Source organism: Pinus tabuliformis, chromosome 6 (genome assembly GCF_031772625.1).
Source record: "Pinus tabuliformis cultivar Carrire ecotype Pingquan chromosome 6, CPIR1, whole genome shotgun sequence".
NCBI lineage: Eukaryota > Viridiplantae > Streptophyta > Pinopsida > Pinales > Pinaceae > Pinus > Pinus tabuliformis.
The window spans coordinates 411526803-411598891 of NC_142292.1; the positions used below are offsets into that span (position 1 = coordinate 411526803).

The 72089-nt window shown below is 38.3% G+C and overlaps 1 pseudogene; it reads right to left on the minus strand.

Annotated features, from left to right (window-relative positions):
- Positions 1 to 31247: 31247 nt before the first annotated feature.
- On the minus strand, positions 31248 to 32070 carry LOC149259047 (coatomer subunit zeta-2 pseudogene; annotated as a pseudogene).
- Positions 32071 to 72089: the final 40019 nt, after the last annotated feature.

The window sequence follows — 72089 nt, forward strand, 5'->3', positions numbered from 1 at the left end:
AGAGAACTTCTCAAAGCTCACAGATTTTTTCAATGCATCTGTAGTATTCTTCAAAGTATCCACCTTTACCAGCAACACCTTTTGTCCTCTATCATATCCCTCACAAAGTGATACTGAACATCAATGTGATTTGTCTTTGAATGATATGCAGGGTTCTTTTCCAAGAAACTTGCACTTTGGCTGTCACAGTCTATCCTTATAGATTCCTGTACTAACCCCATGCTTGAACACAATCTCTACAATCAAACTACTTCCTTGCTTGCATGAGTGGCTGCCATGTATTCTGCCTCTGAAGTTGATAGTGCCACTACAGATTGTTTCTTACTCATCCAACTTATTGTACCTCCAAATAGGTTAAACACATACCACTTGTAGATCTTCTCTGATCCAGATCTCCAGCCCAGTCTGCATCAACAAAGCCATGAATATCCAACACTCTGTCCAATCCTGGTCTTCCTTGGTAGCATAAACCATAATCACTAGTGCCACGCAAATACCTGAAAACCTGCTTCACTGTTGTCCAATGCTTCTTCCCTGGTTTTGACATAAACCTGCTCAATAATCCCACTGCATGTGCAATTTCTGGTCTAGTACAGACCATTGCATACATCAAGCTACCATATTCACTTGCATATGGAACACGGGACATGTCCTCTTCCTCTTCTTGTGTCTTGGGACACTGTTCAGCAGATAACCTCACACCTACAGGAATAGTAACCTTCACCAGTTTACTATCTTGCATATTAAACCTCTGCAGTATTGTCTCGACATACTTCCTCTGGTTTAACCAGAGCTTCCTCTTTGTATGATCTCTTTTAATTTCCATGCCCAAAATATAGTTTGCAGCACCAAGATCTTTCATGTCGAATTTGGAGGACAATTGGGTCTTCAAATCCTGGATAATTTCTTTGTCATTTCCAACCAACAACTAATTTCTTTGTCATTTCCAACCAACAACATATCATCCACATACAAGACCAGATAAATAACATGGTCACCAATTAATTTAAAATACACACAGTGATCTGCTTTGCTTCTGGTGAAGCCAAGTCCCCATATAAATGCCTCAAATTTCTGATACCACATCCTTGGTGATTGTTTTAACCCATACAGAGACTTCTTTAACTTGCATACCAGTTCTTTCTTACCCTTCACCGCAAAGCCTTCAGGTTGCTTCATGTATATTTCCTCTTACAGATCCCCATGAAGAAATGATGTCTTCACATCCATCTGTTCTACCTCAAAATCAAAAGCAGCCGCAACAGATAAAAGTAATCTAATAGAAGTTACCTTGGCAATAGGAGAAAAAATATCACCAAAATCAATTCCCAATACCTAGGAATAACCTTTTGCTACGAACCAAACTTTGTATTTCTCCACCTTTCCTTCTGCATTTGTCTTCTTCTTGAACACCCATTTGCTGCCAATGGGTTTCCTTCCAATCGGCAACTCCACTAGATCCCAAGCTTCATTTTTGTGCAAAGATGCCATTTCATCAACCATGGCCTCTTTCTAGAGTTTTCCATCCTCTGAATCCATTGCTTCCTTCACAGTTCTGGGATCATCATCAGTAACAGACAAAGCAAAATTTGAATAGAAAGTAGATGGACTATATCTTTTTGGCTGTCTTCTTTCTCGAACTGATCTTCTCACAACCGGAGTTTATGGCTCTTCATCTTCTGATTCCTCCTCTACTGTAGAGTCTGATTCTTCCTCCTTTAGATCAAACTCTATCTTCTCAGGTTCCTTTCGTTGGACTTCATGTTTAATAACATCTTTCACCTCTCTGAAAACCACATCTCGGCTATACATAACCTTCCTTGTTACTGGGTTCCAAATCTTATAACCCTTTAAACCATCCTTATACCCAATAAAGATGCACTTTTCAGATCTACTATCCAACTTTGTTCTTTTCTCCTTTGGAACATGTACATATGCATCACATCCAAATACCCTCAAATGCTAAAGAGAGGGTTTCTTACCAATCCATACCTCTAGTGGAGTCTTATCCTCCAATGCTGATGAAGGTGACTTGTTGACGAGGTAACATGCAGTATCCACTGCCTCTGCCCAGAATTCCTGTCCTAACCCGGCACCACTAAGCATGCTTCCTGGTCTTTCCATCAATGTCTTGTTCATTCTTTCTGCAACTCCATTTTGCTGAGGTGTATATGGAGTAGTCTTCTACCGTGCTATACCACACTTCTTGCAGAATTCTTCAAATTCCTTACTGCAAAATTCTCCACCATTATCTGTCCTCAGCACCTTTATCTTCTTCTCTATCTGGTTTTCCACCAGAGCCTTAAACTCTTTAAACCTGTCAAAGACTTCAGATTTCTTCTTAAGGAAATATATCCATGTATTCCTTGAGAAGTCATCGATAAATGATACATAGTACACAGACTTACCTAGTTATGGAACCTTCACAGGTCCAAACACATCACTGTGCACAAGCTCTAATATCTGTTTCGCCCTCTTACCACTAGAGGGGAAACTCGCCCGATTCTGCTTCCTGTATACACAATTTTCACAGAAATCAAAATCCATAGAGCTATTACTCATACCTTCTACCATACCTTTACCATGAAGTATTCGAAGGCCCTTCTCTCCAATATGTCCAAGCCTTTGATTCCACAGCATGGTCTTCTCCCCAGAGACCACTAGATTTTTTGCTCCACTTTCAGGAACCATAGAACTATTGCACCCATCAATAACAGTGCTACCTTGCAACTTGTATAGAGTTCCAATCCGAACTCCCCGCATCAATACCAGTGCTCCCCGAACCATTTTTTATGTATCCTTCTCGAACACTGTTTTTACACCTACATCATCCAGCTTGCTTATAGAAATCAGATTTCTGGCTAATGCAGGAATATGTAGAACACCTGGAAGTGTTCTAACCCTTCCACCTTGCAACTTCAACTTTACTTTTCTGCAACCAATGATTCTAGCCTTCCTATCATCCCCCAAGAAGACATCACCACCATCATATTTCTCATACTCGCAGAACCACTCTCTATGGGGAGTGAAGTGAAAGGATGCACTTGAGTCAATCAACCATGCCTCATGATCTACATGTGTACTTGAAGAAGCCAAGTACACATCACCACCTTCATCTGAGGTGGTTTTCGCCTCTGCAGAAGGAGCCTCATCAGATCCCTTTCCTTTGTCAGGAGCTTTAGATTTACAATCCCTTTTAAAGTGGCCTTCCTTTCCGCATTTCCAGCACACCACCTTTACAGGTTTTCCTGGAGATTTAGATCTCCCACTCGATGACTTATTTTTGTTTCTATTCTGGGACCGTCCTCATACAGACAAGGCATCACCATTCTAGCTCTCCATATTTTTCCGTCTCATCTCCTCCGTTAGCAAGTCTAAGACTATTTCATCAAACTGCAATGCAGTTACATTGCTACCTATTGCAATAACCAGACTATCCCACGAATCTGGTAGAGAACACAACAAACTGATGCACTTATCTTCATATGAAATTTTAATATCAACATATGCTAACTGACTTACCACAGTATTAAATGCGTTCAGATGCTCTGTCACCGAGTCTCCATCTTTCATCCTCAGGTTATATAGCTTTTTCCACAGGAACAGTTTATTCACCAGAGACTTAGATTGGTACAAAGTCCCTAACTTGTCCCACAAAGCCTTCGCCGTAGCTTCCCCTGATACATTTAGCAATACTGAATCTGAGACACACAATCGTATTGTGCTCTTTGCCTTCCAATCCAACTTCTTCCATTCTTCATCGGACACTCCTGTTGGTTTAGTACCCAGATCTACCACGATCCACTGATCTTTATCCACCAACAGATCCTCCATCTTGAGTTTCCACAACTCAAAACTCTAACCATTAAATTTATCGATCTCTATCTTTCCACTGCTCGCCATCTTATTTCACCACTAGAATCGATCTCGCAGATCTCCCACTGAACAGGGTCTACCACAAGCCCGAGCGAAACCCCTCAGCAATAAAGGCGTCCCCTTGAAGCCAAATCTGCTCTGATACCAAATGTAGGTTTTAATCTCGTACAGAAATTACCTGCATCTAAATTCTAAAACAAAGAAAATAAACAATGCGAGAGCATAACACATAAAACACATATACACAGAGATTTTCCCCTAGATCCCAAAACAGGACTACCAACTTGATTTTTCATTATGTTCCTTTCAATGTTACAATACATATTTATATATGTTGAAGCATCCAATACCATGGACCAAAAACCATCATGTCCAATACCATGGACCAAAAACCATCGCGTCCAATACCATGGACCAAAAACCATCGCGTCCAAAAAACATGTGCGAAAATCATGCACAAAACCATAGGTGGGTCCGCCCAACCTAACATAGGGTCCAAAACCAAAATTTTCCGGAGTGTTGCACCGGACCCCATAAAGTGGGGTTACAGGTGCCCTTCAAACCCCCTATTAACTACGTGGAAAGAATATAACACAACCCAACATCCTTTAGACTTGGGTAAACATGTGATAAAATCCATTGATACCTCCTCCCAACGCTGACTTGGAATGGTTGTAACAAACTCGGGGTCTTAATCGTCTCAACATTATTTTGTTGGAAATACAAACATTCTACCACAAACTTTTGAATATCAGATTTAAGGCCATCCAAAAAAATTCCTTCTTGACCATATGGTAAGTTTTTAAAAATCGTAAGTGCCCTCCTAAGGGAGAGGTGTGCAATTCCAAAAGAATTTTTTGTTTGAGTTGGGAAATCTTACAAAGATATAAGCAATCTTTGTACCATAACGAATCATTTTTCCAGCTAAATGTATCAGATGTACTGGGATCTTGCTACAACTTTTGAATGAGTGACCACACCTCTTCATCATTCTTCCATTCATCCTTTACTTCGATTATCCACTCAGGTTGGATAATAGAAATGGAATAAAGCAATGCTTCCACATCCTCATCCTTTCTTGAGAGTGCATCTGCAACAACATTTTGCTTCCCTTTTTTGTATAAGATTTCAAAGTCATAACCAAACATCTTTGTCACCCATTTTTTCTTCTCTTCTAAAGATAATATTTATTCCAAAAATTACTTAAGATATCATGATATGTTTTTACCTTGAAGTGTCTTCCCATTAGGTAAGGTTTCCATTGATTTAGTTCATGTAGTATTGCCAACATTTCCTTCTCATAAATAGGTTTGTGTAAATACTTTCCTTTAATTCGATGACTTTCAAAAGCAACAGGTCTTCCTTCTTGCATTAAAACAACACCAATTCCATTTCCAGAAGCATCACATTCTACAATAAATGTTTTTGTGAAGTCTGGCATAGATAAGATCGATGCTTGACACATTACCTCTTTGAGATGTTCAAAGGCATTTGTTGCTTCTGGAATCCAAGGAAATGCATATTTCTTCAGTAATGATATTAGAGGTTCTGCTATTCTCCCATAACTATTAACAAACTTGCGATAATACCCTGTCAACCCGAGAAATCCTCGAAGATGCTTTATGGTTGTGGGGATTTTCCATTCTTTAATTGCTTTAATTTTTTTAGGGTCTAACTTAACACCCTCATGAGATACAATATGACCCAAATATTCCACCTCATGTACTCCAAAGAAACATTTTTAGTTTTTTGCACATAATTGTTTCTCCTCCAATAGTTTGAGCACCCTGTCAACATGTTGAACATGATCCTTCCAATACTTGTTGTAGATTAGCATATCATTAAAGAATACTAACAAAATTTTTCTAAGGGTTTGAAAATAATTCATCAAACCTTGAAATATGGAAGGTGCATTAGTAAGGCAAAAATGCATGACCCACAATTGATAATGACCCCCTTGAGTTCTAAATGTTATTTTTGGAATGTCTTCATTCTTCATTCTAATTTGATGATATCCTAAATGAAGATCCAACTTGGTGAAGTAAATTTCTCCATGTAATTCATCCAAGAATTCATCAATGACAAGAATTGAAAATTTATCTTTAATAGTGAGCTTGTTGAGCACCCTATAATATGGACACATATGTCATGGTCCATCCTTCTTGTGCACCAATACCACTGAAGAAAAGAAATAACTTTGACTAGGTTGAATTATACCAACCTCTAACATTTCTGCAACCATACGTTCAATTTCACTCTTTTGGGCATAATGATATTTGTAAGGCATAATGTTTGGAGGAACACTTCCTGGAATCAAGTGAATCACATGATCATAATAGCAAATAGGTGGGAGGTCTTTGGGAGTCTCAAACACCTTCAAATGATTATCTAATAATTTTTGGAGATTTGGAGAAATAGATGATTTCGATGTTTGAACCCCTAGTGAGCATAATTGTGAAATTATGCCCCATTGTTATTTCTTCATAACCTTTTTCATGCCATTAGAGTTGATTATCTTTCCTGGTTTCCCTAAGATACCCCTTAATTCAACTTCCTTTCCTTCCCAATTTTCTTTAAGAAAAGTTCTTGAAAATTGAAAGTTATCATCCATAAAGATTGTAACCATTAGACTCCCAGTACAACATCAGCACCACCCATTGGAATGGAAAGAATTGGACTATTCAATACATATTCCCCCATGGTTAGCTTGATATTATGGCACTTTCCAGAGAAATTTATATCTCCTCCATTTGCAACCATCACTTGACACTCTAGTGCTAGATATAAGAAGCAATTCAGTTCCTTGTCTATCTTACAATGAATAAAATTATGGGTACTACCTTAATCAATCAACATTATTACCTTTTTCTTCTTGATATATCCTTCTATTTTGAGAGTTTGATGAGTGTTAATTCTTGCCAATGCATTACAAGATATGGTCTGATTCATTTATTATTTCTCTGAGGTTGGTTCCTAGTGTATATCCTCCTCTCTTGATGTTTCTTATTCCTTTTCTTCCTCCTCTTCACAATCTATGTAGAATAATTTCTTCTCAGCACACTTATGACCTTTAGTGTATTTGCTATCACAACTGTAACAAAGCCATTTTGTTATTTTTTCCTCCAATTGTTGTGGTGTCAACCTTGTAGGTTATGAATCAGGTTCCCAAAGGCAAACCTCATGTTGTATTTTATCTTTTTAAGTCCCTATGAAGACATCAATCCTATTCTCCTCTATAATTTCGGTTACCCTAATATTCAATTTTTGGAAGTCTTCAATGTGCTCCACCATTGAACCCTTTTGTTTGATATTTATGAATTGGCTAAAGAAGGTGTTGCTCTTTGTATCTTCATAATGTGCTATCATTTCCTCTGCAAAATTGACCAGGTGACAAGTGGCTTACAATAAAAAAATCCATCTATACCATATAAATTGATTGCGTTCTACATATAAAGATGCAATACATACCTTTTGTGAGGATTGCACATCCTGTAGACCAAAATATTGATCCATATGTAGTATCCATGTTACCGGATCCTTTCCATCAAACTTTCTTATATCTATATTTGGAATTTAGTGGTTCTTAAAACCCACATTGGAGTCTCTAAAATCGTAAATCATATTCCTTTTGTACTCGTCATGATTTTCATGGATTACCTTGTCACCACGTGGAAGCCTTTCTTGCAACAACTTTGTCAGACCTTCCTTCAAACCTTCCATGTCTGCTTTCAAACCATCCACATTAGCTTCCATTTCATCCTTGAAACCTTCCATGTATGCTTTTAAACCATACATGTCATCTTTGGTTTCTCTTTGTGAAAGTGAAATTTTTTACACTTGGTCCCGTAATTTTGATATATCATGTTGCAATTCTTCCTCTTCATGCGTCATAGTATAGATTGATGGGGGCTTAATGGGTGTAGAATTCTTTTGTTTTAGAGAAATTTTATAACCAAATACTGATATATATGCTTCAATATTCCCTTGCAATCACTTCAATTGATTTTTCAAACTAACATTATGCAATTTAAGAAAAATTATGCACCTTTTCCTTTCTTTTAGGAGCTCAATCTTGAAATGATTATAACTCTGTACTTTCGGATATCCAAGTTCTGAAACTTATTCCTATGGTAGATATGTATGTCCTCTTTCAAATCCCACAAGTCTGATCGATATTGGATTCTTCAAGAATGATTTATTCCAAATCTCCCACAATGACCTAATTATGGAACAGTTCCGTAGAGCGAATTTGTATGGGATTCCATGTGTCATTGTTTCAACCTTCGGCCCTAAAATTTCCACACAAAAAACTACATTCTATGCACTATCAGCCAGCTTTTACAAAATTCAAATTTGATGCTTGAAACGAAATTTATGACTCTTTTCCCTAGGTCACTTGTTTGTGATAGAATTATGGACCCTGCAAAAACCCTAACTTCCTCATAACATATCTCTGAAAATATATCGAACCAAGATCTTAAATTTTTACACGAAGTTCTATGAGATTTTAGCTCCACGTGTGAAAACTTTTAGCTTCTATAGCATGACAGGAAAAAATAAAAATAAAAATAAATAAATAATAATAATAATAATAAATAAATAAATAATATAAATAAATAAAAATAAAAATAAATAATAAATAATAATAATAATAAATAATAATAAAAATAAATAAATAATCATAGTGAAAATTCCAAGATGACCTGTTTGAAGAAGCAAAACCTTAGAATGCAAAGCTCTTAAACCAAATGTCATGCAACCAGCTCACAAATAGATAGATCAATGACTTAAAAATTACCCTCTTCAAGAGGGAAACCTCCTTTACATTACATAAATGAACAATTCTTAGATGATACAAATGGAAATACCTCCTTTGTATATATAGGATTCTAAGGGGTCACAATATAATCAAAGCCTACATAACAATAATAATGTAAGAGCACAACAATAACAATAGTGGTCTTCTATGGGACACAACAATAACAATATGGGGGCTACATGGGAACAAAAATAAAAATAAGGGGAATACACTAGTATTATAGGAACCTAACAGTTGTGGTATCTATTTGACCAACTAAATCTGAATGGAAGGTAGGCTCAGTAGTTGGCCACGATCAATGAGTTTGATTTTGAGACAAGGTATATCAAGGGTAAAGAGAACCGGGTGGCAGATGCTCTTAGCAAGCAAATACAGATAAATCACATAGAAGCTATGAGCTCCTATGGGACAGATTCATAAGATAGGATCTTGCAGGCAGGTCAACAAGATGTCAGGTATATGGAGATTGTGCATAGGTTGCAGCAGAGTTCAGGTAGTGGTATAGGTACAAGTGGTGGTATAGGTACAGGAATAGGTAGTGGTACATGTATAGGTACAGATGAAAGTGCATAGGATGTGGGATATCATCTCAGGGTAGATGGATTCATTAGATTTAGAGACATGATATATGTGCTAGCAGTGAGCTCAAGAAGGTGATCTTGAGGGAGTTTCATGCGAAACCATATTTAGGTCACCCAAGTTATCAGAAGACATTGATAACAATGAATAAATTCTATTATTGGTTGAATTTGAAGAGAGACACGCAAGGAAAATTTTAAGGATGGAAAATTTTCTTGAAGTTTAAAAACATTGGCGAATCTCACTAATCCCTAATATGCAAACTATAAAATTTGTATTCATATATTTGTAAAATTATTCAAAACTATAATGATTTTATATATAGTCTCTATATAATGTTGGCGATTTTTGAGGTAAAATAATTTTATATTCTAAAATTTGGGCGAATCATCTTTTATAAAAATTGGTAATTGGCGAATCTTTTTTTGGAAAAATCAAGGAAAATTAGCCCACTGGGCGAACATTAGCCCCTAAAATTTTCCATGGAGACATGGTAGAGTTTGTGGCTATGTTCTTAGATTTTCAGCAGGTGAAGGTAAAGTGTAAGCATCTAGGTGGACTGCTACAACTGATTACAATTCCAGAGGGGAAATGGGAGGTCATTTCCATGGACTTTATAACAGGTTTTCCAAAGTCAGTAAAACAACATGATTCCATCATGATAGTGGTGGACAGGTTGAAAAAGGTAGTGCACTTCATTCAAGTGAAGTCTACATTTTCAATGAGTGATGTGGCACAGGTAATCATCAGTAATGTGGTTAGATTGCATGGAGTTCTGAAGAAGATTGTGTCCGACAAAGATGTGAAGTTCACTTCCAAGTATTGGAAGGAGTTATTTGCCAGTTTGGGCACATGTTTGTACTTCAGTAAAACTTATCATTTAAAGACAGATGGGCAGACAAAGAGGGTCAACGGGATATTGGAGTACATGTTGAGGATGTATGTGATGCATCAACAATAAAAATTGGAAGAGTACCTTCCACTGGTATAGTTTGCTTATAACAATGGGTTTCAGGAATTCTTGAGGATGAGTCTGTTTGAGGCATTGTATGGGTAGAGTTGTAATACTCAAATAAGTTGGAACGGGAAATGTAGGTAATCAAGAAGAAATTGAACCAACACAAGATAGGTAGAAGAGCTATGCAGATCAGGATAAGTTGTTGAAGGAGTTCCAAGATGGGGAACAGGTGTACATGCACATCAAACCGAAGAAGAGCTCCTTACATATTGGATCATGTGCCAAGCTAGCACCCTGGTTTTGCAGACCTTTCAGGATTATTGAGAGGATTGGACCAGTGTCATATCGACTTGCACTGCCTTCGAGAGTGAAATTCCATGATGTTTTCCATGTGTCATTACTTAAGAAGTATGTTAAATATGATGATCATATGATTGACTAGTCTATGTTCCAGGTGGATCCAGAAGGAGAATTCCATTCGGAATCGCGGTGCATTTTGCAGAGAAATATGCTCATGCTCCATAACCATGCAAATGAGCAAGTTAAAGTGCAATGGAAGCACTTTGGGCCCCATGAAACTACATGGGAGATGGTGGATCAGATGTGGTATATATACCCTTCCTTATTCATTGGTTGAGTGGAAGTTTTGGTATGTGTGTTTGGTATATGTTTTCGTACATGTTTTTTTGATGTTTGGTATATGTACATATGTATATGGATGTAAATACTGCCATGAGCTATGTTATAAAGCTCCAATAAGAGGTATGGATGTCATGTCAGTATGATGTTATACGCGTTATGTTTTCATGTTGGTTTGCTTCTCAAGAGGTTTATCATTGTAAATATTGCATCAAGCTAAGTTATAAAGATCCATGGGCAGTATGTTTTGCTTACAATGACCTTGTTGGTTGTAGGTGTTGTTGAACACTGAGCACAGTGTTCCCCCAAGAGGGAGGGTTCTATAACAGCTCTAGTGAAAATTCCATGTAATAAAAGTTAATAAAGGAAAAATAATAACCATGGTTGCTGGGACACTTATTCCAAGATGAATGTTGGGCAAAAGCATAGTGATAGGCATCACTAATGATTAATTAATGGCTACGGAAATTGGTAAAGGCAATGGAAAAGGCTTTGGAAAGGCAAAGTGGAATTTTGGCACATTAATTTATGGAAATAATGGAAATTGGGAGAAAGGGGAGGTGAAAGGTCACAAGTTGCATGTGAGGATGAAAATGAAGGAAAATAATGGAAAATGAAGAAAATAGAGGCCTCATTAATAAAAAGGTTTCTAAGGATCAGTACACAGACTTTTTTTAGTTTAGTTTTGGAGCTCTCTCTCTATTCTCTCTCTCTCATACTCTTGGACACTTAGAGTTTTCTTGGAGAACTCTTGGAGGAGTGTGGCATACTTGGAGTTTTGGAGCAAGAAGGAAAAGGAAGAGTAGGAAAGCGCAAGAGGACATCAGGATCAGCAACTACAGTGGGTTTTTCTTGCAGGTACCGAGTTGCATGTATGTTTTCCTCACTAGTTTTGGCATGCATGGCACATGCATGTGTTTTATTGGTCATGATCTATCATTGGCATGGAGGATTTCCTGGATTGACAGTGGATTTTCCTAGCCTTTCCATTTCCTGGATAGCCATGGCGTTGTGGGTTCATTTCTTTGTTTTTCTGATTGGTTCTCATGTTTCCTTTAGCTTGGGTTGAGTTACTAGTTCCTGGAGCCTTGGTTGGATAAACGCTCTAGAGCCCTCTAACATGTTGGGTTGAGTTACTAGTCATGGAGCCTTGGTTGGACAAACGCTCTAGAGCCTTGTATAAGATATGGGTTGAGTTACTAGTCCTAGAAGCCTTTGTTGGAACAAACGATATGGAACCCTAGAAGGCTTGGGTAGAGACAAAGCTGATGATGGTTTTGTGATGTTCGACCATGAGGTGGACTCATTGTTTGATGGGTTGAGGTGGCTTGGCCTATAGAAGCCTTGGATGGTTTTGATTGATGTGTTTTATGAGATCCCACATTCCTGCTTGGAATATGGCACAGGGGTGACTAGTTGAAGAGAGATTTGGCTCAACCATGTCTATGGCCGGGTGGTTCGTGGAAGTCCCAAAACTGGTTGGCCTTTGCATCATTAATATGAGGTTATTTCTCCTTGTTATTTCGCGAGTACTTTATTGGTTTATATGTGGATTATATGGTTATTGTTTCCTTGGTATTTCTATTGTTATTATGCTGGTCATGAACATGTATTATGACAGTAGCTATGTATGGCTCTCATCATGTTTTAACTTGTAAATGAATGGATAATGTACCTATGGCCTAATAGATGAAACTGCAACTAATATGTTGAGGCATTAGTGCTTCTTAGTGATTCTCAGATGAGTATGAGACCCCTATGCTCAGATCTATTTTTTAAACCTATAGATTACATATTTGTGACATGTTTGACGAAATTCATGTCATAGCTAGTAGGGGTCCACTCAAGCCCTTGTTCAATTGATTGGTTTTGTATCATTATTCCATTGTTATCTTTCTATTCTGAAGTTTTCATTAAGTTCTAGGAAATGATTTAGGCTCGGGGCCTGAAAAGGTGGCTCAAATCCCAGGGACACAGGTACAACACTAGGCATAAAAGTCCCTTGATGCATACATGCCCATGTTGTGGGAGTGTCTAGAGCATCCTGGATGCATGCATGCCCATATCAAGGCAGCGTTTGGGGAAACAGTCTAAAACTCAGTGGGACCCAAGGGCTAGTTACCTGAGTGGTTGGGATGGTTCTTGGGAGTCATGTTGCTGAGGTGGAAGGTCTGTATGGTGTGTTTCCGTCAGTTCCACTTCCTTAAGGTGACTTAGGTGGTTGAATCATATCATAGTAACTTCTCATCACATGTTTACCCCGGTTGATCGGTTACATGGGTAGATGTGGGATGAGGGTGTTACAAATAGTGTCTTTGTTCCTAGAATTAGAAACGTGGTAGCAAATGCATTAGAAAATGCGGCTACTAGGATGTCATCATTGAAAATGGATTTTTTATTGAAATTGTATATAAACCATTTGTGCTAGACAATGTTACTAATTTACGCATTTTCAATGATGGCCAACAAATACTACACTTTATGGCTAATGCTGATATATTAAAAGGCATTGCCATAGAGGAGGATGAGCACGATTGAGCTCTGCAGGAAGCATCCAATGCAATGAAAGGAAAAATTATGCCAAAAGGTGTGGTGTCCCTAGAAAAACTATATGATCTACAGAACTGCTGTAGAGGGCCAACCAACATGAAGACTCAAGTTTCAAACCTAGCATCTAAATAATACAATCTGGAAACCCCATAAGATCCAAAGTATGTGAAATTCGGTACCTATTGTTCTCCATAGGAACGTTAAGCATTTATCTTCTTATTCAAATAGAATCAGGATGTGTTTTCATGGACATACGATGAATTAAATACTTATGACACTTGTATCATCCAACACGTAATTTCTATAAAAGAAGGGGTGAAATCGTTCCAGTAGAAACTACGAAAATTCCACCCAACAATGGAACCCCTTATTCAGAAGGAACTGAGAAAGTTGTTGGATGCTCAGATCATCTTCAAAGTTAGAGATTCCACGTAGTTTTCCAACTTGGTATCAGTTAGAAAGTAGTCTGTTGAAATACATATTTTTGTTGATTTTCAAAATATCAACTAGGCTTCTGATAAAGATAACTGTCTAATTCCATCTATGGAGAAGATACTCCGGATATTATCTGGGTTTGAAATCTTTTTGCTACTAGATGGATTTTCAGGTTATAATCAGTAACTAGTAGCAGAACTCGACCGATTGAAGACTACCTTCTAAACTAAATGGGGAAAATTCACTTTCAAGAGGATGCCACTTGGACTAATAAATGTTAATGCAACTTTCCAAAGAGCGATGGGCATCGTATTTCATTGCCTTATGGGTCAAATTGTTGTTGTTTATTTAGATGATGTTACCATGTTTTCCAAAAAATGATCAAATCACGTACGTCATCGGATGCGGATATTAGAGGAGACCGAAAGTATGGGATATTTCTTAATCCCAAGTAGAACATTTTTGGCGTGTCCGAAAGGATTTTATTGGGGCACTTATGAGCCTAGGTATTGCAACAAGAATGTTGCAACTCCCAGGGCTACCAACTTTACTTATCTACCCGGGGTTCGTACAAAATTGGAGGTGACAGTGCTATATGCACAAGTAGAAGTGAAGGTCCTGCCTGTTGTCACTGTTTATCTGGCAAGAGACCCCAAGGGTTCCAAGCCAGACTTCTATAGGGTAAGAAGAAGCTTAATTCTTTGATGGAAGAAGAGCAAACCTATTCTAAGAGAGAGCTACTCTACTGCAGTAATGAAGAAAACAACGTGTAATGCTAAACTAGACCATAACCTAACTAACCATCTAAACAGCTATGCTAACATAATTGCTAAATCGACACTAACCTAATTCTGTTACCAAAGTTGCAGAGGTAAAGGGTATTAAACTATACTAAGGTGTAAGCAAAAAAACATAAGCTAAATTGGTTTTCAAGTGGAAGAGCAATCGAAGGTCAAAATCAATGAAAGGAGGACGTAAGGACGTATTAGTGCATAGGGACCGTTGGATCGATCAACGAGTAGAAGATGGACGAAGGAGATCTTATCACGGGGGCTTAAGAGAATAAATGGATGAACAGGATTAATGAAGCAGATGAATGACAGAGATCGTATCGTGAGGAATTAAGTGAAGAGATGGGCAGATAGGGTAACGAAGCAGATGAATGGTGGACATCTTATCGTGAAGGCTTAAGTGACTAGATGGATGAACAGGATGAATGCATAGGATGAACGGTTCAGGTCTTATCATGGAGGTTAAGTCAAGATATGGACAGATAGGGTAACGAAGCAATGAACGACTGAGATCTTATCACGTGGATTAAGTCAAGAGATGGACGGACAAGATTAACCGAAGGATGGACGGTGGAGATCATATCATGAGAAAAAGAAACGTGTGGAAATGATGGAGCAAGTTTCTAAGGCGGCAAGTAGCTTCTCGCGCGCCCTCAAGGCCGCAAGAGAAATTATGAAATTTCACACGATTAGCCTTACTGCGCGACATGTAACACGAGAAAACCACTTTCTCGTGTGCTCTCGAGTGGATAACGGTTGTGCAAGAATATGCGCAAGATTGCACGATAGTCGTTGGATCAGGCGAGGCTGATCAACAGTGGAGATAGGCCAAGCTAGTTGGCGATCGGGTGATGCGATAGCCATCGGATCAAGTGAGGCAAATTGACGGTGGGGGTTTAAAGTGTTGGAAATGTTGAGGTGACGCTATAGTCGTCGAATCAAGTGAGGCAGATCGATGGTGGGGACTTAAAGTGCATAAAGTAAGTGGCAGTTGGAAAAGCTAATGGATCTGACGGTGATTGGGAAGGTTTGTTGTGGATCAAACGATGAGGAAGCAATGCATGAAGAACGTGCTGAAGGAGGTTTCAAAGGAAAACGACAGAAAAACCAGTGAGGGTGAACAAACAAATGCATTGAACAACAAACTCCATAGCTCATGCAAGAACCAGAAAATTGTGTTTTTGGGGTTGCTGAAGGGTCTCTTCCTCAAGTCATTGTCCCAGAGGGAGGAGATGAGGCAGAGACACCTGTGCACAACCTTATGGTGATATTTTTTCCTAGCTAACTTGTACACTGAAAGAAGGCACAAATGGAAGTAAACTACAGTAAATGCAGCCACTGAAGCAAATGAATAGAAAAACCATGAACAATCTATGATATACTGTTGTAATGAAAATGAAGCTACTTAAGCAAATAAAACAGAAAACCATGAATCTACTTAAGCAAATGAACAGAAAACCATGAAACTACTTAAGCAAATGGACAGAACCAGAAAGCTACTTAAACAAATGAACAGAACTAGAAATATATGTTAGCCTACATGTAGAATAAAGAGGAGATTTGGTTGCTTAGGTCGGGCCCTAACCCAAGAGCTTCAGCCCTCTGATTTAGCTCAGAGCTGGCTTAAAATAGAACTCATTCTCATTATGAAAACCATGGATTACAGAACGAACTGTCACAAGTCTTGCAGCTCAAAAATAAGGTAGAGTTTTACAATGAAAGTCCCAATCCTACTGAGGTCCTAAGCCTCTCTATTTATACATCTGAAGTCTCTAACAACTTCCTTCTCATTAGGGAGGCTTGGCCTCCAACTCAAGAAAAACTGGTTTATGTCCTTTTCCTTTGCTCGGTTGTCTCCAAGTCCTCATAGTGATGGTTGTTTGCACTCCAAGCTGATGGAGGAATATTGTTAGGTCCCTATAATACTAGTGATTACCCCATTACTATTGTAGTTGTATCCCTTATTAATATTGCTTTGCCCCTATTATCCCCATATTGTTATTACTATGCCCCATAGAATCCCTCTATTGTTATTTTTGTGGCTTTATATTATTATTGTTAGGTCAGCTGGGTTATATTGTGACTCCTTAGACTCCTATATATAGAAAGGAGGTTTTGTCATTTGAATCATTAAAGAATCATTCATTTGTGTAATTTAAAGGAGGTTGTCCCCTCGAAGAGGCTGAATTCTAAGGCGTTGATCTATCTTTTCTATATTTTTGTGAGCTGGTTTCATAACATTTGGTATCAGAGCTTTGGATTCTAGGGTTTCGCTGCTCCAAATAGGTCATCGTGGCATTTTCGCTATAACTCTTTTTCTACGACGTTTCAGAAGCTAAAAAAAATACCCATTTGAGATGAAATCGCACTGAACCTTGGGTCCAAATTTCAGATCTTTTCGCGCTATATTTGTGGAGATATGATCTAAGGAAGTTGGTCTTTTTGCAGACTCCTGAATTACATTCCAAACAGGTGACCTGGGGAAAATCGTCATAACTTTCTCTCTGAGCATCGGATTGAAATTTTGTAAGAAGGTACAGAAAGAGGACGGACTGTAGCTTCTTTTATATATTTTTCAGAGCCAAAGGTCGAAATAGGGACACGTGGCATGTCGTACAAGTTCACTCTACTGAACTCGTCTATAATCAGGTCACTGTGGGAGATTTGGCATAACTCTTCTTGGGAGAATCCAATTTGGATCAGACTAGTGGCATTGGAAAGAGGACGCAGAGGGATACTGCAGGTCGCAATTTCAGAACTAGATGATCCGAAATTACAGAGATACATCAAATTCAATATCCAGCTCCTACAAATTGAAAAAAGGTGTGTAGTTTTTTTAAATTTTTGCATAAGCTTGGTTTAAAAAATTAGTTTGAAGGAATTCAAAGGGCATAGTAAAGCATTATTATCTGATGCCCCAAGGAAAGAAAATGCAAACACCTAGTAAGCAACCTGAAATCTCTAGCATGACTCATGAAGAAGGGGAAGAAATGCAGCACAATATATCAAAATTACGGGACCAAGTGAAACAAGTGTCACTTGCACAAAAAGTAACAGAATCTAAGATGGATGGTTTAAAGAAAGATGTAGAAGCTAAGATGGATGGTTTAAAGAAAGACGTAGAAGCTAAGATGGATTTTTTAAATAAATGCGTAGAAGCTAAGATGAATGACGTGGAAGCTAAGATGGATGATTTGAAGATAGATTTGAAGATAGGCATGGAAGATTTGAAGACAGATTTGACAAAGTGTCTACAAGAAATGCTTACTAATGGTGAAAGGGTATTAAGGAAACTCATGATGAGAACAAAAGAAATTTTAATCATGATTTCATAGACTCGAATGTTGGACCAAAGACCCACCATATCCCAAAAATCGATATGAGGAAGTTTGATGGCAAGGATCCCGCAACATGGATATTACAGATGGAGCAATTTTTCGATCTCAAAAATGTGCAAAACACACAAAAGGTACATATTGCAACTTTATATTTGGAACCAAATCAGTTTGTATGGTATCAATGGCTTTGCTCTCATACACAAATTATCACTTGGGCAATTTTTACGGAAGAATTGACAGCACATTATGAGGATACAAAAAGCAACACTTTTTTTAGCCAATTGATAAGTCTCAAACAAAAGGGTTCAATAATGGAGCACATTGAGGAGTTCCAAAAATTGAACATAAGGGTTAAAAATATTCCATAGGAGCATAGGATTGATGTGTTCATAGGGACTTTAAAGGATAATATCCAACATGATGTTTGCCTTTGGGAACCTGATTCATTAGAGAAGGCATTCAAGTTAGCAATGTTGGGTGTGGAGCCTGATTATCTTCTATATTCAAAGGTATCGCCACATTGGACCCCAGTTCGAAATGGGGGCGGCAACGTCGCCCGTAAAATATTTGCTGCAGGGGGGGTCCACTGCGACCTTTGGGAGCCCCCCCCTGGCGGGGGGTTTTGGGGGCGCTGCCCCCGAAGCTAAAAACAGCTGTAAAATTTCCTTGTAAAAGTATAGTAATTTCTAGTCAATCTGGGACGTTCATTAGGCGGGTAGTCTGACGGTAGAACTTATGTTTAGTTTAGGGTTTTTTACCCTAGAAGGCAACCCCTCTCTGTGTATGAGGGCATTGTATTTGAGGTTGTGTGATAGATGTGTATTCTGTGAGCGGGAAATAGAGAGGTGAGACTGTGAAAGAAAATAGAGGATATTACAGTGGATCTGTTGTAGGTTGTGTCTCTTCATTTTGCTGGATAATAGAAAGGAAGGGCTGGCTATTCGGGGTGGACGTAGCCCAAACTAGGTGAACCACGTATATCTGTGTCTCTCTTGTTTTATGCGTTTTCTGTGTTTATATTTCTGCAATATTTTATGTGTTCCATTGCTTCGTAATATATAATTTTCTAACAAGCAAGAAAAATGGAAAGCAAAATTATGGAAACCAGGAAGCATACCACTCACAACTATAAAGATGGAAGTGTTTTTGCCCCTAGTCTTCCACAACCTATAAGGTTGACAACACAACAATTGGAAGAAAAAAGATCAAAAGGGCTTTGTTACAGTTGTGATAGAAAATACACTAAAGGTCATAAGTGTGCTGAGAAGAAATTATTCTACATAGATTGTGAAGAGGAAGAAGAAAAGGAGCAAGAAAGGTCAAAAGAAGAGGATATACTCCAGGAACAAAGCCTAGATAAAGAAGAAATAAATCCAACCATATCTTGTAATGCATTGGCTGCAATTACCACTCCTCAAACCATCAAGATAGAAGGACAAATCAAGAAGAAAAAGGTAATAGTGCTGATTGATTCAGGAAGTACCCACAATTTTATTCATTGTAAGATATCAAAAGAATTGAATTGCTTCCTATATCCAGCACCAGAGTGTCAAGTGATGGTTGCAAATGGAGGAACGATAAATTTCTCTGGAAAGTGCCATAATATCAAGCTATCCATGGGAGAATATGTATTGACTAGCCCAATGCTTTCCATTCCAATGAGAGGTGTTGATGTTGTACTAGGAGTCAAATGGCTACAATCCTTGGGTACAATAGCTTTTAATTTGTTGGAAATAATACTAAGAGGGGGGGGGGGGGGGTGAATCAATATTATCAAATCAATAACACTTTTTCCTTTCCATACTTAGATACATATACGCTACTTCAGTTAATGGAAACCGTGTGTATACGCAACTGTGTCTAATGCAACTAGCATATATCCAGAATACTTATGATTCAGTTAATCCATTAAATGTTGATCTTTAGTTAGTGCATCAAAACTTCATTAACCATATGTATAGTAAGCAGGTGCAGAAAAACAGAACAGAACATCACACACATGAACACCATGATATAAGTTGGAAACCCAATGTGGGTGAAAACCACCTGCTGCAAGTCGTCTCTATCTTCTTTTAATAAGAAACTTCATTTTACAATAGTTCTGTACTGGTGCAGTCTTATACCAGTACACAGGCTTCTACCTGCAGAAGGCTACAACCTTCTCTCGTTCTCCAGACTCTCCTGGATGGGAGCTACAACCCCCTTAGCTCTTGTACTAGCTGATCCATTTACTAGTACGTAGGTGCCTGCCTACTGAATGCTCTAATCTTCACTTGTTCTCTAGCTGCTACTGGAAGGGAGCTACTACCCCCTTTGCTCTTATACTAGCTGATGTACGTAGGCGCCGGCCTACAATCTCCTTTCATCCTCCTGGGACCACATTTCATACATTTTTAGACTGGATACTCCTGAAGCACAACACTATAATCTGAAGGCCACGTTTCATCAAATTTTCATACTGGACCCATAAATATCATTGAAGCACAAAACAATCAATACTAGCATCATCAATTTCTGAATCACTGAAACACTAAAACCCTGTCAACAACACAGTCACCAGAACACAGAGCAGAACACTGAACTCTGCAACAATATTCAGAACCAATTGTATCATCAAAATCATGCATCAGAGTGCATACGCTACTTGGAAGTACTGAACCAGCGTGTATACGCAACTTCACCAAGGTGAACCAGCGTATATGTCATCAATTGCTTACTTATAACTTGATGCACTTCCTGCCTTCAGACATATCCAAATTATTACACATACAAGGATAATATGTGTGTTAGCACCTAGATCTAGTCCATCAGATCACATAAATATGAGTCATTATGATCTTGATCCAATATTAGTTCTCATCCATCAATACTGAAGCTAAACACAATCAACCAAACAGTATATGCAGAATATTGACACCTTTAAACTGTCATCAGAACTCATCAACAACCAAAACCACCTGTAGCTTTCAAACATCATACCTCAAATTGTATACGCTACTACAATGAACTAACCCCGCGTACATACATGCTTACACCAAAGCCAACCCATGTACATATCTATAAATATTCAATCATGACTTGCAGCGATTTCAAACTTAAGTTATACCTAGTTCAGATCATTACATGCGTCAGTATACATATCTAGAATAAACATAATCAACCATATAGAGATAGTTCATTTCAAACCATTTGATCCCGATCTATCCTTAGATCTTGTTCTCCATCAACTGGTGAGATCCCTCCTTAGCTCAGATCACGCAATGCATCATAAACCCATAACCTGCATACTGGATTTCATCCTTCATCAGATATTCAAGACTTTTTCAATGCCCTTGCCTAATGATCTTCTTCTCCTTTTATAGTCTTAGGCCTTGCTCAATACCATGGTCCAAAACCATAACAAACCAATACCATCGACCCAACACATCTGACGAGATACTATGGTCCAAAACCATAGGTTCAAATACCAAGGACTAACTACCATGGACCAAAAGTAAGTTCTCCAACATATACACACTTTTCATTGCATGAAAGTGCGTGTATACGCATACGCACCTTTCTAATGTCTAACCCGCGTGTATACGCGGCTCAGTCACGATGAACCTGCGTATATATATTTTCTCTTCATTCTTGTAGTCTGATCATCAAATCCTTGCTGCTGACCTGCTACACTATGATCTATCATCTGTGTGATTTGCCATCAAGGACAACACTTGTCTCATAATGCCAACATAGTTTTCAAGAAATTTTCATGAAATTTTCTGCGGAAGGAAAGGAAGTTGAATTAAGGGGCATTGCAGGGAAACCGGGAAAGATAATCAGCTTTAACGGTATGACAAAGCTTTTAAAAAAGCAACAAAGAGGTGTATTTGCACAATTATGTTCGCTAGATGTTTCCACATCGGAATCATCTATTTCTCCACATCTCCAAAGAGTCCTTGGACAATCATTCCAAGGTATTTGAGACTTCCAAAGGTCTCCCACCTATTCGTGATCATGATCATGCTATTCATCTAATTCCAGGAAGTGTTCCTCCAAACATCACGCCGTACAGATATCCCTATGCCCAAAAGAGTGAAATTGAACGTATGGTTGCAGAAATGCTAGAGGTTGGTATAATTCAACCTAGTCAAAGTTCTTTATTTGCTCCAGTAGTATCGGTGCACAAGAAGGATGGATCATGGCGCATGTGTCTGGATTATAGGGAGATCAACAAGCTCACTATTAAAGATAAGTTTCCCTTTCCGATCATTGATGAATTACTAGATGAATTGCATGGATCAATTTGCTTCACCAAGTTGGATCTTCATTCAGGATATCATCAAATCATAATGAAGACTGAAGACATTCTGAAAACAACATTTAGAACTCATGAGGGTCATTATGAATTTTTGGTCATGCCTTTTGGCCTTACCAATGCACCTTATACATTTCAAGGTTTGATGAATTTCATTTTCGAACCCTTCCTTAGAAAATTTGTGTTAGTATTTTTTGATGATATACTAATCTACAGCAAGTCTTGGAAGGATCATGTTGAACATGTTGACAGGGTGCTACAACTATTGGAGGAGAAACAATTATATGCAAAAAGATCCAAATGTTTCTTTGGAGTACAAGAGGTGGAATATCTGGGTCATATTGTATCTCATGAAGGAGTTAAGGTAGACCCTAGAAAAATTAAAGCCATTAAGGAATAGAAAATCCGCACATCCATAAAGCATCTGCGAGGATTTCTTGGGTTGATAGGGTATTATCACAAGTTTGTTAAAAATTATGGGAGAATAGCAGCACCTCTAACAACATTATTGAAGAAATAGGCATTTTCATGGACTCCAGAAGCAACAAAGGCCTTCGAACATCTTAAAGAGGCAATGTGCCAAGCACCGGTCTTAGCTACACCAGACTTCACAAAAACCTTTATTGTGGAATGTGATGCTTCAAGAAATGGAATTGGTGTTGTTTTAATGCAAGATGAAAGACCCATTGCTTTTGAAAGTCGTCCAATCAAGGGAAAGTTTTTACACAAAGCTATTTATGAGAAGGAAATGTTGGCAATACTACATGCACTTAAGAAATGGCGACCCTACCTAATGGGAAGACACTTCAAGGTAAATACAGATCATGATAGCCTTAAATACTTTTTAGAACAAAGATTATCCTCTGAGGAGCAACAAAAGTGGGTCACAAAGATGTTGGGTTATGACTTTGACATCATCTACAAAAAAGTGAAGCAAAATGTGGTGGCAGATGCACTCTCAAGAAAGGATGAGGATGTGGAAGCATTGTTGTGCGCCATTTCTATTATCCAACCAGATTGGATAAACAAAGCAAGGGAGGAATGGAAGAATGATGAAGAAGTGTGGGCACTTATTCGAAAGTTACAACAAGATTCCAGTACATTTGATACATTTAGCTGGCAAAATGGTTCGTTACGGTACAAAGATCGCTTGTAACTTTGTAAGAATTCCCAACTCAAACAAAATATTCTTATGGAATTGCACACTTCTCCCTTAGGAGGGCACTCGGGATTTTTAAAAACTTACCACAGGGTTAAGAAGGAATTTTTTTGGGATGGCCTTAAATCGGATATTCAAAAGTTTGTGGCGGAATATTTGGTTTGCCAACAAAATAAAGTTGAAACAATTAAGACACCGGTCTATTACAACCTTTATCCATTCCAAGCTAATGTTGGGAGGAGGTTTCAATGGATTCTATCACAGGTTTACCCAAGTCTAAGGGAAAGAGTGTCATCATGGTGGTAGTTGACAGACTTACCAAGTATGCACACTTTTGCGCATTATCACATCCATTTAAATCCAGTACAGTTTCTACTACATTTATGGAAACAATTCAAAAGCTACATGGAAACCCAAAGATTATTGTAAGTGATAGAGATCCCATTTTCACTGGAAATTTTTGGACATAATTATTTTCCTATCTTGGTACGCAGTTAGCTCATAGCTCATCTTATCATCCTCAATCTGATGGGCAAACTAAGATAGTAAACAAATGTTTGGAAGGATATCTTTGTTGCTTTGTATCTGATAAATATACACAATGGGTCAAATGGTTGCCTCTGGCTGAATGGTGCTATAACACTTCCTTCCATACAGCAACAAAAATGACCCCATTTATGGCACTTTATAGATATCAGCCACCATCCATCACATCATATTTAAGAGAAAATTCTAAGGTTGAATCAGTGGAACATCACATCGAACATCAACAATGAGTCCTCCAACTCTTAAAGGATAACCTCATGTTGGCATAGAATAGAATGAAACAACAGGCAAATCAACATCATAGCAAAAGAAGTTTTGATGTAGGTGATTGGATATTCCTACGACTACAACCATATAAACAAATGTCCCTCAAGAAAGCTAAGAAGGATAATAAATTATCACCAAAGTATTATGGTTCATACAAGGTGTTGCAAAAGATTGGTAATATGGCATACAAATTGGAGCTTCCTAGAGCTTCTCGAGTGCACCCAGTTTTCCATGTTTCATGTTTAAAGAAGGTTATAGGCGACAAGCTCCCAGTCCAAACAATATTGCCAAAACTTGACGAGGAAGGAAAAATTATATTGGGACCGGAAGCAGTCACAGAAACAAGAACTCGACAACTACGAAATCGATCAATGTCAGAGTATCTCATCAAGTGGAAGAACTTATCCGTTGAAGATTCCACATGGGAGGATGAGAATTTTATACAAAAGCATCCATAACTACTCAATCGTTGAGGACAACACTTTTTTGAAGGAGAGGGGCATGTTAGGTCCCTATAATACTAGTTATTACCCCATTACTATTGTAGTTGTATCCCTTATTAATATTGTTGTGCCCCTATTGTCCCCATATTGTTATTATTGTGCCCCATAGAATCCCTCTATTGTTATTTTTGTGGCTTTATATTATTATTGTTAGGTCGGCTGGGTTATATTGTGACTCCTTAGACTCCTATATATAGAAAGGAGGTTTTGTCATTTGAATCATCAAAGAATCATTCATTTGCGTAATGTAAAGGAGGTTGCCCCCTCAAAGAGGTTGAATTCTAAGGCATTGATCTATCTTTTCTATCTTTTTGTGAGCTGGTTTCATAAAAAATATTCGAATGGAGGGGTAGTAAATGAGGAGGATTTACCTCCTATAATTACTCTCCCTTGTCCCATTCGAGTGTTTACCAAGGTCTTTGCCACAGTTCCTTGCTTTTACCCTTTATTCCTGCATTTTCCTTGATTTTATCCTTTATTTTTGCATTACATCCACATTAGACCACAAAGGAAAATATCCAACTCTAACTCATCCCATATACAAAATATAATCAAAATATGAAATAAGTTGTGAAAATAGTTGGTTTGACTAAGTTAGGAGGTGAATTAAGGCTAATTAAAGCCCATATAATTACTTAATGATGAGGCTCATCACCACCCCCCTACTGAAAGTGTTGCTCATCCTCTGAGAAAATTAGTCAATGTCCATGTCCTTCATGGCTCTAGTAGCCTCTCTGACATCCCATGCTTCTATTGTGGTCTCTTCTTCTTGTTTATAAAAGCCTACTTTCCTTTCTACTTCTTCCTACTACCTCTTTTCCTCTTCTTCTTTTCTCCCTTCTAGCACCCCTAGGAGTAGTGGTGGACTGAGTTTTAGGCCTATCCAATTGACCTTCAACCTTTGCATTGATTTCTTATACATAGGTGTCCTATTGAGTGCCTATCTCAACCTTTGAGGGGAGTGATATTCTCCGATATTCAAGTTGTGTGGTAGTGTTTTCCATATCTTTTAGCAGGCATGTATATTATCATCTCTTAGAAGCCTAAACATATCCTCAAAATGTGAAATTGCTTGCTCTTGGGCAGCAAGATATCCAGGGTCCAGCTGAGGATCATTTGCAATTAGATTATGGGTGCTGATTAGGGCCATGGTATTTGACTGTTCAACTATGACGAAAAAAGGTTCATTTTCCCTCTCATCAATATTATTTTCATCTCTGCAACCCTTGACTTCTCATGGTTCATCGATGATGCCAAAGCCATTAATTGTAGATCTCCTAGCTCTCCATTAGGATCCCAAATATTTATGTCTGTGAGGGCCATGTTGTGCCAATAAAACTCAAAAATTTTGGCCCTATCCTCTAGTGCACTTTGATCGCAAAGATCAATAAACTATCTGCAATCCTAAAATGGCATTGTGCCACTTTGTGCTAGTGTTTTAATCTGAAATTGCAACCATTGTTCTCTGAGGTAAAGAGCATAGGATTTAGCTAGCATCCTACACTGGATGGCCTCCAAGGAAAGGTTTTCCATATATGCTAGTTGGTTTTCCTTTTCCTGCAGCTGTCTTCTATGTTCTTATCTTCTTCCTTTTGTTGTTCTTTCTCATTTCCACCAGTTTCTTCCCTCGTTTCCTCCTCTGTTTCAGCATCATCCTCCTTGTTTTCTCTTTCATCATGTTCCTCTGTATTAGTTTCTTATTCATCCATCTCATCCCATCTAGATATATATCTTCTTCTTCTTGTTTTGCCTCCTCCTCACTGACAGAAGGACTAACATCATAGGGAGGGTTTTGATTTCATCCTCTGCTGGTAAGTCTCTGAAGACTGACCATTTTATAGAGATCTTGTGGTTTTGGAGGGCATCCGTAATGAGGATCCTGATCAACCCATGGTGAGCCAACTGTTGGGAATTCCCTTCCTTTACTTTGCTATTAGAGTCTATGAGTGATTGCATCAAGAAATAAGGTATGCTGAGTCTTTGGTGAACTGGTGTTTCTACCCTAAATCTTAGTTATTCAAGCATTCTAAAATGGTATCCATAAACAACAATGTATCTACCCTCATATGAGATATATTTGATGAGTTGGTAGCCTACCTCACTCCATGGGTATGGTAGACTGTCCCTCCTTACTCCATTTTTATCCTGTGTGGGTTCTTCACCTTCTTAAAAGATTTTCCTTTTTGCCACCTTTTCACTTATAGACCAACTACCTCTTAACCTTTATAACTTTTGATCAAATGATGCATATGAGTGAGTGGGATACTTACCTGTGGTCTTGATGCCATGCTGCAGTTGTCAAAGATCAGAGGTGTTGTGTTGTTTATTTGTTGCATGGTCATTCTTCTTCCTCCTCTATTGTATGTTGATGGTTTATTGGCTTTTGGAGGTGTCTGTGACTGGAGATCTGATGTTTTTGTTTTTGTTGTGGAGCTCCTGGATCTGATGTTGTTGTTTCTATTGTGGAGCTCCTGGATCTGATGTTGTTGTTGCTATTGTGGAGCTCCTGGATTACCACTTGGAAATGTTTGGTGTGTCCCTTGGAATTTCATGATCATGTTTTTGGTTGGTGCTGTGAGGATGTTGTAATGAATGGACAAAGGGAGTAGGAGTGTGTGTGGATGCAGGGATGATGGTAATGGTTGAGGTGATTGGTTAGATCATATCTAGTATGAATTTTGGGGACCTAACCAATCTACCATTCAGGGGATCCTTTAGAAAACACAATCTTCACCTAAATTGAAGCAATGAAGTGAAAAACAATAGAATTGATGGAGGGATGCATGGTAAGGAGTGGAAGAGATGAATATATGTGAGGCAGGGTTCCATTTGGATCTTCTTTGTTCTCCTTGATTGTCTTTCTCACCCACCTCAAATAACAAGTATGTTTTTTTCTTTTATTATTATTATTATTATTATTATTATTATATATATATATATATATTTTAAAACACCTAAGCTGCCTCAGAGAGGTTTTCACCCTAGATATCTGCCCTGAGTGCCTCAAGGAAGGTTTTCACCCAGGGATCTTCTTATCTTTTTCATTTTTCTCATCCTTGGGCTGCCTCATGAGGTTTTCAACCCAAAGATGGGACTCAAATGCCTTGTTGGGTGAAAATATGTTCGTTTAATTTTGTTGTAGTACTTGCGCAACTATTTAATTTGTCAATCCGAGGTTCGTAGACTTACGAGACACATGCACTATATATGCATGACTGGAGTGGAACTAATATAATCTAATCTACTGAAATCAAATTAATCTAGGAATGCATTGAAACACTAACTAGGAAAGCAGGAAATTGCATAAGGGGAAAGCAATACAACATGTGAAGAATTGAATGACAAACAACATATGTGAGCTCACAACAATAAAACTATCTCAAATTATATTATAAGAATCAAATTACAAATCATGAAAGCATAACAATAAAAGATGAAAAACTAAGAATTCCTTTCCATTATTCATTATTCATTATTATCCAAAAGAGAGAGCACTCTCTTATATACATGAGGAAGATAACCATCTCATAATTACATATCCAATATTCTCTCAAGCACTCTCAACTAATTTCCCATTATTACAAGATATGATCCCACAAATCTCTCAAGCATTTTCAACTACTTTCCCATTATTACAAAATATGATCCCTTTGAATCCTCCACAAATCTCTCACATATCTTGGATAAGATATGCTAACCAAATCCTCCATGATTTTCTCCTTAGGAATAGGCTTGCATAATTATCTCCTTAATATGGTGGAGGAGATATGGAGAAGATATGCCAACCAACATGATTTTCTCCTTAGGAATAGGCTTGCATAATTATCTCCTTAATATGGTGGACGAGATATTAATTCTCCACATATTTCCTACACATCACAAAACTCACATATTCTTGAGATATATATAAAAATATGTATATTTTCTAATGTTTAATCATAAATTCACTTGTAATACAAAAATTAATAAAATGGAAAATAAGAAGGTGAAACCCAAATTTATTTATGAAAATGATATGATAAAAGGTTAATGGGATGATGAAATGTAAGGCCTAGTGAAGAAAAAGGTGGATGAAAATATGACATTTCTGAGTCCCAACATCCTACCCAACTGAACTTGTTGCATGTCCTCATGCAACCATGCATGGGTCTCTTTAAGAACATTCGGCATCTTGAACTTTGGCTTTTACATGATGATGTCTTTTAATAATGAATGTTTCCAGGATATGTGAAAGACATGAGTAACAACTTACATTTTCTTATGGTTGGTTCTTGTGTGACAACCATGAATACAAAGAACGTTGGTTCTTGTGTTAACAACGTTCATTTCATTTTCTATTCTCTTTTCTTCAATAATAATGTAAACACTCACTGGAAATCATAATGTGCATAAGAAATCCCTTTTGTAATATTAATGAAGCATGCCAATATTGCATATGAAGCAAAGTGCAACAAAGTATTATTGGAAAATAAATGTTGGTGAATGGTAAATGGAGTGATAGTGGTGAAGAAATGGAATCATGGAAGTGAATATGTAGCCCCCCCCCCCCCAACTGAATTGGTGGCATGTCCTCATACAACTTGACATGGCTCATGAAAGGAAATGTAGCATGGTGAGGGAATTTTCCAAAATATTCAAGTTAGCATATAAGGAATTGCATGATTAAAGATTAGAAAACAACGTACCTCTACTTGTCCAAGAATGATGAACTATGCAATAGGAATGTAGCTACTGCTACTACTGGATCAGGAAAATGTGACTGATGTTGTTGTAACTGGATCCTAGGAAATGAAGGAATTTGAACTGCTGATGCTGAATCATGGAAGAGATAAACGTTGAAAGTGGAACAATGGTACTCTCATAGATCAGAATTCATGTTGCTGTAACTGCTGAGAGAGTCATGAAAAAGTGTATAGTCTTCACCTGCTACTAAACTTCTTGGTACAATTCTAATCATGTGAAAGAATGTGTTGATGTCGAGCATGAAAAGAAATCATTGGATTACCGGCCATTGATGAATGTCGTTAACCAATGCGAGGCAACTCACCATTGATGTCAATGAGTGCCAAGGTACCCGGGTACATCTTGCGAAATGTGAATAAAGGGGTTGACGTCGAGCCATTTGCAAGATCTGACGATCAAGGGACATTGATGTATTCCCAAGATTTTCAGCGAGAGAACTTTCCATTGAGGCATGCAAGTCTCAAGGTACCCAAAATGAACTCTAGTCTATTTCCCAGATAAAGTGCTGATGTCGATGGGGCAAGACTTGTTGAAAGGTGGGCCTTAAGGAATCCCACATCAGTCAACGCGAGTTTGTACTAAAAGATTTGGTAGGACTATAAATGGAAAGAACTCACGGACAAGCAGTGTGGATCAGCATGGCGGGGAAAACAAGGCAATGTAATCATGGAAAGGGAATGAGTCTTATTCAAAAGGAAAACTAGAAGGAAAAAATAAACTGAAAAGGATAAAGGAATGTATGCGATTCAGAAAAATAGGCGTGCATGAAGTCGTGAAAGATAAGGTAATGGAAGATGGCTGCAACATAAGGATGGTCTAGGCGTGAGTAGTCATGATGCAAAAGGATTTTTGTGTAGTGGAAAATGTCATGATATGTGCAGTGAAGAATTAGTTCCTTCAAGCGTCCAATGATGCATGTTTCATTGTGATTTCGAAAAATCACTTTTGCATTAGATTGTCTTCACTCTGAAAAACTTAGCACCATTCCTGCATAAAAATTGTCACCTTTGTGTGCCATCTCCATTGATCATTCCTGTATGAAGTGACTCAAAAACAAATTAGCTCATTTTCAAGAATTTATGAAATGTCCATTTTTTTTTAATTATTTTTCAAAGTTACACTAATTGTGGATGAAAAGGGTGTCGCATCGTAATGTTGAGCTTTCTGCATAAGCTTCTCGTTGATCTACACATAACACCAATCTCATTTCAATTGTTAGTATATGCATCCTAACTCTTGCCCACAAATTCATTTTAAAATAAATGATAAAATCCAACATACTTTTATTTCCCCCCAATCTAGAAATATTGCATGTCCCCATGCAATGTACTCATTGATTGTGCAATACTTTACTTTTATTTCCCCTCAATCTAGAAATATTGCATGTCCCCATGCAATGTACTCATTGATTGTGCAATACTTTTTCAAAATGTTTTTATTGGTTTGCACAAAAATTGACTTTGAAAAGGCTTTTGTATTTCTTAGGGAACAAGTATTATGAATGAATGAGGGCAATTTTATTTTATTTTTTATTTTTTTATTTTACTTTTTATTTTTTTATTTTTTTTTATGCAAACAAGCTTATATAAATCTGTGACCCTTAAGAGGTACACAAACTACCATATCCTACTTCCTGAACTTTTCAAAATTTATGCAAAAACACAAAACATGAAAAGTGAAGACAGAATTTAATTTTCTGTTGCAGTGTTATTTAACCTTTTTTCCCCATATTCAGACTTTTTGAGACTGCTTGCATCAAGAAACCAACCTAGTTATGTGAATTTGGATTAGCTTGGAATGGAAGACAAAATGGCAGGTAATTCCACCGAAAAATTACAATTTAGAAAAGTGATGAGCATAAGATTCAAACAATGTCCACAACCACCAAGCATCACACATGCCAAGGATCACCAGTAAGGTGACAAAACTCAAATGCAAGGAAGGATTAAACAAATGATTATTTTAGAAGTGATCTTGCTAAATGTTCCCGTGCAGATGCAAGTGCTTGAGATATAGTCTGCTCAGATAGGGGTGTGCCTCCACCATCAGCACCATGGGTCACCACTTTTCCAGCAATTACACTTGCTTCAGTCTCCAGAATTATTCCCCCATCAACGATCTTGTCAAGACAAAGAAGGATGAGATCTAAATTCTCAAGAGCTGTTCTTTTCTCCACATTGATCCTGAGAAGAAGTGCAACCGCATCAAAGAAGCCTTGAAGAACTGTGGCCAAAATAAGCTCATTCTCATCATCACCACCAGTGACATAGAAATATAGATCAGAGATGAACTTATAGACGACAACAAATCTATCGAACATGCCAATTTCCACTTCTGCTTAGGCATTTGTCTTCTGAGTTTTTGAAAAAACAGATTTTTCAAAAGCTAGCTTTGAAGCAAGGGTTGGCCAATCATCAGAATAGTACTTAACTGCAACCCGTTTTCCCTCTGAATCTAGAAGCAAAATGTTCTTGATCAAAGGACAAGATTCCATTTTCTGCGTTTCAAAGATCGGGGAGACGCCAATGCAAGGATTGAGGATTCAAGGCCTGGCGGTTCAGACAAATTACCCAAAAGCATTTCCAATTGCATCCCTCTGCCTTCTACGCCCAGATCATACTTTCAATTATGTATCAAATCTGTGCATGCAGAGAAATCGGGAGTTAGTTGCTGAAATCTGGCTAAACTTCCGCCTCCATTCTTGGATTAATAACTGCAAAATCGAATTGTTATCTCCTCCTCACTTCGTGGAAAAAAAGCTTGATTTTCTCATAAAGCCCGATTTTCTTATGGATTTTTGCATATTTTGTGTGCTTTCTGAAGGAGTTGTGATTGTGGAGAGAGAGTAGGTGACCATGACATAAGAGAAGGTGCATGAAACTACTTAATACCAGTGTGTGATGTTCACAATCGCGTCTGAAATTTCTTTGAAGTTGAATAACAAGTCGACTAGAGGTTTTTAAACAATAGCATTCATGGAGCTCAGGAAAATTCCCTTTTTGGCACTCAGTCACACTGTTACCATAGGTTTAAGTGCTCAAGGTTGATGGTGCCAAGGGGAGACAACAGGCAAAAGCGCCAGGCCATGGTCAATTTGCATTTAAATAACACGACTCCAACAGACAAGCGCGAATGCAAAAGGTGCTTAACCCAGGTCCTATAGATAATGAATGTGACCAAGTTGTAATGTTTAAAGGGCTCGGTGGGAAGGACAGGGAGTTAGCCCAACCCTTGGACACATGGCACTCAGGATCATGACCTCAAGTTTGCGTTGGTAGTAGGTTTAACACTCGGCCTTATGCATTTGTCTTTGTGTTTTTTTTTCAATTGTTTTATTGTTATTTGTTTTTATTTTGTTGTTTAAATTTTTTTTTTAGATGATTTGTTTTATTGTTGGTAGTGAAATTTATTATTTATTTTTTTTGTTTTTTTTTTTAAGTCTTAAAAAATGAAATTAACCCTATCTTTACAAAAACAAAAATGGTTAGTTTTTTTTTTTTTAAATATATTTTTTTCTTTTTAATCAATGAAAAACTAAAATTTAGAAAGAAACTAAACTTTCTCTAGATTTAGTTTTTTTTTTTGTTTTCTTAACAAATGGACACAGTGATTTGCATATTGAAAGATGGTTTGATCAAGCATATTGCAAAACATTTATTTATTCTTGAAATTAGTCTAAATCATCCCTATTTTCTGATCCTCGCGATCGCACTAAGCGCGGAGGAGAGCATACTTATTCTAAGCAAAACTGAAAATGAAAGCAAAAACTACAAATGAAAGCCTACCTACTCTATACTAATTAGAAAAAAAAATTAGTTACGTGTAATTAAACTTCCAATGAAGCCATTCACGTAGCAATAACAACAATATATCCAGTAGCAATTTTTTACATGATGGATGAAAATATTCGAAAGTGAATGAGTCTAGTTGCTGTAACTGCAAATCAACTAAAATAAATAAAAACACGAATCTAATATAATACTTACCTGGAACCATTGTTCGATAAAGCTTTGATAAGCACAATTTCTCTCACTTAGATCATGTTGTAACTCTTGTTCTTCTTCTCTGATATGTTGTTCTTCTTCCTCAATCTCCTTTTCGAATGATTGTTCGCCATCAGATATGTAGGATTCTTCAAATGTTGAATCTTAGTTTGTTTCTTGGGGAGTACTTGAACTTTCAATTCTTGTCAAGATCTCCTTTTCCAAGGAAGAAGAGATCCCAACTTCTGGTAGGATCTGAGTGAGTAGTTCCAAGCCGAAACTCATTGTTAAACCATGTTGAAAAAGGAATTCTTACATAATAAAAATAGAGTGCTAATATTTGTCTGAGCTTTTAATCCTTTTACAAGGTTTTAGTTCACAAAAACTCTTCCAAATTAGCACACTAAAAATTGAATTAAAAACAAAAGGACCATAGAAATAATCGTGAATTCAATACTCAATTAAACCCTCTTACAAGGACTGCTCATTAATTGAGTAATCGAATTCTTCAACTACAACCATGAACCATGAATTCATCAAACACTCTTCATAGTTGCGAAAATCAAACACACTTGCAGAAATTGAAATTCACACTTGCATGAAAAATCAAACTAAACTTCAATCCATCATGCCTCCCCGGCAACGGCGCCAAAGTGTTGGGTGAAAATATGTTCGTTTAATTCTTTTGTAGTACTTGCCCAACTATTTAATTTGTCAATCTGAGGTTCGTAGACTTATGAGACACATGCACTATATATGCAGGACTGAAGTGGAACTAATCTAATCTAATCTACTGAAATCAAATTAATCTAGGGATGCATTGAAACACTAACTAGGAAAGCAGGAAATTGCATAAGCGGAAAGCAATACAACATGTGAAGAATTGAATGACAAACAACATATGTGAGCTCACAACAATAAAACTATCTCAAATTATATTATAAGAATCAAATTACAAATCATGAAAGCATAACAATAAAAGATGAAAAACTAAGAATTCCTTTCCATTATTCATTATTCATTATTATCCAAAAGAGAGAGCACTCTCTTATATACATGAGGAAGATAACCATCTCATAATTACATATCCAATATTCTCTGAAGAACTCTCAACTAATTTCCCATTATTACAAGATATGATCCCACAAATCTCTCAAGCATTTTCAACTACTTTCCCATTATTACAAAATATGATCCCTTTGAATCCTCCACAAATCTCTCACATATCTTGGATAAGATATGCTAACCAAATCCTCCATGATTTTCTCCTTAGGAATAGGCTTGCATAATTATCTCCTTAATATGGTGGAGGAGATATGGATAAGATATGCCAAACAACATGATTTTCTCCTTAGGAATAGGCTTGCATAATTATCTCCTCAATATGGTGGAGGAGATATTAATTCTCCACATATTTCCTACACATCACAAAACTCACATATTCTTGAGATATATATAAAAATATGTATATTTTCTAATGTTTAATCATAAATTCACTTGTAATACAAAAATGAATAAAATGGAAAATAAGAACGCGAAACCCAAATGTATTTATGAAAATGATATGATAAAAGGTTAATGGGATGATGAAATGTAAGGAATAGTGAAGAAAAAGCTGGATGAAAATATGACATTTCTGAGTCCCAACACGCCTCATGGAGGTTTTCACTTGAATCCTTGTTCTGTTTTCCTTTTTTAGTGACCTGATGAGGGAGGAGTTGGAACTTGCTCCACCATCATCACTATCTTATTGATATTGTCAATGAAATCTTGTTTTGATAAAGGCCTCTTCTACATTTTCAATCGGTGTCCATTAACTAGCAATGGAATGGCTTCTTCATCTATAGTTCTGATTTGCACTGAACCATTGTCATGCCATCTTTCCACCACATAAGGTCCAAGCCATCTTGTCCTTAGCTTTCCCTTGAAGTCTTTATACCTAGAGTCATATAACAATTCCCAGTCTCCCTCTTGAAATTGTTTCTCTTTAATGTGTTTGTCATGCCAGATCTTCCTCTAAAGTTGAACTATATTTGTATGTAGGAGGGCTTGAATTATGAATTCATCCAAGCCATTCAAATGTAACAATATTTCTTTATATGCATGACTGAGATCCAAATCTAGTTAGGCTGCCATACTCAATGTGTTATATTCAAATTCAATGAACAACAAAGCCTTTTTCCCATAGACCAGCTCATAGGGTGTAAATCCAGTGGTGGTCTTCCATGTTGTATTATAAGCCCAGGTGACCTCAACTAGTCTCTCTTCCCAATCCTTCCTGCTGCTGCTCACTACCTTGGTTAAGATGTTCTCTAGTGCCCTGTTGGTCACCTCCACTTTCCCATTAGGTTGTGGATGATAAGGAGTGGAGGTACTATTCTTGATTTTGTGATGGTTGAGAAATTCTTCAATCATGCTAGAGGTAAACTGGTTTCCTTGGTCTATGACTAGCTCTTAGGGTGCCCAAATTTGTAGAATATATTCTCCCTTAGGAACTAAGCCACCTTATCTTGTTTTATTGCCTTAATTGCCTTGGTTTCAACCCACTTATTCAAATACTCAGTGCACACAATGATGTGTTGTTTTTGCTTTGAAGGACGGTTGATAGGCCCAATGAAGTCCATGCCCCACTTGTCAAATGGCTGAAAGTCACTTGAGTTTGTAGGGGAATTTCATCTCTTGGAGTAGGCTTTCCCATCATCTGGCACCGATCACACTGACTAATGTACTTTTTCACATCTTGATGAAGAGTAAGCTAATAATAGCCTACTTGCAATACTTTAAATGTTGTCCGCTTTGCTGCAAAGTGACCTCCACAAGGCCCGTCATGGCAGGTCAGAAGGATGTCAAAGACTTCCTCTTCCCTTACACACCTTCTAAAGATTTGATCTGGGCCAAGTTTGAATGGATTGCCCCCAATCCAGGTGAAGGGGGCGCTCTTCTTAACTATCTTGCTCTTTTCTTTGGAGGGCAAGTTTGGTGGGAACTGTGCTGATACCAAATAGTTTGTTATATCAGCGAACCATGGGGAGAGAATTGATATAGAAAATAAATGCTCATCTGGTAACTAGTCATCCACCATTCCTTCTTCACCTGTAGGCAGATCCATCCTAGATAGAAAGTCAGCAACAACATTTTCCTTAACAGGCTTATCAACAATAGTTAGATCAAACTGTTGTAATAAAAGCAACCATATTATAATTCTAGCATTCACATTTGGTTTGTTCATTAAATATTTGATTACATCGTGATCAGTATGCACAAATGTTTGATAACGTGTAATTTAATGCTTAAATTTGTTTAATGAATGCACAACAGCCATGAGTTCCTTTTCGGTCATAGTATGGTTTAGCTCAGCCTTTGACAGGTTCTTACTGATAAAATAGATGGCATAGGGCAATTTCTCATCTTCCTGACCTAAGGCTACTCCTATGGCTTTGTGTGAGGCATCAGCATGAATATGAAAAGGGAGGGCCTATTTTGGACCTCTAAGGATTGGTGCAGTGGTTAACTTACCCTTTAGAATGTCTAAGGCCTCTTGACAGCTCTTTGACAATATAAACTCAGAATCTTTGGCCAACCACCCAAACAAAGCAGAGGCCAACTTGTTGAAGTCCTTTACGAACCTTCAGTAGCATCCATCTAACCCTAAGAAACTCCTGACATCTCTGTAGTTTTGTGGAGGTGGGACCCTTTTGATGATTGAAATTTTGTTTGGGTCCACCTGCAGTCCTTGCCGAGATATTAAATGACCTAGCATAGTCCCTTCAGTAATTAAGAATTCACATTTTTCTGGACTGAGAGACAGATTTTGTTCAATGCATTTATGCAATACTTTGCCTAGGTTGGTCAGGGCTTCTTGAAAATCACAACCATAAGGTGTAAAGTCATCCATATATATTTCCACAGCATCATGTACTAATACAGAAAAAATACTCAACACTGCTCTCTGGAAAGTGGCAGGAGCATTACATAGGTCAAAAGGAAGGACCCTATAGGCAAAAGTACCCCAAGGACAGGTGAATGTGGTCTTATCCTGGTCTTCTGGATAGATTTGGATTTGGTTGTACCCACTGAATCCATACAGGAAAGAAAAGAAATTCTTCCCTGTCAAGCCATCTAGCACTTGGTCAATGAAGGGTAGGGGAAAATGATCCTTCTTTGTGGCTTTGTTCAACTCCCTATAATTAGCACAAATCCTCCACTTACCATTTTTCTTGGGAAATAACACTAAAGGAGAGACCCACTAACTGTCTGAGATAGGGTAAATGAATCCTGCATCTAGCAATTTTTGCAGTTCTTCTTTGACTATGTCTTTAAGAGCTAGATTCATCCTCCTTTGTGGTTTCCTGACAGGCTTGCAACCTTCCTGATAGGGTGGATTTACTTTAAGGTTGCTTTCCTCTCTTTTTTCCTCAACCTCCCTATGTGGAGAGGGAGGTTGGTTGTCTGGGAGAATTCTCCCAGATCTTAGGTTGATCTCCTAGATTTCTACAGCATAAGATGGGTATAATGTCTCTCCACTGTATACTTATTGAGTCTGCCTATTGTTTGAGTTCGGATTGGTTGGGCAGGCATCTGTGGTTGCTTAGGTAGAGCAGAGTGCAGGAGTTGTGGTTGGGTAGGTAGTGGAGGTAATAGGGCTAGAACATTGTTGAATTGGGGCATCCACCCCTGGAGTGGGGTATTCCATTGATGTTGTGGCTAAACATAAGGTTGAAATGACTGGCTGGCTGGCTAGGAATGATACTGAGATGCATAGGACCAAGGAGGGGGTGTATGCCAGGAAGGGTGAGCAGGGGGTACCCAAGAAGGTATAATTGTGGTTTGGTTGGGGTTGTAATATGCATGGGATGACCCTTGCATACCATGCTAGTATGGTCTAGGCCCAAGAGGTCTCCTTTGGTTGATGTAGAAAAGCTGCTCAATGACCCATTCAGATCCTTGATATACAACTTTGAGTCCAAGTAAAGAGGGGCACTTATCTGTGGAGTGGTTTTCTTCACATACTGAGTAACTATTAATATAGTTCAATGGACATTCATTCTTAGGATGCCTCCTGGTGCATCTAGGACAAAATATGGCCAAGGCTCTCTCTGCTTCCTCTTCCTTCCTTTTGATGTTCATGGTGTCCAGTTGCAAGGCAAGGGTTTGCAGCATATCATTTTTGAAATCTTCTAGCATATTTTCAATTTCACCCTTGATGGATAAGTTGGAGGATGATGTATTGGCCGTAGGTTGACTACCCCTACCCTTTTTCCTGGCTAACCTAGAATGGTTTCTAAAGATAGTCTTAATATCCTCATAGGGTAATTGGTAGACATCTCCTCCTGCTATCATATGTAAGGTATCCAGAAGATCCTCCCTTACTCCTCTAAGCAGGACCAGCTTTAGTGACTCAGGGTCAAGTGTGCACCTGGCCCTTTTGTAACTGAGCTGGAATCTTTCTTCATAGTCTTATAGGGATTCATCCTGGCCTATGGTCATCCTGAAAATATCTTCTTTAGTATCCTTTGACCTACAATAGTCCCTATATTTGTTGTTAAAATTCTGTTGCATCTGAGCCCAAGTTGTGATGCTATCTCCAGGTAAACCCATGAACCAGCGCAATGCTGCATCCTTGAGGGTAGATGAAAGCAGATTTAACTTTTTCTCATCATTTGTATAGTCATAGGTTTTTCATATAACAACAAACTCAAATAGGAAAGTTTCGGGGTCCTCTATGGTCAGGCCATGGAAATGAGGTAGAGCAGAGGGACTTATATTCTTCATCTTAGTGTCCTCATTGGTCTCCCTGATGGGGAAGGCACTCTCAATTCTCTCTCTATTTCCTCTGTCATGTTGGTTTTCAGCCATTGGTTCAGTAGGAATGGGTTCTTCCTCTTCTTCTTCCCCTGTAGGTTCTTCAAATATGTAAGGTTTCTCATCTAAAGGTTCTTCCACTTCATAGTCACTGAAGAAGAGAGAAGGTTGAATGTTGGATGCAGTGGGGGTATTTGTCAAGAATTTCCCTAAATTGTCCCTATTCCTATGAGGCATGAAAGGAAATGGTTTTGGGTTAGTTTTTGTAAGATTTTGTTAAAGCTAGAAAGTACTTGCATAATGAAATTGTTGATTGAATGAAAACTACTAATAAAAAGAATACTTGTTTAATTGAAAGGAAAGCAGATAATGACAACCGAAAGAAAGGAAGAAACTAGATTATTGTTGGTACCATTCCTTGACCTCCTTTTTCCTCTTCAAACACATCGTTTGCCTACCTTTTTCCTTCATACATCACTTAGACCCCTTGAAATTGATTAGTTAACAGTATTATAGTTGTTAAATACATTAGAATTGATTTATGAGTTTTATGTTAAAGAATTAGGGATTTTTGATAAAAAGACTACAGGAAGTTGCAACATCCTGTAATTGGTTTATTGTTTGACATATGGCATGACAGCTAGGCTAAAGCAAAGGGTATGGATGAAAAGTAGAATGTACAAGCATGGACGAACATCTATCCTACAGCAGAACCAACGCTCCTGGAGGCACGGTCAATGACGGTCAAAGTATAGCATGTTGGCAACAAAAGCAGCAACAGCATAGGGTTCTAAACCGATGTAGTTTTATTCCTTTTTGAAATCGGTTCAGAATGGAAACAACTTAAAAAAAACTATGCCATAGCAAAAGCGGCAACAACCACATCATGAATGTATATTCATTTCGAAATGTAAACGTTGTAAAAACATATGAAAACACAGTTATGTGTGGTCAGTTAAGATTATCATTGTATCGTTTTGAAAAGAGAGTTTTGAACTTAATACCAAAAACACAGTAGCAGTCACGATTTCCTTGTTGCGTTGATTCTATAGTTGCTTGAGCACAGTCCAGTATACCTCTGAAACGCGGACGGGCCCTGCGTGGAACGGGTATACTATCATTTTATTTCATTTGCAACTTCTGAATATTCAATAGCATGCACAGTGATTAGAGTTCAGTTTATGCTTTCGTTGATTTAATTAGAAATTTGTATGAGTAATGTTTATGATGGTAGCTTGAAAGATTAATCGCTGAGATCGTTGAATTGTATCCTGTAAGGGATCTGATCTTTCATTATTTTTAAGAGCATCTTCATGAACCTTGTTTCTCATATATTTGGATTTTAAGTGTGCTTATGATTTTATTATATTTCAATTTTTCATGAATGATAAACATTGAATGCTAAGTGTTCACTGAACAGGGGTTTTATGCACAGCATCCTCGTAAGGGGATTGAAATCTTGGTTTAAGTAATACACAATGTTTTTAGATAAGTAGATGAGTTGAGTGACCTGAGTGTCCAGGTGATAGGGAACATACCTCAACCTTCCGTAAGGAAGTTCTGTAACCTACCATCACAAACACTTAGTTAGGAATCCTTTATGTCTATAGATTGTAGACGCATGCCTCGAAGTTTACTGATCCTGGTCGATAATAAATATAGCCTAATCTAGCACCCTAGATAGGACACTACATTTTGGCGCCGTCGCCGGGGAGGCGTAGTTAAAGGATCTAAAAAAATTTCAATAAACAAAAACGAGCAAAACCATAGATTTAGAAATCATGTTCATTTATGCCTAGATTTAGAGACAATCAAGGTAGATTCATAAAAACCCCCCATCCAAAAACTAACCTATCATCAGGAGCAGAATCTTTAGGGAATACAACACCAGCTGAGGGAGTTACCATACAAGCATTAGAGGATAAACAAAAGTCAGGACAAAGACTTACTCTCATTGAAAGGCAAACTTTATTAGCACATAAATCGCAGAAGAAACACTTTCCTAGATCCTCCACACAAGGAGAAAGTAGCACAGTGACCGAACAATCTGTCTTTAATCTCCTTTTTAAGACAAGTGACACTAACACAGAGAAACCTATTAGAATGGCTGAGGAAGGAGATGGATCAGTACCAAATCAAGGACAGAGAGACGAAGAAGAGTCAACTTTTAAGTTTCCTATACATGAACCACAAGAAGGTGATGAGATCAAAATGAAAAACATACCTCCATCCGTGCTACCAAAATTTTATGGTAGGGCTTCGGAAAACCCAGACTCATTTTTGTTCGAGTTTGACATTGTATGTCGAACATATGGTTACACAGATGATGCCCATAGGCTTAGACTCTTCCCAGCGACATTAAAGGCATCAGCCTTAAGATGGTTCATGAGGCTTGGTGAGCATGCGATAGTTGATTGGGATGGCATGAGAAGAATATTTCTAAGGAAATATCAACCTTATTGTAGATCCAAAGATTCCAAAGATGATATCTTTAGAATGAGCCAACAAGAGGATGAAACCTTAGAGGAATACTTTGAACGGTTTGTCTACAACTTACAAAAATCCAAACACCGAACTATGCCTCTTGATCTGATCCGCACAATATTTTTGAAAGGCATCCGAGAGGAATACATGAATGATCTTAATTTGATGGGCAAAGGTGACATTTCTACCTTACCTTTTGAAGAAATCGCTGAATTATGCGAAAAGTATTCAAGGAGCAAAGCTAAAATTGGAAAAAGAACCCTGTCATCCAAAGTCACAAAATCTGCTTCAGCGAGTGTCACAAGGGCTGAAATAGGGAATCTGTTAGAAGAGTTTAAAATAGATCTGTTAAGCACCCTAGGGAATCAAATTGACACTCTAAAAGCTAAGAAGAAACAAGAAGATGAAGATCAGATAATGGCTATCTTCTGCCCAAAATGCCGAAAGAAACATGCCTTAAAAGACTGGCCATTAGAAAACATCCAAGTTTGTGCTTTATGTACTGAACATCATGATATATTTAATTGTCCCAAAGTTAAGGTTTTGCAGAACTGTAATATGGCAGCTACTGCAGAGATGGAAAACGTGTATTACATGGGCACAAAGAGACCATGGCAGCCAAGGCCAGCACCTCAAGGTATGTTTCCAAATCAAATTTTGCAATTTCCTGTAAATGATCAAATGTATGCTCATAATTCATGGAATGTACCCATGCCATGGCAGCACCAAAATCACCCACAGCAACAATGGAGACCATCTCAACAATACTCTCAATCCTATCATACATATCCTCAATCATACCAACCATATTCACAGCCATATCAACAATATCATCAGCCATATTCATCACATCCTCAACCATATCAGCAGTATCCTCAGCAGCAAGTTGTTTACCAACCTCAACCTACTCAACAAGCACTGCCTGCTCCTCCACCAATAAATCCACCACAACTGCAATTTCCATCTAACTCTCAACCTCCCAGACCTACTCAAATTCCTGCTCAAACTGTCCCAAATCCAAATAATAGAGCAGAGAGGCCAGCCTACAATGTAGAAGAGGGAACCTCATATCCCACACTACCCTTGCAAAATATCAACTTGAGGTCTGGTAGGGTACTCCACAAAGATTCTCCAATAACAGATAAACAAGAAGAAAACACAGAAAATGAAAATGAAATGACAAATCAAAGAAAACCAAACGATGATACCAAAGATAAGCATATGCAACCATTGCATCCACCTTTTCCAGACCGATTGGTCCAAATGAAACTTCCAATGTCTATACCACAGTTTGATGTTTTAGATGAGCTCAAGAATGTCTATATAAAAATTCCGCTACTGCAAGACATAAAAGACTATACACTAAAGCAATCAAAGAAATGTGTCTTAAGAAGCCCACTAGGAAAAGGATTGATCCACAAACCATTCATGTTATAGGACATTTAGCTGGCCTTATGACAAATACCATCTCAATGGAAAAGTATGTTGATCCTGGTATCCCCAGAGTTACTACAATCATTAACAACATACAGATTCCAAACACTTTAATAGATCTTGGGGCCGCAATAAATGTCATGACTCTTGAAACCATGAGAACACTCCAGCTCATAAATTTGCAACACACAACGATTGTTCTAGAACTAGCTGATAGGTCTAAAGTGATTCCTGAAGGGATTTTGGAGGACATAATTGTTTCACTAGACTCTTGGGAGTACCCAGTGGACTTCTTAGTTCTTCAACCCAAATCCAATCTAGGAGGGCACCCTATCATCCTTGGTAGACCATGGTTAGCGACTGCTGATGCATTCATAGGATGTCGATCGGGCAACATGATTATTTCAAGAGGGACCGAAAGAAAACAACTCACTCTTTATCCATCGGCACAATCACCAGCAGTAACACACAATTTATGGCTTGATGATAAATACAATGATAAAGAAGAAGTACAATCTGTTTTTAGCATTGACCAAATCTATGATTTCCAAGAACAAAATAATAATGATTTGGTAGAATTGTTCCTTTCTCAACCTGATATTTCCGAAAATTTGAGAAACGACCAATATCATGTTGCAGATGTACTTTTAGCCCAAAATTTTCAAGAAACATGCACCATTCAATCTTTGCAAACCACATTTCACGATATTTTTCCAGTTCAATCCATCACAAACACACAGAGTCAGATCATAGAGATTAGTCCAGGGAAAACTCTGAACATAGGCAATCACCTAGACTCATCTCAGCAAGAGAAATTGATTCGACTATTGAGAAAATACCAGAAAGCATTTGCTTGGGACTACACCGATATGCATGGGATTCACCCCGACACATGCACTCACCATATTTATACAGATAGTACTATCAAACTAGTGAGGCAACCGCAAAGAAGAATGAACCCCATGCTCCAGGATATTGTCAGAGAAGAATTCAAAAACTGTTGAGAGTTAATTTTATATATCCTATTTCTGACGGTCAGTGGTATCCCCATTGGTTATAGTGCCCAAGAAAAATGGTATGTGGCGCAATTGTGTTGATTACAGACAATTGAACAAAGCAACGCTCAAAGATTATTTCCCACTACCATTTATTGACCAAGTGTTAGACACCTTAGCTGGGAAATCATCATTTTCTTTTCTTGATGGTTTCAGTGGCTACAACCAGATCAAGATAGCCTCAGAAGATCAGGAAAAAACCACATTCACCTGTCCTTGGGGCACTTATGCTTATAATGTTTTGCCATTTGGACTTTGCAATGCTCCAGCTACATTTCAGAGAGCTGTCTTAGCTATTTTCGCTGATTTAGTTCATGATTGTGTTGAAGTTTACATGGATGATTTTTCAGTGTACGACAATTCATTTGAACATGCATTAGAGAACCTTGAAAGAGTTTTGAAAAAATGTATTGAAGCTAATCTGTCCCTGAGCAATGAAAACTGCTTTATGATGTTAAACGAAGGGATAGTATTAGGCCACTATATTTCTTTTCAAGGCATCAAAGTTGACCCAGCAAAAATCCAGATCATTGTTGATTTTCCAATTCCAAAGAATCAAAGAGAGGTAAGAAGTTTCCTTGGGTATGCAAGCTATTACAAAAGGTTTATTGAACATTTTAGTAAAATAGCTTTACCTTTGTTTAAGCTTCTAACAAAAGATGTACTTTTCAACTGGAATGAGAACTGCCAACAAGCATTTGAAGCACTCAAAAAGAAGTTATCAACCGCACCAGTCTTAAGAGGGCCTAATTGGAGCCTACCATTTCATATCTTTATAGATGCATCTGACACTGCAGTGGGTGCCTCATTAGGCCAAAAAGAGGAATCTTGTAATTATGCCATTTATTTCATTAGCAAAAATCTAACACCTGCAGAGTCAAACTACACAGTCACAGAAAAGGAAACACTTGCCATCATATATGCTGTGAATAAATTCCGACATTATATAACTGGTTATGAAGTCTTTGTACATACTGATCATTCTGCCATTAGACATTTAATGAATAAACCAATAACTAGTGGCAGAGTTACCAGATGGTTATTATTGTTACAGGAATTTAACATCACAGTGTTAGATAGACCAGGTAAAGAGAATCAGGTGGCAGATTTTCTTTCTAGACTGCAAAATCCAGGTGAGGTTGTTCCAGTTGAAGATTCTTTCCCAGATGAAAATTTATTTGCGATTTCCATAGTGAATCCTTGGTATGCTGACTTGGCCAATTATTTGTCTACAGGAAGGACACCTCCATACTTTACTCCAAAGGAAAAGAAGAGACTAGTCAAACAAAGTGCTCGATACTCATGGATTAATGGCGATTTATTTTACACTGGTTATGATATGATTATTAGAAGATGTGTAAGAAATGATGAGATAATTGATATTTTAAAATCTTGCCATGATGAACCGTGTGGTGGGCATTTTGCAGATAAGCGAACAGCATTCAAAGTTCTCAGTCATGGATACTACTGGCCATCCATTTTTAAGGATTCCAAGAAGTACGTGAAGAGTTGTGACATCGGCTAAAGAATGGGCAGGCCAACAGCTACAGACGAGATGCCCCTTCAGCCCCAAGTTCACCTAGAGCCATTTGAGAAATGGGCTCTAGACTTCATAGGACCCATTAATCCAACCTCCAATGGTAAGAAGTACATCTTAGTATGTACTGATTACGTCACAAAGTGGGCTGAAGCAAAAGCACTAGTTAGAGCCACCGAACAAACAGTGGTAAATTTCCTTTTTGAAGAGATTTTTGTAAGGTATGGAGTACCAAGGGAAATAGTGAATGATCAAGGTACTCAATTTACTTCAAAGTTAGTGAAGGACATCACGGAAAAATACCAAATCAAGCACAGAAGAAGTACACCTTACCATCCACAGGCCAATGGGCAGGTGGAATCCACAAACAAAACTTTGGAAGGGATCATCACTAAAACTGTGGCAATGAACAGAAAGAATTGGGAAGAGAAGCTCAAAGATGCACTCTGGGCTTACAGAATTACATGGAAGAATACTACAGGATTTACACCATATTAGTTGGTGTATGGCAAAGAGGTAATGCTTCCTATTGAGTTTCAAATACATACTTTTAAACTGGCTGCAAATTTGCAAATTGACCTGGACCAAGCACAACAAGAAAGAATTCAGCAGTTGAACCAGCTGGATGAGATGAGGCAGCAAGCAGAGGAAACCACAATCCTCATGCAAAAACAAAGGAAGCAGTGGCATGATGCCCATATCAAGAAGAAGCAGTTCAAGGAAGGTGACTGGGCTTTACTTTTTGACTCTAAATTCAGAGATCATAAAGCCAAGTTTACCACCCATTGGATGGGCCCATACCAAATTATTCAGGCTTACGACAATGGTTCAGTCAAGCTCAAAACTATTGATGGAGAAGGTCATTCCTTTACTGTCAACGGTCATCGCCTGAAACTTTATACTAAGCCCATTAGCAAGAAAAAATTTCTCCAAACAGTATCTCAACAAAGAGAGGTTGAGATACTGCAGCCTTCAGCTGCAGTATCCCTGCCTTAGTTCATTTCATTTCAATTTAGAAATTCAAAAAAAAACAAAAAACAAAATCTAAAAAAAAAAAAACAAACAAACAAACAAAATCAAAAAAATAATAACAATGGGTTAGATGTGAAAACCAGACTTTGGCACACTCTAACCCCGAATTCTTACTTGAAAACCAATTCGTTGGCGGGTAAGAATTCCTTTCCTTTTGTTCCCTGTTTCATTTATCAACTGAATAATGACTTGAGGACAAGTCAAAACTTTAGTGGGGGAGAGAAGCATCAGCATTTTGTTCTCTTATCTCTCCATTGTAAATTCTTAAAGATTTCTTATCTCATCTCCTCACTGTAAATTTCCAAAGCAGTTTGTTTCAGCATTCCAGATTTCAATAAAGAAGTTGTTTTGTCATTGTTTTTTCTCAGAGGGACCTGGTTATAAACATTATGCAGGGGGACCTGTTCTGTCCAAAAGACCATGTTACCAACACCAGCAGTAATGGGACCTGTTTAAGACACATAAAAGGGACCTGTTAAGAGACTGTTACTTCAGGATTACTTCAACAAAGCTTCATCAAGTTTCTACAAGGATCCACAGGTTGCTGGGCACCAAGACTTCATCAAATACCAAAGATCAAGGAACCTGTATACATATAATTCTTTCTCTGGATTTCAAAGAAGCTGCATGAACATCTTCAAGATCTCAGAGGGACCTGTTGCATTCGAATCTATCTCAGGGGACCTATTATGAACAGCAAAGAATAGTCAAAAGAGACTAGTCCTACCCAGCATGCCAATGCAACGCTTGAACAACCAACAAAAGTGTAATGTATTCCTTATTCTTAACATTTAAATTCTTAGATTAATTTTTAATGTTAAATTTAATAACTGTGACTGCTACGATCAATTTCAGAGACACCTCCATACCTATCACTCGTTATCCTATTGTTAATCCCTATCATCTTCCAATACTCCAACCCCTCTCATACTTATACGATTTTGTTAATCCCCTCTCATATCACCCTTTTCAATCTCTGTTACCAATCAATTAGACCCTACAGCCATCCCAACATTTCTATTTGGCCGGGTACCAACAGAAGCAGGACACGTGGTGAATTGTTTGGAAACCAAATGTCATGCGGGCTTGTTCATTATGTTTGAAATGGCTGAATTATGATTTAAACACCCGATGAAGCCAAATGATGCAAACGACTACCTGGAATCATATCCCAGTACTTCATATATATGCTTCTAGCGTTTCTATGATGGCATCCATACGACCAGTACAGCCATTCCTCTGTTTCAAAAGATGAATATGTTATGAATTGAGTTAAGCCGGTCATTTCATTATCATTTTCAGTTGTTCTATGTCAGCATTCGACTCCTGTGACTTCAACAGTAAATACTGAAAGTAGCAAGCGCCACGAAAGGAAAATGTAGTTAATTGGGTTCGACCTCTATTACAAGATAGTCAATCGAGCATCGTTGGGTTACTAAAGGAGCTAGTGTTAAAGAGCTGAGGACGTTGTTAGAGTCGGTCTAGTAGCCCTCCATCAGTGATCAAAGCTCTTTGCATCTGCATAAATAGGTGTCTCATCAGTGTCTTGCATTCCATTAGGCATGCCATAACCCTGATGGAGGAGCTGGTGTCTTTATTCCCCTCTTGGAACTGCTGGATCAAGTTGTTTTAGTCATTAAACTTTTTCAAGGTTACTTGTCTTGTCTTGAGGTCAAAATTTCTAGGTCTAGGGTTTAGGTCAAATTTGTCTTCAAGGTCATGTCTCTGAAGGTCAATAAGTGCCCAGCAAGCCAGAGGGATGATTTTCAAAGTGTTTCTTTGAAATATTCTATCTTGTGTAGCTAATTTTCACCTTGGATATAAAAACCTTGTTTTTAAAGCCAAGGTCATTTCTAAAAATTTTGTAAAAATTGTAAAAATTCAAAATGATTCAAAGGACAGCATGTAACCCTGGCTCCCTTGTCAAGATCCCTCAGTTTCTATCCCTGCAAAAAATTATCAAAGAAAAGCATCAAATCAATCAATTTCAGGACAAAAGGAAACCAAAAAGTCAAGTTTATAAAGTGTCATGGAAAAACATTATAAAGTGGGTTATGACATGAAATTAATTCAAACAAGGCTATAAAAGCCCTAATCTCCCTCCATCAAGCCTCATTGTGCATTCAAGTGATAGAGCAATTGTTTCCAAGAGAGTTTGAGCGAATTGTGTGAGTTGGGAAGGCGCGCGACCCGTTGAACTAGGCGCGCGACCCGTTGGAGGTGCGCGACCCGTCAGGGCACCTCCAGCAGTGTAAAAATTACACAGGCGCGACCCGTTGAGGGCGCGCGACCCGTTGGGCAGTGCGCGCGACCCATCAGGGTTTCCTCCACAGAAAATTACCAGCAAGCTGCCAAGCGACCACAAATTGTTCAAGCTTGTCCGGTAGGCCTTCAATCATATAAATTATGGTTTGCTAAAGCTTGAGAAGATCATGATAATATTTTAAAAGCCTTCATTTGCAAGTAAAAGTCCCCATTGTGCTTTTGGGCTTGAACCTTCCGTAAGGAAGTTCTGTAACCTACCATCACGAACACTTAGTTAGGAATCCTTTATGTCTATAGATTGTAGACGCATGCCTCGAAGTTTACTGATCCTGGTCGATAATAAATATAGCCTAATCTAGCACCCTAGATAAGACACTACAATTACTTTTGCAGAAATAAACTAATGGAAGAAAGTTGAAGATAAGAAGTAGAAGAAAAGAAAGTTGGAGAGTAGAAATAGAAGAAAGCAGTGATCACATTCTAATTAGACACCTCCCCGGCAACGGTGCCAAAAAGTGATGAGCCTAGGTATTTCAACAAGAATGATGCAACTCCCAAGGCTACCAGCTTTACTTATCAACCCAAGGTTCATACAAACTTGGAGGTGACAGTTCTATATGCACAAGTAGAAGTGAAGGTCTTGCTTGTTGTCATTGTTTATCTGGCAAGAGACCCCAAGGGTTCCAAGCCAGACTTCTATAGGGCAAGAAGAAACTTAATTATTTGATGGAAGAAGAGAAAACCTATTCTAAGAGAGAGCCACTCTACTGCAGTAATGAAGAAAACAGCGTGTAATGCTAAACTACACCATAACCTAACTAATCATCTAAACAACTATGCTAACATAATTGCTAAATCAACACTAACCTAATGTTGTTACCAAAGTTGCAGAGGTAAAGAGTATTAAACTATACTAAGGTGTAAGCAAAGAAACTTAAGCTAAATCGATTTTCAAGCAGAAGAGCAATCGGAGGTCGAAATCAATGAAAGGAGGACATAAGGACGTAGTAGCGCATAGGGACCGTTGGATCGATCAACGAGCAGAAGATGGACGAAGGAGATCTTATCACGAGGGCTTAAGAGAATAAATGGATGAACATGCTTAATGAAGCAGATGAACGACGGAGATCGTATCATGAGGAATTAAGTGAAGAGATGGGCAGACAGGGTAATGAAGTAGATGAACGATGGAGATCTTATCGCAAATGCTTAAGTGAGTAGATGGATGAACAGGGTGAATGCACAGGATGAATGGCTGAGGTCTTATCATGGAGGTTAAGTCAAGAGATGGATGAACAGGGTAACAAAGAGATGAACGACTGAGATCTTATCACGTAGATTAAGTCAAGAGATGAACGGACAAGATTAACCAGAGGATAAACGACGGAGATCGTATCGCGGGAAAAAGAAACATGTAGAAATGATGGAGTGAGTTTCTAAGGTGGTAAGTAGTTTCTCGCGCACCCTCAAGGTCGTACGCAGAATTCTGAAATTTCACGTGATTAGCCTTACTGCGCGACATGTAGCATGAGAAAACCACTTTTATCACGTGCTCTCAGGCAGATAATGGCCGTGCAAGAATCCGCGCAAGATTGTGCAATAGCCGTTGGATCAGGCGAGGTTGATCAATGGTGGAGATTGTCCAAGTTAGTTGGTGATCGGGTGACGCGATAGCCATCGGATCAAGCGAGAAAGATCGACGGTGGGGGTTTAAAGCGCTGGAAGTGTTGAGGTGATGCTATAGTTGTCGGATCAGGTGAGGTAGATCGACGGTGGGGACTTAAAGTGAATAAAGTAAGTGGTAGTTGGAAAAGCTAATGGATCGGATGGTGATTGGGAAGGTTTGTTGTGGATTGGACAATGAGGAAGCGATACATGAAGAACGTGTTAAAGGAGGTTTCAAAGGAAATCGACAAAAAAACTAGTGAGGGTAAACAAACAACTGCATCGAACAACAAACTCCATAGCTGATGCAAGAACCAAAAACCTATGTTTTTGGGGTTGCTGAAGGGCCTCTTCCTCAATTCATGGTCCCAGAGGGAGGAGATGAGGCTGAGACACCTGCGCACAACCTTATGGTGATCTTTTCTCCTAGCTACCTGTAAACTAAAAGAAGGCACAAATGGAAGTAAACTACAGTAAATGCAGCTACTGAAGTAAATGAACAGAAAAACCATGAATAATCTACGTTATATTGTTGTAATGAAAATGAAGCTACTTAAGCAAATAAAATAGAAAGCCATGAATCTACTTAAGTAAATGAACAAAAAACCATGAAACTACTTAAGAAAATGGATAGAACCAGAAGGCTACTTAAACAAATGAACAGAACCAGAAAATTATGCTAGCCTACATGTACAATAAAGAGGATCTTGGGCTACTCGAGTCGGGCCCTAACCCAAGAGCTTCAACCCTCTGAGTTAGCTTAGAGTTGGCTTAAAACATAACTCATTCTCATTATGAAAACCATGGATTACAGAACAAATTGTCACGAGTATTGCAGCCCAGAAATAAAGTAGAGTTTTACAATGAAAGTCCCAACCCTACTGAGGTCCTAAGGCTCTCTATTTATACATCTAAAGTCTCTAACGACTTCCTTATCACTATGGAGGCTTGGCCTCCAACTCAAGAAAAACTGGCTTCTGTCCTTTTCCTTTGCTCGAATGTCTTCTAGTCCTCATAGTGATGGTTGTTTGCACTCTGAGCTGAATGAGGAATATTTGAATGGAGAGGTAGTAAATGAGGAGGATTTACCTCCTATAATTACTCGCCCTTGTCCCATTCAAGTGTTTACCAAGGTCTTTGCCACAGTTCCTTGCTTTTACCCTTTATTTCTGCATTTTCCTTGCTTTTATCTTTTATTCCTGCATTACATGCACATTAGACCACAAAGCAAAATATCCAACTCTAACTCATCCCATAAACAAAATATAATCAAAAGTATGCAATAAGTTGTGAGAATAGTTGGTTTTACTAAGCTAGGAGGTGAATTAAGGCCAAATAAGGCCCATATAATTACTAAATGATGAGGCTCATCAGGCTCATCATAGAAAAGAGAGAAATAAAGATTGATACAAAGAGAGTCAAGGCTATCACACAGATCTCATTCTTGGTGAATACAAAATCCAAGCAATATTTCTTAGGGAAAATCATTTTCCTGAGAAAAATTATCTATGATTACACTAAGATAGTCAAACCTATACAAGAGATTATTAATAAAGATGTAGTATACAAATGGGACAAACGGAAGAAACATGCTTCCGCTCAAGTCAAGCAAGCTACCGTCGATGCACCTGCACTGTTCATTCTAAATTATTGCAAGGATTTCCTAATCTATACGTTTGCTTCAAATTTATCGATTGTCGTTCTGCTGACTCAGAAGGATGGTGAGGGAAATGAGTGATTGATTTCTTTTATGAGTGCTAGTCTACAAGGACCCAAATTAAATTATCCTACCATTGATAAATAGGTGTATGCAGTATACAAGTCAGTTAATTATTTCAAGCCCTAGATATTGAAAGCTCGCACAATTGTATGTGTACCTCATCTATTGGTAAGAACATTGTCCATGAAACAAGGGTTGGGTGATAAGAGACCTAATTGGATAACCTATCTACAAGAGTATGAAATGGAATTCAAACCTGTTCATACCATAAAGGGTCACGACCTTTTTAAGCTAGCTTCCGAAGCAAGAGATTCTCTCGAACAAGATCTTTTATGGTGGGAATAGGAAATCGAAATGTAAAATATTGAATATGTTCCTCAATCCACGTCTATAGTGCCTTGGTACACATATCTATGAGATCTTTTGGAGCATGGCACCTTGACCTCACACTTATCGAATAAACAAAAAATGGTGATCTGTTTAAAATATTTATCCTACCAATTGGTTCATGGAGTGATTTTCTAGAGGCATCACAATGGTGTCCTGCTGAGGAGCCTTGAGCTGCAAGATACAAATAAGGATTTGAAATATTCACATGATGGACTGATAGGTGGCCACTATACGAGTGACACTACAACACATAGAGTTATGAGGGTTGGTTATTATTGGTGCACTCTATTTAAGGATTCTCACACGTATGTCTGCAAGTTCCAAGCATGTTAGAGATGTGTTGGTCGTGATCAAAGGCTAGTCGTCCCACTACTACCAATAGTAGTTGAAGAGCCATTCCAACAATGGGACCTTGATGTGATCAAATACATTTTCCATCATTCATCAAAGCAACACCGGTATATCCTAATAGCAACATATTACTTCATCTGGCACTCGGAATAAATTCCTATCAAAGAAGTAAATGATCAGGAAGTCATCCACTTTTTACAATAGAACATCATAACCAAGTTTGACATTCCTACGTCGCTTGTCTTTGATAATGCAACATATTTTTCATCATTAAAACTTTATGAATTTTCATTAGAGAATGGGATTGTTTTAAAGCATGCATCTAATTATTATCCCCATGGAAATGGTCTGGTTGAATCAACAAATAAGAATCTTATCTGTATAATCAAGAAGACCATTTTCTCTTAACAAAGGAACTAGCATAAGGCTTTGACCAATGCTCTTTGGGATGACCGTGTTACCCCAAAACCTTCCCTAAAAACCTCTCCCTACTTCCTAGTTTATGGTAAAGAAGTTATCTTGCCTCTGAACCTGTATCTTCCAACCTTTCAACTATTTCAAGAGTGATAAGGTAAATCTTACCTCCTAGTTTAGAGCAGGATAGATGCACTGCTTAAACTTGAGAAAGAAAGGCACAATGTTAAAGAACATTTTTTCATACATCAGAATTGTGTAAATCCTTGGTTTGATAGAAAATATTCAGGGGCAAAGAGATTTGATGTGGGAAACCTAGTTCTGAAATGGGATAAGCCCCATGAATACAAAGGTAAATACATAAAGTTCCAACCTCTATGGATTGGATCATTTGTTGTTGTTGAAAATTTCAGCCATAATTCCTTTAAGCTAAAATCATTAGACATGAGGATTGACCCCTTTCTTGTAAATGGTAAATATTTAAAACATTATTTCCAATAGCAGCTACAAGTTTCACTTCCTGTACAGTTGTTTTTCTTCTTTTTCTTTTGTTTGTGCTCGTCATATGTCTGTTATGTAGTCATGTCATGTTACATATTGTTGGTCAGTCAGTGTACATAAATAATACCCTTATGTAAAGTGCATGGATTAAGAGGCTTTGTAGTGCAATATAACAAAAGTGTACAACCACAATGCTTGGCTTTCTATTTTTCTCCTTCTGGTTTTGGAAATGCCATAGGTTGATCTAAGTCTAGATGGAAAATACGATTTGTCCAATAGGAGAGCCTTGAGGGAACCTATTATATCCATGCCTATTCTGGAATCTAAACTAATCCACTTGGTATAAGTCTACTTGTGTGTTAACGCTTGTCCAATCTAATAGAGAAGGGATAAGGGGAAAATCTAACGTTAGCAAATTAAAATCAGAGGTCTAAATATACTTCTTTGGAGGGGAAACATCCTATGCTCTCAATAAGTCAGGATCCCTCTTCCGCCCGTTGAAAATAATGTGCCAATGCACAGCTATATTAAAATCAATAAATAAAGGATGAAAGGAGAGAAAGGCTTCCTATGCAGGGAGGTGAACAAAGTGATTTCATCGAGGTATTATCTAGGCTTGCTGGAAGCGAAGCAATATTTTTTCTTCTGAAGTGACTCTGTTAAGGTACTGTCCATGCCTACTTGCAGCGGAGCACCACCAGAGATGAAAACTCATACTCTAAAAATCATAAACTCGCCATGCACATTACCCTTCCTGTATTGAAACAATTGTGATATAGTGTACCTCTTGTATATGTTTCGACCAAGTAGAGAAAATAATATGCTATGCATAAAAATGGGTCAAAAGGGGAACTCGGGGCAATCAATAATTGCTTAAGGTAATACCCTTAACCCAAAAAATTCCCCCATACAGAGAAGCTAAAGTTCCATAGTGTTTCGCCAAGTGTTGTCACTACTACAACACCCTCCAAAAATTTCACTATATCCAAATTTTGGAGCTTACTTCATCATCATATCAAGTTTTGCCTCATTTGTAAAGTGTCATTCATGTTTCTTTATATGTTATAAGTGTTCTTGAATGTTCTCAATTTTCGTCACATTGAATACAACATCTCTATGTGCATTTCATGGTCGCAATTTTGTGTTATCAAACGACACTTTTAGGTTGCAATCACACAAAATTCAGTAGTAGTACTTGAGGAACATGTAAAATTATAATTTTGATGTATATTAATTATTTGTAAATATTTTCTAAGTTTTCTTGACGAGTTAGTTTGTTTCACGCTTGGTTCTATTCCTAAACTCACCATGTTCGCCCCTAACTTATCACCCAGACTTAGACAACTTTTGGTTGCAAAGTGAGCCTATTAAAGCTGAGTGCACACAAGCACACTATGCAGCCTTGATGGAATACCCTTAATCATTCATAAGTGTGCCTCGTGCCATCCTTGATAGCTAGGCACACTCCCAAAGCACGAATCCCCTTCCTTTTTCCTAACTATGCCCTCCAAAATGACTAAGTCTTCCTTGAGCACACTCCTTTGACTCGAAGAAGAGTACCCTCCTTGAGTGCAATGATGCACCCTAAAGACCCAATCCTCAATTCTTCAGCCTTCCCCAATGCACCATGCACTAACGCACTCTAAAGGGATGAATCCCTAGCCTTCAGCCTTTAAGAGTGCACCCTGCGCCCTTCCTTAGGCCTCTTGAGCACATGGGCGCACCCCAAAGGCATGAAGCCTTAGTCTTTAGCCTTCGAGAGTGTGCCATGTGCCCTCCTTCTCTCCCTTCAGCACACAACGCACCTAGGAAACCTGAATACTTCCCGTTCGAACTTGCGACATGCACCCTACCTTGATTTCTTTCTTCCCTTGAGTGCATAAGTGCAAGTTGAAGCCCCAAAGTCCTATTCTTCATCTCTTCAGCCTTTCAAAGTGCACCCATGCACCCTAAAGTATCTTTTACCCCTTTGAGCGCACCAAAAAAGTATAAACATGAAAATCTGCATAAAATATGGTAGAATAGGATATTTTTAGGCTTATAGTTGCTCGTCATGAGTGATTGCAGAAATCGATGTCCAAGGGACCTCATGGACAGCATACACAAGGAAGATCAAGAAAAGAGGATAAATAAAGGAATCATCGAAATAAACAAGAACACGCCTTAAACTTGATGATTAAAGCAACCCAAAGAATCCAATATTGAAGACCCTTTGGAGGGTGAAAGCATCATGATCAGAAGATGAATAAAGCGCAAATACAGTGGCAGCTATGTCACCTTTAGAGAAAGTCCATGTAATCAGTCATTGTCAGTCCCACACATCCAAGACAATGACATGTCTAGTTTCATGATATGATGATGTGGAGTCATAATGTATTATTATAATCATTGTAAAGGACAAATGAGTGGAATCCCAAGAGTCATGTGTGAACTAAAGAGTCGTGGAACTCCAAAAGACATGATATATCAAAATTCATATGTAATTCCAAAATTCATTTGGAATTCCAAAGGTTGTAGAAGTCCAATGGTCATTAGAAGTTATAAATTCAAGAGTCATGAGGATGTGAAAGGTCATTCCTCAAGTTATAGGTAGATCCTCATTCCTCATGTAAAATAATTTTAACCTTGGCTTCTCCCATAAGTCATTAGAGAGTCAGAGTTAGTACTTTTGGCGAGCAAGTAGTGGCTCTAATGCTCCACTATTGGAGCTAGTGGTGTTAATTGCATTTATGTTTCTTGGGAGTTTTCCTTAATATTAAAGCCTTCCAAGGCCAACACTTTTTCACACATGGATTGTGAATGTTTCTAATACTATTATTTGAATGTTTATGGTTCATATTTTCTTTCATTGAGTACTTAATTAATTGATCTATTTCGGTTACTCCTATGCTCCTTGCTGGAAATGTGTTGATATGTTTATAATGATTGTTGCATCCTTTTGAACTATTTCACTTGATATTAGACGAACCTTTCTCTTTCACGTGTGCATCCATTATGGTAGTACTATTACTTCTCTCTTAAAGGCTCACTTAATTTCCCTCCCACAATAGAATAACCTCGATACATCGACAATCGAACATACACAAGTCATACTAGCTTGCTCATTCGAAAGGATAATTGTGCTTCTCTCTCATGCTCACGGCTAAATCCAAGGAATATATTTAAGTAAACAGAAGCCGAGCAATATTCTGGATGGGACTCCTACACCAAAAAATGTGAGTTCTAGTTGGGACCTTATATCGTGGATATCCCCTATATGTTGGCAATATCCAACACCATCAACAACACCCCAAACACATATTGACATGAAATGAATTTTGTTCCAAGAGGTTAAGAAGTAAACCCCCCCCCCCCCCATACACAGACACATAAAGAACACTCATCTTGAGATACCACATCAAAATATGTAGAAGGATAGTTTACATCTAAGGATTTAACCAAAACTATCATTCCCTGAGCTGAAGGCTTTGACTGTGGGTAGTGAGACAAAATGGAAATACCATCTATTGCAACATGAGCCAGATATGACAATGAGTCCTACAAAATATCTACATTACGAGTCAACCAAATACCCTAATTGAGGATGAGGGGGAGAGAACAAAAATACTTGGCTACAATATTCTCCACCTAGACCTTCCAAATCTCCAAATATGAAACCTCGTCCCAAGTACATGCTAATCCAAGAACGTCCATACACGCATACCAAACTTGCTTTGAGAAATATCATTGGACAAATACATGATTGATAGATTTTTCACTTCCTTTGCATAAAGAGCATTGACCAAGGAAAATTTTATGTTTGAGCTACATAACATCCCAAGTAGGGACTTTTCTTTCAATTATACACCAAGAAAGAAGCCGAGACTTTGATGGGAACTTCTATTTCCATATAACCTTCCACCACCAGAGAATTTTTGCATTCTATGTCATAATATTTAACTGAATATATCTAATTTTTGGAGTGTAAACTCCCTCTAGAGCTATGAACCAAACCTGGTCATCCTAATAAGGCCCATTCCCACCTAAAGTCCCCATGAAGATTTAAATTTTCAGTTAACAAACAACCCTATCACCAACGTGTGGTCTGAGTTGGATTGTTGTTATGAGGAATTATGGGAAAACCCCGATCCAAGAACCAATCAACAAGAGTTTGATGTAGAGTATGCACAAAATAACATATTGTTATACAAAACGTTGTTACGATAGAAAACTGCGTGCTAGGCTTTGTGCGAGCTCCGCGCTCTCCCCTCGGGACCTCTAGTTCTTTCCCTTGGGACACTACCTGTCATGGCAGACCCGCTACAACATCCCAACACCCGCTCCTTCAAGGATATGGTCTCTAGTCAGACGCCAGAGCAAGCTTCATTCTTCACTAAGTTTTCCTCTAGCTCTGCCTTTTGTACACCACCAAGAGGAAGCTCAGACAAAGAAGACACCACTTATCCACAACAAAACGAGATGTCAAAAAGGAATGAAGACATGGTGAAAAGATCGACCAAGGAAAACCACGCAAACAAGGGCAAGGCTTCAAACTCACCCCTTTCTAGAAATGTCAATCCCTCACAATCTTAGGAGCAACTGCAAGAACAGGGGAAAAAACCAAGAAAAATTGTAATCCAAAAGCCAAGAAAAACCCAGAACTAGAAATCCAAGACCCTGAGGTAGCTGAATACAGAGAATACATGCAGGAATACATAGTTATTTGCAATTTTATGGGAATATGACCAACTGAAAGACTCTTGAACTAGTGGATTCAGAGAAAATGGACACCGAAAGGGGAGATCAGACTTCAGTTAGGCTCCAAAGGATTTTTCACAGTCATCTTTGACCTCCTAGAAGACAAAGACAGAATTTTTGAAGGAGGACCCTATTTCTACAACTCATCTAGTTCATACATGAGATTCGGGAGGGAGAACTTCACACCAGAAAAAGAGGATTTCACTAGGGTTCCAGTCTCGGTACGCCTCAGCTCCTTACCAACTGATTATTGGGCACCTTCAGTCATAAAATGTATAGGAGACCTGCTGGGGGAGTACATAAAAATGTCTGAAGGCACCAGAACATGCCATTATGTCTCCTATGCCAAAATTTGTGTTTACATGGATGTCTCAAGGGCTCTGCTAGAAGCAATCAAACTAATCTTCAGGGATGAAGTCTGGCTGCAAAGTATAGGCTATGAACAAATTCCCTTCCGTTGCAAAAAGTGTCACGAGCACGGGCATAGTTTCCCAAACTGTCCCATGAATAAAACCCCTCAAACGCATGAGCAAGAAAACAAACAGAAAGATGGTGAAGGGTTCACCAAAGCAATCTCCAGGAACAAGAATACTAGGAAGAAATCCATCCCCAAGAAGAACCCTTACAAAGAAGCAAGCCAGAATTAGTTCAAGGTACTGAACAGTAACCAACAACGAAGGGACCCTAACGAAATGATAGCAAATGAAGAAAGAGAGGAAGAAATGCACCCAGAAGACAACGACCAAGATGGAAGGGAAACATGTAATACCAACATAGATAAGGAGCAATCACTGGAGGATACAGAAATGCAACCAGCAGAAATAGAGGAAACTCTAAAGGAAAATGCAATAGAAGAATATTTGCAGGGGGTATATCTAGCAACAATTGGAGAGGAATGGGAAAAAAAAGGAATAAATGGCATATCAAAACAACAGTTACAAAAAATCAAAGGAGCTTATCTCCTCCAGGAAGAACTAAAGCTCAAAGCCCGTAATCTAGCACAAGAAAGTACACCTCCAAAGGCATTTTAGCCAACATCCCAGTAGAAGGACTCAACCTCAAAGGCTCAAGTAGAAAGTGAGGAAAAAATACCACAATTCAGCTCCTTCAAGAACTAGGAGCCCAACTAATCAATGATGGAAAGGTAAAGGCTCTTGCTCTGTACCCATCTCCATGTCAATGAATTGCATATCTTGGAATATTAGGGGACTCAATAATCCTGTGAAGAAACACATCTTAGAAAGCAGACTCTTATCTAATCATCCCGACATCCTTCTCATTCAAGAAATGAAACTGGATTCGTCTCACCCTCCCCTCCTGCTCAACTCGTGCTTCAGGCCTTACAACTCCCTGGCTAATATAGCTATAGGCTTGGCGGGAGGCATAATGAATTTCTAGAAAAATTCCAAATTCGATCTTTTATCTTCTCTGGCCACTCACCATTCCTTAACTGTGATCCTGAGAATCTTAGGCACCAACGAGACCATTAGTATAACCAATGTTTATGCCCCGCACAAGGTGATAGACCGTATCAAAATGCTCCAAATCATATACAATCTCCTCGATCCTCTGCACCACCCCATCAAAATTATAACTGGAGATTTCAATATGATAACTAACTTATCTAAAAAGAAAGGAGGAATCAGGAAGTTAGATAAGGATAATGAGGCTTTCCTTGCCACAATTGAAAAACTCAACCTCGTCGAGATTCCCACAAGCAATGGCTTATTCACCTAGAATAACAGAAGAGGAGGAGACTATCAAATAGCCTCCTGTCTAGACTGTTTCCTTATTTATGAGGCTTCCTATCTCACCTCCTGGGAAATGGAGGCGAGAATCCTCCCGCAAGTAGACTTTGATCACTGGCCTATCTCCCTCAAGTTTCCATTTTCTATGTGTCTGATGAATAAGCCTTTTAGGCTTGAGGCCTTCTGGTTGAACCACTCATATTTCATGGAAAAAATGAAACAATGGTGGACCTACTCCCCCCAGAACTGGAAACAAAATGTATACTTTCCAACAAAAATTAAAACATCTCAAAGAGGAAATCAAAAAATGGAATAGAGATACTTTTGGAAATATCATTACGGACAAAAAAAACTTGGAGCAACAACTAGAACTTCTTCAACAAAATATTATTGAAGAAGGGCTATCAGAGACCAGTATGAAATAGGAACAACTACTTCAACAAAGATGGGATGAAAGAGCCATTTAGGAAGAAAATTTGTAGCAACAAAAATCCAGAATAAATTGGCTGAAATGTGGTGAAAAGAACACAACTTTTTTCCACAAAACAATGATACATCACAGGAGGAACAACAGAATTCTAGCTCTAAAGAACCAAGAGGGGCATATCATTCATTCTCAAGAGGAGTTGGAAACTGATCTCACCAACTATTTTTGCTATCTTCTCAAAGATCCAAGGAATGATCAGGATCAGGATATCAAAAAGATCACCAAGAATATTCCCAAAATCCCCACGCGGAACATAATAAATTGCTCCTAAGGAAATTCTCTCTCCAAGAAGTGCAGGATGTTGTCATGGGAATGCCCAATGGAAAAGCTATAGGGTCGGATGGGTTTACCATTTATTTCTACAAATCTTGTTGGCCTATCATAAAGCTAGATGTTCATAACCTGGTGGAAGAATCTCAAATTCAAAAGTTTGTCCTTAAATCCCTTAACTCCACCTTTCTAACTCTAATACCCAAAGGAATCTCTGCAAATTCCCCAGACAAATTCAAGCCCATAGCCCTTTGTAATGTCATTTACAAAATAATCTCCAAAATTCTGGCCAATCGCATTAAAGTCATCCTCCCTCTCCTCATCTCCCACCAATAGTCTGGATATGTGGAAGGAAGACAAATCATGGACAACATCATCCTCTCTCATGAGCTTATTCATTCTCTCAAATCCCAAAAAAAACTTGGGATGATGATTCAGCTAGATATGTCCAAAGCTTTTGACAAAATAAGCTAGAATTATATGAGACAGATCTTGGATGCATTCGGTTTCCACAAGGAAAGCATCAAGTGGATCATGGCTATGGTGTCAGGAGCTTTCTTCTCCATCCTTGTGAATGGCTCACCTTTGCAACCCTTCCATCCTTCAAGGGGTATCAGGAAAGGGGATCCTATATCTCCCTTCCTCTTTGTTATAATGGTGGAAGGTTTAAGTCGCTCTATCACTGCTGCTGTGCATGAAAATAAGCTCTCTGGTCTCCAACCCCATGCCTTCGCCCCCTCTTCAACTCACCAATAATTTTTGTATGATACTCTTCTCATGGGCCTCCCCTCCATCAAAGAGGTTTCCCCTTTCATTTCCAGCATATCGGACTTCTCTACTGCTTCGGGCACCTCCATCAATCCCCTCAAATCCAAGTTGTTTTTCTTTAACACTCTGTTGCCCATCTGCAAGAACATCGCCAGACTCCTGGCCATCCCTATCAGCTCTCTCCCCTCCACCTACCTTGGTGTTCCCCTTACTGATAGGCCTCTCTCCCAGGCCACTTGGGAGAACCTGCTAAACAAATTGGAGAAAATATTGGCCAATTGGACCTTCAGATCTCTTAATTTGGTTGGTCATCTTATCCTGGTCAAATTTGTGCTACAGGTCATCCCGCTTTACATGTATACGGCTCTGGAAGCCCCAAAATTGATTTCAAACAAAATCAGGAACCTTCAGAGAAACTTCCTTTGGAGAGGGGCTGAAGACAAACAGAAATGGGCTCTTGTAGCATGGGATAAAATCTGCAAACCTAAAAAAGATGGTGGCCTCGGTCTCAGAGATATAGACCTCCTGGGAAAGGCCCTGGGAGCCAAAAACTTTTGGAGATGGATTGCCAACCCCAACTCCCCTTGGGGTACCCTCTGGAAAGAAAAGTACAGTCCCTCCTTATCGCAAGAGAAAATCATCAGGCTCAATGGAAACATCAAAGGTTTCGTTACCTAGAATAAAGCCTGGGAGAACAGGGACATCATCCAAAGACATAGTTTCTGGGAAATATCTAGCAGAAACAAGGCTTTTTCTGGGAGGATGCCTGGAAACAAAGGTCGGAATTTAATTAAGAGCACTATCAACATATCAAGGCTGATATGCAAAACATAGGCAAGATCAAATTCAACCAGTACTGGGGAAAAAGTGAAGAAAATGAAATATGAAGAAATTGGATCAATCAAGAGGAATGGACTCCCCATATGAACCCCCAAAACTAGTCGGACCTCTCCTCAGAGTTACAAAAAAGGAAAATCCTCCTTGACTTTACTGAGGATAAGCTTAGATGAGGGAAAAACTCCGTAGGACACTTCATCTTAAGCGAAGCCTATAGATACATAGCAAAGAACGACCAACTCCAACTAGATCTGAAATGGAATGCAATCTGGGACATGAAGCACTGACCGAAAATATCCATCTTCCTTTGGTTAGTCATGCACAAAAAAGTTTTAACATGGGACAATCTAAGAAGAAAAGGATTTACAAGCCCCTCGAGATGCCCCCTCTTCCAACAAGATGAAGAAACCCCCAATCATCTGCTAAATGTCTTCCCTTTCACATCCGATGTTTGGAATTGGATTTCCTTGGTCTTTCAAAGCTCTGATCGAGACCCCTCTTCCATTTAAATTACCATCACGAACTGGAGAACGATCTTTTCCCCCCATCCTCTGGTTAACCATGCTTGGAATTTAATTCCTGGTTTGATCTGCTGGGCTCTATGGAAGGAACACAACGCAAGAATCTTTCGCAACCTCTACATTTAGGAGGAAATCATAATCGCAAAGATCAAAAGTGCGCTCTACGAAACAGTAACATATCTACCCACTCAGACTGTCAAAACCCCTCCCACTCTCCGTGAATTGAGAATCCTCTCAATGTTAGATCTCCTTCATATCAAGGTTCACGCAGTCACTCCCCTCCCCAGGCATGATAATAAAAATAACATGTGGCAACCACTGGAGCAGGGGACTTTCAAGCTCAACTACGATGGCGCAGCTATAGGGAATCCAGGCCCAACAGGTTTCGAAGGGGTCTTCAGAAACTCTTAAGGTGAGATACTCTAGATTTATGAGGGAAATATCAGTTCAGCTACCAACAACGTTGCGGAACTTCATGCCTTGGAACATGGCATTTCCATAACGCACCACCTCAACCTTAGTACTCTAATTGTGGAAGGAGATTCCACACTGGCTACCCAAATTGGCAAAAAACTTCAACAGGGCATCGAGGTGGATAAGATCTCGGAAAATTGGCGCCTAAACAAAATAATACAACGCATCAAGTAGGGAATTGACAGCATGGCAGGCCTTCACTTTCAAGCAATTAGAAGGAAAGGAAATAAACTTGTGGACATAATGCCAAATGAGGGTACGGCTGGTACCCTATGCCTAAAGTCCCAAGCGTGGCAGGATTTGGAGGACGACGATCTCCATCAGCGATGCGCATCTATCAATGAAGAAGACAACATCTTTAATGAACAATAATTGTTCGAGTACTTTTCATCATTATAAGATGGATTCTCAGCTCAATGAGAAGGGCAGGTGGTGGACGACTGAGTACAATCCCTTCCTTGGCTCGCCTGTCTCCAGAGCCAGTGATGCCACATCGCTTGTCTCCAGAGCCATTGATGCCACATCATCCTCCCTGGTCTGCCATTACTCCCCCGGCCCTCCTCAGATCTTTGCATGATTTCCCTTCCCACCCCTCCTCAGATCTCTGTATGCTTTCCCTTCCCGCCCCTCCTCATATCTCCGCATGCTTTCCCTTCCCGCGCCTCCTCCCTCATCCCGACCTCTCTCCCCCTCCCGGCTTCTATAAATTCACCCCTCCCCCTTCTCCCCCTCCCGGCTTCTATAAATTCACCCCTCCCCCTTCTCCCCCTCCCGGCTTCTATAAATTCACCCCTTCCCCTTCTCCCCCTCATTCTTCTCACTGTCATTCTCCTTTTATGTTTACCCGTCGTTCTTTGGCTCCCCCTGCATTCTAGCCCCTCTGTTTTTCTCATGACTTCAAGGATCGGCTCCACCTATGGTCCTAGCAGGGGAGGAGCACGTGGTCATGTAGCCTCCCACTGGCATTCCTTGGGACCTTCCCCCACCACTTGAGAGGAGACTGCTACTAGGCGCATTGCCTTAGGCTACTCGGTGGCGGTTAACCCGGAGACTAGGCAACGAATTTCAACTTTAGAGGCCTAGGCTAATACTCTCCGTAGAGAGGTCACCACGGAGGAGGTCAATGCAGAATTTGCTTGGATTATTGACCGTGCTCTCACCTGGGCATGGGAAAACCTTTATGTGTGTACAATAGAAACTTGGTGGAAAATGAAGACCATCTTTGGGCTTGCTATGCAAGAACAAGAGGAGCGTTCCAATATTCTGGAAACCAATAGTGATCAGTTTACGAAAAATTTTGTAGTGTATTTTGAAGCATGTATCACTTTAGATTTATCACTCGGGACGCTCCAAATTACATTTTCATTAAGAAGAAGTTCTTTTGCGAAGGCTCATTCAACCGCTAAAGGAACCCTGAGCATAAAGAAAGAGGACCCGGGGGCATCCATGAGTTATCGGGCCATCACTGCGTAGTAGGAGGGAAGCTCACAGGAGACTCCCATTCGCTTGGATGAGGATCGGGTCACCACCAACCAGGAGTGATGCAGTCGGTTTCCTTCTGTTTTTCTTCTTGACTGGTTGTCTGGCTATCGGTCTGTCCCGAAGGTTCACAATTTCTGTCTGTTGTTGACATGGCGTTCTTCTCCCTTCTCAGCATCTAATTTCTCAATTCTACATTGTAGTAATGATAGCTCCTCTCGGCTCCTCCTTTGTACTATGTTCCCTCTTTTGTCTGGTTCACACCGTTAATACAGCCTGTTCTTTGGCCAAAACTAGCTTTTTGGCAGGGTCTTATGTCGGGTTCCTTCCCACACAACACTTTTTTGTAATATGTCAGTTTATCAAGTAATATATTATCTTATTTACAAAAAAAAACAAGAGTTTGATGTAAATGATGACTATTACTGCAACCAGGCCACAGGTCCATACCCAACCTAACCCTGGCCCCATTGCTTATCTTTCGAGCCAATCTAATGGATATCAAGTTAAAGGAGTTTAAAATTGACCGCCAAACCACAAATATGTTTTATGTCAACTTGTTTTAAAGACGAACCCACATTAGAGGGAATTTCATCCTAAAAGTGGTCTCCTAAAGAAAAATCAAGAAATTAATAATAAAAAAATGCCATGTAGACAATTTTTTAATATTACATTACTTTTATCTATGTCCCACAACATTTATTAACATGAGATTTAATTAAAAAAAATTAATATATTATTTCTAATTTTTTACTTTTATTGAAATCCCTCAATATATGACATCTGTATTAGAATAACTCTTTATGTATATTTTATATTTAAATTTAATTGTCTATATTTATATTTTATATTTAACTATCTATATATATTTTATATTTAACTATTTTTTTAGTGTTTTTTTAATGCCATTGTCTATTGTAGCAACAATTTTGTCCGAATATATTTTTTTGGCTAGAATCCAGTTATTTGTCCTTTCTAGAATATGTGTTTTAAGTATTTTATGTTTATCTATTTAACTATTTTATATTTAACTATATATTTATATTTTTAGTTAGACTCGTTAATTTGTCCTTTTCGAAATACGTTTTTTTAACTATTTTTTAACAATTTAACTATTTTATATTTAACTATATATTTTATATTTTCGACCAAAATCCAATAATTTGTCTTTTTGGAATGTGTTTTTTAACTATTAGTCTATTTTATATTTAACTAAAACTATATTTTATTTTTAACTATTTAACTATTTTGTATTTTATATTTTATATTTAACTACTTTTTAACTATAATCATATTTTATTTTTAAATATTTAAATATTTTTTATTTAACTATAATTGTCTATATATATTTTATATTTACTTATTTTTTTGGTGTTTTTTTGGGGAATGGTTATTAATGTCAAATGGGCTTGTATTTTTAATTTATATTTTTTCATTAATTATCAAGATTTACGTTACATTAATAACTTTTTTGATATTCTAATTCATATGGGTAAGGTAGGTAAGTAACACTATCAAAATATTTCAAGGATACCAAAATTAATAATAAAAGATTTCACCAATACTCAAATTAATAATAAAATATTTCACAGATACCCAAATTAAACAATTTAAACTTATTTAGGACATGTACCTCTTTTTAAATTTAAAGGATTTTGATTGGTTTACATATTATGACATGGAAATTATGTGAAAATTTCATGGGCACTTTTATATTGAAATTTCATTGAATGCACATCCAGAGAATAAGGAGTACTGTATATTTTAGAAATGCCCTGATTCCAAAGGTTGGAGGTAGATAGTAGACACCACCACAGTTTGCAACTAGAGCCTTGGAGAACATGAAAAAAAATTTAGTCCCCATCTCCCTAGAAGCTTTGGCACAACAATGCAGGACCATTTGAACAAAGGAAGGATGAATTAATCCTGAGATCCCTCCCTTAAGAACTTAAAAATATCCTCTAAGCTTGTTCCAGCACACCTTTAGGAATCCAAGCCAAAGACATCCAATAGACTAGGATAGCCTCAAGAAAAAATTTAAGTAAAACCAGTCTACCTACTCTATAAATCCACTGAAAGCTCCAACATTTCAATCTTTTCTCCAACTTTGCAATCATCTACTTCCAATTGTCCTTTTTGTAGCAGTTTGATGAAATCCCAAGTACTTAAGACCAACTTCTAGATCATATATCACAAAAGGGAACATATAAATGATATATTGAATCTCATGTTCATCTAGATTGAAAAAGGAGATGGACGATTTCCACTTATTTATAATCATACTCGTGGCCTTTCTAAACAATAGAAGTATTTCCTGAAGTTTCTAAATATCTTTGGTCGCACCATTGCAAAAGATAAGCATATCATCAACAAAAAGTAAATGAGTAATTGATAGAACCTATGCAATTTCCACCCCTTCAAATGCACCCCTCCTTTTTGCCTCATCCAACATATGGCTAAGGATTTCAGCAACTAGTAAAAAGAGAAGTGGAGATAAAGGAAACCTTTTCTTAAACCACATTGTGCAAAGAACGATGATGAGGTTGAACCATTAATTAGGACAAAAAAGGCAACAGACATCACACAACTCATAATCCAATTGATAAATGGAACCTCGAACCCAACATGAGTTAAGAGTAGGCAAATAAAGAACAAATTTAATCTATCATATGCTTTGAGATATCTATATTTATAATGGCCCCTTTGGCCTTCAATATTTTCGTGCTATGAAGACACCCATGTACCACCACTATAGCTTCATGTATCTACCTCCCCTCTAAGAAACCAAATTGTTTCTAAAAAATAAACTTAGAAAGGATAGGATTTATTCTCCAAGCAATAAACTTTAAGATTACCTTGTAGACACAATTACATCAGGATGTAGGCCTAAAATCCTCAAAAGAGGAAGGGTTGTCGACTTTGGGGATTGAAGCAATAAAGGTAGAATTGAAGGCTAGTTAAATTCTACCTTCTCGCCTAGATCAATTTACAACCCTAAGCAAATATAACCCTGTAGTGTCATAGTAAGCTACAAAACATTCCACTCCCTAGCCACTCGAGCTAGGGCTCTTATCCTTCCGAAAAATTGAGAGAATAGTTTTAAGCTCTTCTACATACACATCCTCCATCAAGGCCCTATTATCATAGGGCTTAAAAAAACTTCGAAAAAATTGAGCCACATGAATAGCTACAGCAATAGTAGTTCCATCATGTTCCATAAATGTATATTTGAAATGGGACATGCCCAAAGAGGTGAGGCCCTCAAAATATCTGATATCTCAACCATCAATCCCATCCATACACCAAATAGTGTTTGATATATTTTTCCCCTTTGCAAAAGAATTAAATAAATTGGTATCTTCATCACCACAATCCATCTAGATATACCTCCTTTTTATGTTCTAGCTAGCTTCCCTAGTGTCCAGAATCTCTTTCCTCAATTATTTCTGGCTACATAGATAACTCTTATACTCATGTAAAGGATCCCATCAGTTGAGTCATAGAAAGCCTCAAATTATTATTCAATGGCCACTACGTATTCCTCCTCCTTCTAATCATTTGTAACCCATTTCTTCGACAATAATTTAATATGTTTCATATTATAATCAAATTGAGTGTCCATGGATAGCCTCGATCTCGTGACATAGGGATGCCAATAGGACCAGATCAACTCAAAAAAACTCATCTCGTTTATCCATCATGAATTCATTTTAAATGGACTAGCAGGTTTATGTGAATGGCCCTTTATTTTGAACATAATAGGGGCATGATCATATACAAAACTAGAGCCCGCCGATTAACATAGATTCCTTCAAGTGGGCGAAATACAACATGGAACTAGATTAGATAGATCTTGGATTCAATGTGATGTGAAATAAAATATGAAAGTGGATCAATTCTAGCATGCACAACCCATGATTTAGCTGCGCACATAGAGAAATTCAAGTCCCCATCGATAATCAGGTTTTCCACATTTAGAAGTGACTTGCTAACAAATTCATTCCATAATGCCACACAATCCTCATTAGGACCATATATATTGATGTCAGGTGAAAGAGAAATCTAGCTCGATAGAGACGCCAGTCATGCTTAGTCCAAAGAAGATACTGCAGACATTGTTAACCTAGATTTTCTATAAATACCACCCCAAGGCCAAGCCCCCCAATCAACGACGAACATCCAAAGAACATAATTTCTAAGTAGGAAGGATGGATGCTAAGATATGTGATGGACTCCCCACCCCCAGGATTTTCTTAAAGGAATATGAAATCAGGATATCCCACCTAAAAAATGTTGGGTGTGGAGCCTGATTATCTTCTATATTCAAAGGTATCGCCACACTGGACCTCAGTTCGAAATGGGGGCGGCAACGCCGCCCGTAAAATATTCGCTGCAGGGGGGGTCCGGGGGGGCGGCTACGACCTTTGGGAGCCCCCCCTGGCGGGGGGTTTCGGGGGCAGCACCCCCGAAGCTAAAAACAGCTGTAAAATTGCCTTGTAAAAGTATAGTAATTTCTAGTCAATCAGGGTCGTTCATTAGGCGGATGATCTGACGGTAGAACTTATGTTTAGTTTAGGGTTTTTTGCCCTAGAAGGCAACCCCTCTCTTTGTATAAGGGCATTGTATTTGAGGCTGTGTGATAGATGTGTATTCTGTGAGCGGGAAATAGAGAGGTGAGACTATGAGAGAAAACAGAGGATATTACAGTGGATCTGTTGTAGGTTGTGTACCTTCATTTTACTGGATAATAGAAAGGAAGGAATGGCTGTTCGGGGTGGACGTAACCCAAACTAGGTGAACCACGTATATCTGTGTCTCTCTTGTTCTATGCGTTTTCTGTGTTTATATTTCTGCAATATTTTATGTGTTCCATTGCTCCATAATATATAATTTCTAACAAAAAAACCTTTGCAAATTAATTTTTTTAGGCCTACTTTCCAAACTCCTACAACTAAAATAAAGAACCATCATTTAGGCACCCCACAAAGGGCTAGAATTTCTCTAAGTGCCCCGTTAATTGATGTTTGTCTACCTGCAGTCATTTCCTCGCAAGTATTTTCTTTGGCCTGAGAGATATGGGACTTTCTCCCCCTTCCCTTCGAAGGGAGAGCAGAACCAGGGATATGACCCAACCCACCCGAGACACCCTCATATATAGAAAGTACAAACCTTGACCTAAGATTATGTAATATGTCACTCCCAACCATAATTCTAGAAAACCCCGAGGAAATCGATTCCCTGGGAGATGTGTAACCTAAGACCCTAGAGGAATGAAAAAAAATAGCTTTTAAAGGGGGAAAGGACTGAAAAAATTATGAGAAACAACCACATTCATATCCATAGAGGAACAAACCTTGTCCATTCCAAGTTCTGAAAAATAACTATCAAGTAAAGAGAAAGGAGGAATGGGATCATAAGTACCAGAACATGGAATGTGAGTCGTTGATAGATAATATGTAGATATTGATTCCAAAATTGTTTCTGCCAAGAAAGATACCATTAGAACAATCAACATGTAACTTGGGACTACAAAACCCATTGACACCAGGAAATATGCAATTGCAGCCTCTTCAAATAGAAATCCGCCTTCATCATCCACAACCATCGCTTAAATCTTTTACTTTTTCATGGCCTCTTTCGAATAAGACTAATTTTTAAAAGGAATTCTGCAGATTTCGACCAAATGGCCATACTTGTGGCACTATTGGAAACAAAAATGGATCCCTTCATAATCAAGTATTTAAAGCCTAACACCTCCCTTACCAATGTTCATCATATCATGAAGCTTCTTCCTTAGGCCTAGACTGATAAAATCTTGGCCACAGATAGGTCCTTCGACTCCTGAAATGAATAATATGCCTCTAGAAAGCATCCCAAGATATTCCCCAAATTTATGAAGCTTTGGGGATTCCACATATGAGTTGGCAGACCTAGAAAACACACCCACATAGGGAAAACATCTAGCCTCTCCCTGCTAGCATCAAATGTAGGTGACTAAAATTTTATAATGATTAGAGTGGAATAAATAGACCAAAAATATTTTCAACTAATGTCTTCAGCTCGAAATATTTGTAGATAAGCTAAAACCAATCGTTTACCAATAATATATTCTTAGATCTTAGACTTTCGTGATTGGTATTGTTGAAATAATGTATTTTGGATCAATCACATCATTAGGATTTGGTCGATGTTTTGAACCTCTGAAACCCTTGAACAAACCATCTTATCTCGCCACTCGATAATAATCTCCTTAATGAACTTATGTCCACAAGCACAACCAACTAGAGATTTTTCAACTAGTTCCACTTTACGGGACATCTCCACGTCCTCCCCAAGACATAAATTGCATGGAACCGGAAAAATGTCCCACTTTAAAATCCTGAGATTCTTTTTCTTATCAATAGGATTTCCTTTATCACTGGAATCCAAAGGACTAGGACTTTCCAATTATAGCTCTAAAGCTACCAGGCTATAACCATCATTAATAGGATCCAGACCCCCTTGAAACTTTGGGAATTGAGGAAGAATGACACCCACCATAGGAAGAGGCACATTTTTTACAAATGCATTTGGAAATTCCTCTGGCACCACCAGAAAACCACCCTTGGAAGAAGAAACAAGATAAGACAAAACCT